General features: G+C 43.2%; 2 protein-coding genes, 1 long non-coding RNA gene and 1 pseudogene across 6 annotated transcripts; 3 read left to right on the top strand and 1 right to left on the bottom strand.

The window, feature by feature from the left end:
- Positions 1-3,798: 3,798 nt before the first annotated feature.
- On the top strand, positions 3,799-6,944 carry LOC115134662 (histone H4 transcription factor-like; annotated as a pseudogene).
- Positions 6,945-10,477: 3,533 nt separating this feature from the next.
- On the top strand, positions 10,478-13,656 carry LOC115134813 (ATP synthase subunit g, mitochondrial-like). The gene is made up of 3 exons (XM_029669003.1): positions 10,478-10,612; positions 12,028-12,188; positions 13,481-13,656. The coding sequence occupies exons 1-3, from the start codon at positions 10,561-10,563 to the stop codon at positions 13,577-13,579; spliced, it is 312 nt and encodes a 103-aa protein (XP_029524863.1). The 5' UTR covers positions 10,478-10,560; the 3' UTR covers positions 13,580-13,656.
- Positions 13,657-31,451: 17,795 nt separating this feature from the next.
- Positions 31,452-43,106, bottom strand: sat2b (spermidine/spermine N1-acetyltransferase family member 2b). 4 transcript variants are annotated; one of them, XM_029668750.2, is made up of 8 exons: positions 42,926-43,106; positions 38,238-38,289; positions 38,065-38,148; positions 37,274-37,336; positions 36,766-36,852; positions 32,443-32,544; positions 32,156-32,196; positions 31,452-31,952 (listed from the first exon to the last, which is right to left on the bottom strand). In XM_029668750.2, the coding sequence occupies exons 1-8, from the start codon at positions 42,986-42,988 to the stop codon at positions 31,773-31,775; spliced, it is 672 nt and encodes a 223-aa protein (XP_029524610.2). In that variant the 5' UTR covers positions 42,989-43,106; the 3' UTR covers positions 31,452-31,772. The 4 variants fall into 4 exon arrangements, with proteins under 4 accessions (XP_029524610.2, XP_029524611.2, XP_029524613.2 ...); XM_029668751.2 differs by lacking the exon at positions 37,274-37,336; XM_029668753.2 differs by lacking the exons at positions 36,766-36,852; positions 37,274-37,336 and having other exon boundaries at positions 42,926-43,103.
- On the top strand, positions 40,048-41,488 carry LOC115134597 (uncharacterized). Its single transcript, XR_003864342.2, has 2 exons — positions 40,048-40,793; positions 41,124-41,488. It is a non-coding gene; the product is annotated as an uncharacterized LOC115134597 (long non-coding RNA).
- Positions 43,107-60,619: the final 17,513 nt, after the last annotated feature.

Raw genomic sequence — 60,619 nt, forward strand, 5'->3', positions numbered from 1 at the left:
GGTTAAAATTTAGTAAGCCTCTAGACTTCTGATCCTTTGTAATGGTTATGCCTAAATATGTAAGTTCTTCTTTTACTGGAATACCATAATATGAAGGTGTCACACAATCTTTGACAGCCATGAGTTCACATTTCTTAATGTTAAGATATAGACCAGACGCTTTGGAAAAGGATTGTATCACATTGATCGATATGGGAATTTGGTTAGCGTCTTTCAGAAAAAGTCTCGTAGCAAAGCTTTGCTTAATTAACCCTGTGAGCGTAGCGTTAATAACGCAAGATTGAGTTCTTCTTCGGTGAGGTTTATCAGCGGTTGGCATCCAACGTTATGGTGCAATACTTGCCTAGTTAAATAAAGGTTAAATAAATAAAAATACCGCCAACCACTGTACTCAGTGTGAGGAGACCGTCCCTCCTCAGATATCACATTTATTTTGGGAGATTGTAAAATATATTTTAATTCAAGACAGGATAAATATATTGTTTCAGGTGATAATAAACATGTTTTATTTTGTTACTTTTTCCTCAACTTTATATCAAGTCAAGCTAGATTGCACTGCAGAGCAACTAGCTCTTTAGAAGCAATTTTTTTTTTACTACCCAAGATATACCATATCCTGTCGTTTCCAATGGGAGGCAAGTGAGCTGAGTAGATGGGATCAAGTGTGGAGATGTGTTTTTCAAAGTCGCATTTATTGGTCTATCAGATGTCAGTCAGATGGCTTAGTTACTTAAATTAAATAAACCGTCATCATATTCAAATGAAGCTCAAATGAGATGCAGATGTTGGACTGGACTGAGATTTGGAGAAGAGGGAATGCAATGCTTTTCCAACAGTCTTGAAGGAGTTCCCACATATGCTTAGTACTTTTTGGCTGCTTTTCCTTCACTCTGCGGTTCAACTCAACCCAAACCATCTCAATTGGGTTGAGGTCGAGTGATTGTGTAGGCCAGATCATCTGATGCAGCACTCCTTCACTCTTCTTCTTGGTCAAATTGCCCTTACACAGCCTGGAGGTGTCCTGTCCTATTGAAAAACAAATGTTAGTGGGACTAAGTGCAAACCAGATGGGATGGCGTATCGCTGCAGAATGCTGTGGTAGCCATGCTTGTTAAGTGTGCCTTGAATTGTAAATAAATCACTGACAGTGTCACCAGCAAAGCACCCCCACACCATCACAACTCCTCCAGTGCTTCATGGTGGGAACCACACATGCGGAGGTCATCCGTTCACCTACTCTGCGTCTCACAAAGACACGGCTGTTGGAACCAAAAATCTCCATTTGGACTCATCAGACCAAAGGACAGATTTCCACTGGTCTAATTTCCATTGCTCGTGTTTCTTGGCCCAAGCAAGTAATCTTCTTATTGGTGTCCTTTAGCCTTTAGTAGTGGAATCTTTGCAGCAATTCGACCATGAAGGCCTGATTCATGCAGTCTCCTCTGAACAGTTGATTTTGAGATATGTCTGTTACTTGAACTCTGTGAAGCATTTATTTGGGCTGCAATTTCGGAGGCTGGTAACTCTAATGAACTTATCCTCTGCAGCAGAGGCAGTGGCAATTTTAGCATGTCAATCTTGGTGGGGCAACAAACAAAAAAAAGGCTAAATTAATAGGTGAAAATTAACAAAAATTATTAGGGTGAGGCACTTTGAACGCCTTTTGGGTCTTTGTGTGTCAAAAAAAAGATACACATCATAACACTATTTGACGCGTTAAATAAGCTTTTAATTTGACACGTCAAATAACACAATTCTATTATAGAATGTTGTGTGTGCTGAATTTGCACGTGCAAGCCAAGCACCCACATGGGTAGGCAGATCCTTCCATAAAAATGAAGCTCTATAGGAGAAAGCCCTGACTACAGCTGTTTGCTTAGAAATTCTAGGGACAATTTGGCCTTTCTAGGGAGTTTTTCCTAGCCACCGTGCTTCTACACCTGCATTGCTTGCTGTTTGGGGTTTTAGGCTGGGTTTCTGTACAGCACTTTGAGATATCAGCTGATGTAAGAAGGGCTATATAAATACATTTGATTTGATTACTACTATCAGTAGCACTGTCAAAGCTGTACAAAAAAAGTTAGTAAACAAGAACACACCGACCAGGAACGATATGTTTACAATACCTCCGTTGGTGAAAATAGACCAAATTATAATGGTGAGGCACATGGGCTACTAACAGCTTACTACAAAACATACACTTAGTATTACTTTCTTAGCTACTGTGGGAGCAAAACTCATGACTATGATTACATTTCCATTATTAGCAGCATATAGGCTGTCCACTTTGAAGAGCTGACACAGAATGGCTATATAAGGAATGGAACATATATGACCAGTGCCTGCTACCATTATAACCTAAACGGGCAGGTCATGTCACACAATGGACACTTGTAGTGGTTCACTAACAGCAGATAGGGATAGAAAGGAACTGATCAGACCACAGCACTACTCGGCAGCAAACGATAGATCAACGTGTAAATACAAAGAAGGGAGTTCAAGGGACTGACCATGATTCCTCATGTGGTCCCTCAGTAGTCTCTCCGTTGCAAAGCGCTTGGAGCAGTGGGAGCACTGGAACCTCTGACCTACGAGAGGTACGAGACAGTCATTAAGTAGTAAATATGTTATTGGGTTATACTCCACAATGTTAGCAAAGCCATTAATCCAATCCACCCCTGACCTTCCCCTCTCACCCTCGATGGTGGTCTGCCATCTGATGTGGTCAAAGAACTTGGTGTTGTTGGCAAACATCCCTCCACAGATTGGGCAGGCCACCACCTTCTCCCCAGTGTGGCTCCGCAGGTGCTCCCGCAGCTTAAAGCACCCTTTAAACCTGGCCTCGCAGTCTGAAGAAAAGTCAGGGGAAAATAAGTACAGTTGATATTCTCAGTTGTGGTATTCACTCTGGTTCCAGGTATCATTACAGCCAGTTATAGGCCAACCCTGCTCTTACCTATTTCATCCACAGTCAATGCCAAGATAATAAAAAACTACACACCAACTGAAAGACTCGGTGGTTTCTCCTGAATAGTTGTAAGCTGCTACTTTCTATACTACCATCTTGACAGGGGTCAGTGGACTCACCCTTCCAGCCACAGCACACCAATGTCTCATTCTCAGCAGAGGGTACGTCCATACACATGCTGTGCATCTCCACATGGCGGTAGAACCACTCTGGGTTGACCAGAGAGGGTTGCTGCAAACACACATACAAAAAGACGTGTTACTGTCAAAGACCGTTACTATGAGAGTAAGACCAACAAAAGTACATGACCTGATAACTTCCCCACTTAACTTAATGTGCTTCATCCACTTGAATAGAACCTAAACCCAGCTAAAGAAAAGAGCTGTGTGTGTTCTGTGCATGTCCCTTGTCTATGCCTGGCTTAATGCTATGTCTGTCCACAAGCTTCACATCTAAGCTAGATATGACCCACACTAACAGCGTCTCACCTCACATTGGTCCCACTGGCAGATGAAGTTGTCTGTGATGTCAGGCACGATGTTGCGGTTGTGGAGGCCAATGGTGCAGGTGCCGAGGCTGGGCTGGGCCTTGAGTACCCCCCCGGCCCCACTGCTTCATCTAGGTGTGGTAACAGTGGAAATAGACGTGGCGCTTCAACTCCTCAGCACTCTCCACAGAACAGAACCCACAGTCTTTCCATATACAACTGTGCTCCTCTAGTGACAGAAAACAAACAAGAGACATGAATTTCAATTTGTGACTACGAAATTCCAAATATAAACTCACAGGGTTCGGTCAACATTATTATCCCATAATTATGGAAGACCGTCATGATGTACACTGTTTACAGTGCATTCGGAAAGTATCCACACCCTTTGGCTTTTTCCACTTTGTTACGTTACAAAGTGGGGTCACTTAGAAATTCTTGTTTTTGTCCATTAAAATAACATCAAATTGATCATAAATACAGTGTAGACATTGTTAATGTTGTAAAATGACTAGTGGGCCAAAATCCCTGCTGCAGTGTGTGCAAACCTGGTCAAGAACTACAGGAAACGTAGGATTTCTGTAATTGCAAACACAGGTTTCTGTACCAAATATTAAGTTCTGCTTTTCTGATGTATCAGATACTTATGTCATGCAATAAAATGCAAATTAATTACTTAAAAATCATAGTGTGATTTTCTGGATTTTTGTTTTAGATTCCGTCTCTCACAGTTGAAGTGTACCTATGATAAAAATTACAGACCTCTACATGCTTTGTAGGAAACACTGTTGATTTTGCAGGTTATCAAATACTTGTTCTCCCCACTGTATGTAAAGACAAGATTAGATCAAGAACAGTCTGATGGGTGACAATATTATCATATCACTTGTGAATGATTACATTATCACTTGTGAATGATGCCATGCTTGTGTGTGAGAATCAGTGCATGCCTTTTTTGTTGTTGTCTGAAAATGGAGAAAGTTCAGCACTGTTGCTACTCTCCCTAAGAGTGGCCATCCTGTAAAGATGACTGCAAGAGCACAGCGCAGATTGCTCATCGCTGCGGAACCACGTCAAGTTCCGCCACAGCAACGAGAAGCCTTACAGCTGTGAATACTGCGAGTACAGGTAGGTTAGGTAGATACTAAAGTAATACCCAGGACTCCCGGTCTATATGATAAGCCAACACTATCCCTCTTTGACAGAGATGATGTCCATACTTTATTATAAAAGGAAATTCATTATATTTAAGAAGTACCTGTTTAGTGTGGTCAAGTGTTAACAGTTGCCTGAATGTTAGTAAAAGATGACCCATCATAACCCATGTTTCTTGTGGTGTGTGTGTCAGCTGTAAAAACCTTATCGACCTTCGTAAAACACCTGGACACCCACAGCACTGAGCCGGCCTACCGCTGTGACCTCACTAACTGTGACTACACCACACGCTCACTGCACTCCATCAAGAACCACTACAAGAAAGTGCATGAGGTGAGAGAGGGAGATGTCAACATTTGTATACTTTTCACTCTGCTGAGCCAAGCTAAGCTATACTGGACAGGCCTAGTTATGCATCCACCATAGTTTGCTGGAACCGTGCTGAAAATAACTATTTGAAGCCCTGTTGTGCAAGTCAGCCATGTAAAGACCACTATAATGTATGCGCTCAAAGCCTAAACTCTATTTGAAGATGTTTACCTTTTGTGTTGACAACTCAGGGAGATTTTGTGGCTCGCTACAAGTGTCATGTCTGTGAGCAGTGCTTCACTAGGGGAAACAACCTCACTGCCCACCTCCGTAAGAAGCACCAGTTCAAATGGCCCTCTGGACACCCACGATTCAGGTACCAACTACTGAGCCATTCAACATGGCAAAGAGAACATTTATAGCCAGCATACTAGGACAACCAATTTGAAAGTGCATGTGGTTGAGATAGTCTGCATTGGTAAGATTTACATTTACATTTAAGTCATTTAGCAGACGCTCTTATCCAGAGCGACTTACAAATTGGTGCGTTCACCTTAAGACATCCAGTGGAACAGCCACTTTACAATAGTGCATCTAAATCTTTTAAGGGGGTGAGAAGGATTACTTTATCCTATCCTAGGTATTCCTGAAAGAGGTGGGGTTTCAGGTGTCTCCGGAAGGTGGTGATTGACTCCGCTGTCCTGGCGTCGTGAGGGAGTTTGTTCCACCATTGGGGGGCCAGAGCAGCGAACAGTTTTGACTGGGCTGCGCGGGAACTGTACTTCCTCAGTGGTAGGGAGGCGAGCAGGCCAGAGGTGGATGAACGCAGTGCCCTTGTTTGGGTGTAGGGCCTGATCAGAGCCTGGAGGTACTGAGGTGCCGTTCCCCTCGCAGCTCCGTAGGCAAGCACCATGGTCTTGTAGCGGATGCGAGCTTCAACTGGAAGCCAGTGGAGAGAGCGGAGGAGCGGGGTGACGTGAGAGAACTTGGGAAGGTTGAACACCAGACGGGCTGCGGCGTTCTGGATGAGTTGTAGGGGTTTAATGGCACAGGCAGGGAGCCCAGCCAACAGCGAGTTGCAGTAATCCAGACGGGAGATGACAAGTGCCTGGATTAGGACCTGCGCCGCTTCCTGTGTGAGGCAGGGTCGTACTCTGCGGATGTTGTAGAGCATGAACCTACAAGAACGGGCCACCGCCTTGATGTTAGTTGAGAACGACAGGGTGTTGTCCAGGATCACGCCAAGGTTCTTAGCGCTCTGGGAGGAGGACACAATGGAGTTGTCAACCGTGATGGCGAGATCATGGAACGGGCAGTCCTTCCCCGGGAGGAAGAGCAGCTCCGTCTTGCCGAGGTTCAGCTTGAGGTGGTGATCCGTCATCCACACTGATATGTCTGCCAGACATGCAGAGATGCGATTCGCCACCTGGTCATCAGAAGGGGGAAAGGAGAAGATTAATTGTGTGTCGTCTGCATAGCAATGATAGGAGAGACCATGTGAGGTTATGACAGAGCCAAGTGACTTGGTGTATAGCGAGAATAGGAGAGGGCCTAGAACAGAGCCCTGGATCTCATTCTATATAAGTAGTTTGGCTCCAGAATCATTAGTGGGTGAATGAGAAAGTCTGAGCCTATTTGGATCATCATTTTGGTCTTGTGGCTAACTATTCTTTCTCTCTTCCCTCTCTCTCCCAGGTATAAGAAACACGAGGACGGCTTTATGCGTCTGCAGCTGATTCGCTATGAGAGCATGGAGCTGACAGAGCAACTGATGAGAGAGAGACCGGAGGGAGAGGACGCTTCCCAGACAGATAGCTTGGGGCCTGGGGAAGACGAGGAGGATGCCAGGGCGGTAGCACACTCCACGGACGTACAGGTGGAGATGAGAGGGTGCTGTTGGGTGGGGTGTGGGATCAGGGGGAGGGGGTATTCTATGTTCTGACTAGTGGTGACTCGTCTCAGGCAGGGGAGGACACTGTGATGCTACAGGACACTGCTCAGCAGCTGGGCATGCAGGTCGTATAACTACTACAACCCCTTACACATACTGCTTCTCTCATGGCTCTCGCATCTGGGCAGTGACCCAGCACCAAGAGGCACCAGGACGGGAGAGCTGCACCTGTCACTGGGCACACCTGTCTGAGTGTGAGGAGGAGGACCTCTTCTTCCTCTTCTTATCTGCCCTCAGTGCAGGGCGCACTCATCACAGCACACATTTTAGAAGATGTGGAGTTGAACTGAAGAGGTGTTTTCCAACAACTGATCCATCACTTGTGGAGACCCAGACAGTTGCTATGTTTTGCATCATACAATGTTTTGAGCTAAGCTGAAGGGACTAGATAGGGGTAGCCTATATTATAATGCAGGATAAATCAATGAACCAGCTAACTTGCCTAAATGTGACTCGTTTCAGGAAACTAGCCCTATGTCAAGCGTCACTACTTCACAGGAGGCATTTGAACTAAACTTTTATTTTTGTTGGCAGAAATGTGTTCTGGAACATGTGAACTTTCATGTCCCTTTAATAACAAATGTGTATGCCATCTGTAAATAGGAATAATATACGAGCCATGGAAAAAGCCAGGAACCTTCCCTCTAGCCATGATTGGCTGGACATGCCCAGAGATGAGTTTGGATTGGTCTGCCATGTAGTCTGCTTCTGTCTATAACATGAGCTGCTCAGTATAGTATGTGTAGGTAATCCTTTCTAACATGTATTATTTTTAAAGATATTACAAAGAACTGCAAAAGTGTTGCTAATGCTCTCCACTTTCTGGAGGACCGAGTTCAGTAGAATGTCCAGTGGAAGCAGAGTATGATAGCTAAGGAGATATGCAAATATACAGAGTGAGTCGAAAAGAGAACATATAGAAGGCTGTTGAATTAAACTAGAGGTCAACCGATTATGATTTTTCAACGCCGATACCGATTATTGGAGGACAAAAAAAGCAGATACCGATTAATCGGTCGATTTTTAAAACGAGTATATATGTACATGTACACACACATTTTTGTAATAATGACAATTGCAACAATACTGAATGAACACTTTTATTTTAACTTAATATAATATGGGCTTTTGGATGGGTGTTCTTAAGGTGATTCCACAGGTTGGTGGTATTTTTTGATTTAGCTGTTGCTGACCCCATGCTTACATCTTTATCACAAATAAGACGCCTTGCTTTCCCTGGTGCCAATTCCATGTAATAGTCCCATACTGGTGCTCTGCTTTTCTCTGCCACTGAAACATGTATGAGAGCACCAGCTGTTCCGGACGACTGTGTGATCACTCTCTCCACAGCTGATGCGAGTAAGACCTTTAAAGAGGTCAACATTCACAAGGCCGCAGGGCCAGACGGATTACCAGGACATGTACTGCGAGCATGCGCTGACCAACTGGCAAGTGTCTTCACTGACATTTTCAACCTCTCCCTGTCCGAGTCTGTAATACCAAACATGTGTTAAGCAGACCACCATAGGGCCTGTGCCCAAAATCACTAAGGTAACCTGCCTAAATGACTACTGACCCGTAACACTCACATCTATAGCCAATGAAGTGCTTTGAAAGGCTGGTCATGGCTCACATCAACACCATTATCCCAGAAACGGCAGGGTAGCCTAGTGGTTAGAGCGTTGGACTAGTAACCGGAAGGTTGCGAGTTCAAACCCCCGAGCTGACAAGGTATAAATCTGTCGTTCTGCCCCTGAACAGGCAGTTAACCCACTGTTCCCAGGCCGTCATTGAAAATAAGAATGTGTTATTAACTGACTTGCCTGGTTAAATAAAGGTAAAATTAAAAAAAATAATTTAAAAAACCCTAGACCCACTCCGGTTTGCATACTGTCCCAACAGATCCACAGATGATGCAATCTCTATTGCACTCCACACTGCATTTTCCCAACTTGGACATGCCATTAATTGACTATAGCTCAGCATTCATCACCATAGTGCCCTCAAAGCTCATCAATAAGCAAAGGACCCTGGGACTAAACACCTCCCTCTGAAACTGGACCCTGGACTTCCTGAGGGGCCGCCCCCCAGGTGGTAAGGGTAGGTAACAACACATCCGCCACGCTGATCCTCAACACAGGGGCCTCTCAGGGGTGCGTGCTCAGTCCCCTCCTGTACTCCCTGTTCACTCATGACTGCATGATCAGGCACGACTCCAACACCATCTTTAAGTTTGCAGACAACATAACACTGGTAGGCCTGATCACCGACAACGACGAGACAGCCTATAGGGTGGAGGTCAGAGACCTGACCGGGTGGTGCCAGAATAACAACCTATCCCTCAACGTAAGCAAGACTAAGGAGATGATTGTGGACTACAGGAAAAGGAGGACCGAGCACGCCCCCATTCTCATTGGCGGGGCTGTCGTGGAGCAGGTGGAGTGCTTCAAGTTCCTTGGTGTCCACATCACCAACAAACTAGAAGGGTCCAAACACACCAAGACAGTCGTAAAGAGGGCACGACAAAGCCTATTCCCCTCAGGAAACTAAAAAGAATTGGCATGGGTCCTCAGATCCTCAAAAGGTTCTACAGTTGCACCATCAAGAGCATCCTGACTGGTTGCATCACTGCCTGGTACGGCAACTGCTCTGCATACGGCCCAATACATCACTGGGGCTAAGCTGCCTGCCATCCAGGACCTCTTCACCAGGCGGTGTCAGAGGAAGGTCCTAAACATTTTCAAAGACCCCACCCACCCCAGTCATAGTTCTCTCTACGACCGCATGGCAAGCAGTAACGGAGTGCCAAGTCTTCTCAACAGCTTTTACTCCTGAACAGGTAATCAAATGGCTACCCGTACTATTTGCATTGTGTCCACCCCCCCCCCCCCCCCCCACCCCTATTTTACACTGCTGCTACTCTGTTTATCACATATGCATAGTCACTTTAACCATACCTACATGTACATATTACCTCAATCAGCCCAACTAACCGGTGTCTGTATATAGCCTGGCTACTTTTATAGCCTCGCTACTGTTATTATTAACTGTCTTTCTTTTTACTGTTGTTTTTTATTTCCTTATCTAATGTTCACATAATACCTATTTTTTTACTTAAAAATTGCAGTTGGTTAGGGCCTGTAAGTAAGGATTTCACAAAGGTCCTGTTTTAAATAAACTTTGATTATACAGGTGCTAATCATACTGTAACGACCCTGAGTTTATAATCGCGGAAATCGACAGAGAATGCTTTTGCGGCACAGTCGATAGCGCGCCGGAACTCGGGCTCGAAGGTCGAGGGTTCGAGATCTGCTCCCTGCTGTTTCATTACAATACTTTTCATTCTTGAACATTTACGAGACTATTTTATTTTCATACACTGGCCTCAATTTGCCAGTCTGTTATTGACATTGAAAACGATTTTTCACCTTTCTGAAAAGATTTCGACATCGAGATTAAGTGGGGGAAAAAAGAATAACAGTAGTTTATGATTCATGCCTAGTTAAATAAAGGTTTATAAATATATATAGATATATATATAATAATAATAAATTAGGCAGCTCTGCAGCTATTTCCGTTCAGGCAGATCATAGGGCAGCCGCACTTGAAGGGTCCTTCTTTGCTGGAGGTGACATTCAGTTGCAGCAAATAGCCGATTGCGTATTTTTCACGACTCTAAAGCAAACCACCATGGCACAGGCAGTCCAGAAATTGGTGGCCAAAGTACCTACTTTGATCGGAGGTAAGTTAAATGATTGTATTTAGACATAAGCTTAACGTCGACGCTATTAAAACATGTTAGTGTATTCAAGTTGACAGTCACGCTGGCATCGGTGGCTATGCTAGTAGTTAGCTATGTTACAGTTTAGCGCATCTTCCCGGCTGCAGCTAGCTAACTACTGAGTGTACAAAACAATAACACCTTCCTAATATTGAGTTGTTAGCCCTCAAAACAGACTCAATTCGTCGCGGCATGGACTCCAAGGTCTCGAAAGTGTTCTACTGGGATGTTGGCCCATGTTGACGCCAATGCTTCCCACAGTAGGCTGACATTTAACGCTGTTTTAAATAAACTAGTTAATTGCATGGGGCCGAGTTTCATAAGACCGTATGTTCCAGCAGCTTCCCGTAGTTTATGAAGTAATCGCGTTAACTCAAAGGATCTTTCACCCCTGCCAGCTTCTATTAGTTGTATGGAGCACCGCTGCACCAACCCGCCTTCCGAACGGTTCTATTCCCAGCCCATTGGTTTGCGTCACAATGCCAGCCCACTGCGCTGAGGCTAGGTAACACGGTCACCACCGATAAATCCATGATTATCGAAAACTTCAACAAACATTTCTCAACTGCTGGCCATGCCTTCCTCCTGGCTACTCCAACCTCGGCCAATAGCTCCCCCCCCCCCCGCAGCTACTCGCCCAAGCCTCTCCAGGTTCTCCTTTACCCAAATCCAGATAGCAGATGTTCTGAAAGAGCTGCAAAACCTGGACCTGTACAAATCAGCTGGGCTTGACAATCTGGACCCTCTATTTCTGAAACTATCCGGCGCCATTGTTGCAACCACTATTACCAGCCTGTTCAACCTCTTTCATATCGTCTGAGATCCCCAAGGATTGGAAAGCTGCTGCAGTCATCCCCCTCTTCAAAGGGGGAGACACTCTGGACCCAAACTGTTAGACTTATATCCATCCTGCCCTGCCTAAGGTCTTCGAAAGCCAAGTCAACAGTACCTTCTCCGCTGACCATCTCGAATCCCACCGTACCTTCTCCGCTGTGCAATCTGGTTTCCGAGCCGGTCACGGGTGCACCTCAGCCACGCTCAAGGTACTAAACGATATCATAACCGCCATCGATAAAAGACAGTACTGTGCAGCCGTCTTCATCGACCTGGCCAAGGCTTTCGACTGTCAATCACCATATTCTTATCGGCAGACTCAGTAGCCTCGGTTTTTCTAATGACTGCCTTGCCTTTAACTTGGCTACCTAACTAGCTAATGTCAATCTCAGGTAGGTCTTCTGACAAGCTCTTTGAGTCACCTAGCTGTCTCACCTGTAAACTATATCTAACGTTAGCTAATGTTTCTTGTCTCGCTTGACCAAGCAGCATGCAGCAGAGGACACATTTCATGACATGGCGTGTTCATCTTGTTTTTTCAGCCGCTGCCACCTACTCCAAGCCCCGGCTAGCGACCTTCTGGCACTACGCTAAAGTCGAGCTTGTGCCACCTTCCCCCGCCGAGATTCCCCAGGCCATTGCAGGAATCAAGAACATCCTCACCGGTGTCAACAGTGGACGCCTTGGACAGACGACAGTGAAGGTGAGAACTGAGAAGATTGCTTGAGTGGGTATCAATGCAATACTGTATAAGTAGGTAGCAAGTTCTTTATTTTGCCCATTGGCTCTCTGAATGTGGGTGTTGTGATCAATGTTCCCTCAAAAACAATTTGTCACTGAGCAAATTTCAGGTCTGCTGAGCGCAAACTTGAACGTTATAAACTTCCAGCGTGCATTTGCTGTGAACACTGTGGCTATTTGATCATACTGTAGGTCTACCATCAAAAACAATGGAGAAAATACATCTCATAACATTTAACATGGAAATAGCTGTTCTATCATTCAGCCTACAGTAGCAGCCAATGTGTGGTGTTCAATTTAGGCCTACATTCCATGACACTTATGGGGGAAAAACATGCAGGGCTTGACATCTGTTTATCCACTTGTCCTTCAGACAAGGATGTGTCTGAAAATGTTGTTTGATGTAAGAAACCACTTTACTAAATAAAGGATTATTATTCCCATACCATTATTACAGATAATCAGACAAATTATGCTACCCTCTGCCTATTGGCTACTTAGCTTATTCAAGCCTGCCCAAAATACAACACTGCCCCTTTAAGACATAAAAAAGCTCTTTACCTGACTCGCTTTTCAAAGATGTCTAGAAATGTACACGTTTTGTGCTGACTACAAATGATCACTGGGCTAACTAACTAGCAAAGGATATGAACAATGTGCACACGTGGCTACATGCAGCTCTCTCTTTGATCTCTAAACAAGCGCTACGTTACGCCTATGAACAGAGGAAGTGAAATATTCCTCGATATTAAAAAAAGACCCGCGCTACAAATAACCCAAGCCGATAGATACATTGCTACTCATTCATTACTATTGTAGTGCTGAGTGGAAATGGAAGGAACATGCATTTTGTGGTTTAAAAGGGTTGATTACAAAGTGTTGAGTCGACTGTCTAGGAATGATTTGGAGATTGACCAGGTTTGCTATCGACTGGTTTGTGACCACTGCTCTAGAAAACTTTCAAGTTCAATCTCCTGCTTCTCAACGTGGGCTGATATTTCTGAGCGGCAGCTCATGGTAGTCTTGGGGCTGCTGCTTGCACAAGCTCACAGCTTAGCGGGAACATTGGTTGTGACTTATCTCAACTCTTACAAGTAGTCCCGTCATTATCAAAATAAGTAGCTGCAATCCACTAGAGGAGACATTAGGCCTACATCCTAACCAATTGGGAAATATGACATTGTCTGTCATGTTGGTTTTTAGATATGACTCTGGTATTTGTTTGGGATTAATGTCAATATGCTTTTGTTACAGGATGCATTCAGAAATGGATTGGTCTGCACTGAAGTGCTGATGTGGTTCTACATTGGAGAGTGCATCGGAAAAGGAGGCATTGTTGGATACGCCGTTTAAACCTTGTTCTGTTGCTGTTGTACGCTCTTACCTTCCACCTGTGAAGATCAGTTAATAAATGTCCATTGTTTAAAGAACTGTTGCACTGTAACTTGAACATTTACCTATCTTTTTTAGACACTTCAGGACTTATTGAAGTTGCCAACTTTATTCTGAGACTTTTTAGTGTAAAGTGTTTAATAGTAGACATTTTAGAACTTTTTTTATATACAAACAACACAATCAGTGAAGGCTGCTGAGGGGAGGACTGCTCATAATAATGCCCGGAACAGAGTAAATGGAATGGCATCAAACACATGGAAACTATGTATTTGTATTTAATACCATTCCACACATTCCGTTTCAGCTATTACCATGAGCCCGTCCTCCCCAATTAAGGTGCCACCAACCTCCTTGTGAACAAAACATCCAAGTGCAGTTGAAGGTTGACAAAGATTCATTTTCTGGTTAAGCTTTCTTTGTGCCACCTCAAATCTAGATAGCGGTGGAATTATGTTACGTAAAATGAGAGGTCGCTGACGGCGGATTGGTTAAAGTTGGAATAAATTCTGACGTCAGTGGCAGTCGGTGTTTTAAGATGAGGGAGGATTTTTTTTTTTTTTGTCTCATGCTCATGGCCTCATTTCTATTATGGCATATTGGATGACTCATTCATATTCCATTCACCCAGTTCAATGTAGCAGTGATGGGTTTAGGCTACTACATGATGCTGAATGTTTTTACAATGTAGGTGCACACAGATCCAGAGAAACATTTGATCTAGGGCATAATCATTAGTCCAGCAGTTGAAAAGGAGAGTTTCTATTGGACAAATCCCCGCTCCGTTTGCTTCTGTTTTAATAAACATTTTACAACAGAATCGGCAGAATGAATGTACCCCTGATCACGCGTGAAGAGTTTACTTTCATAGCAACCACAGTGTAATCCTTCTCACAACTACGCGCTCTCCGCCTCTCATATTTGCCCTTTGCTTGTGTACTTCAATTCACACCAGCTGTATGTGACCAGGTGAAAAAACCTTTCCAAACCATTTCAAAACCGCTACACACAGCCTACATCATTGTCACTATATTAGCTAAAGTAACATAGTCAACATAGCTAATATAACTAACGCCTTAGTAAACCTACAATCATGCAGTAACATTAGTGTGCAGTTCCACAGGTGGGCCCTGGTGACAATAAATTAGTCAAACCGAAAGCTTACCTTGAATTGGAGGGGTTCCAGTGTTGGGTAGTCAAAGCCAGCTAGCTAACATAACGTCCCTCTGTTTGAGTAGGCAAAAAATGTATTCAAAACTGTTCAACTTGTATTTTAGTCAACTACTCACCACATTTTATGTACTGTAGTGCTAGTTAGCTGTAGGTTATGCTTTCAGTGCTAGATTCATTCTCAGATCCGTTGATTGGGTGGGACAACATGTCAGTTCATGCTGCAAGAGCTCTGATAGGTTGAAGGATGTCCTCTGGGAGTTGTCATTACTGTGTAAATCTTGGGAGGAGGTGAGAACCATGAGCTTCCTAAGTTTGGTATTGAAGTCAATGTACCAAGAGGAGGAAAGAAGCTAGCTGTCCTCCAGCTAGACCATGGCGCTACCCTAAAGAGTGCTTTTGAGGCTACTGTAAACCTTCATTGCAAAACATTGTGTTTTAATCAATTATTTGGTGACGTGAATATATTTAATATAGTTTATCTAAAAAGGCAAACTGTTATACTATTTTTATGAAATTCACTGAGGACGGTCCGCCTCTTCCTCCTCTGAGGAGACCACTGTATAACATGCACAGAAATGTCTGAGGTGCGCTGTGGTGAAGTCACAAAGGGGTTGCAGATCCTTTGACTACAGAGTGTAAATCCAAACATCGGCGATGAAGAACCCTGGGTTTCGGACAATATTAACTAATGATATAGACATCTCTCGCTCCCGGTCCTCTGACAGTGTTTGCACGATGTTGACCAAGTACCTGCGGAACCCCTGTTGCACAACCTCAGGATCCTCCTTCAGGTTAGTTCAAATGTGAGGCTGCACAGGCATGCAAAAACATGTCAAAGAAATCCAAATGACAATTGTGTCCTCTGGTATGAACCGAACAGCAGTGGCGTAAGCCCTGTGTTTAAAGAGGTGACACATGATATGTGACGCATGTACTCACAAAAGGTTCCCTTTAGCATCAGGAGCGTTGGAAATGTTCAAATGTCAATGGGAAAAAAACAAATGTATTAGCAAATGATACATGATGTAACACAAGGAGGAGCTTGTTGATTTTTAGGCCTACCTAGGTTGTTTCCAGTGGAGGCTGGTGGGGTAGCTATAGGAGGACGCGCTCATTGTAATGGCTGCAAAGGAATTAATGGAACGGAGTCAAACAAGATTTCCATATGTTTTTGATACTGTTCCATTTATTCCATTCCAGCCATTACAATGAGCTCATCCTCCTATAGCTCCTCCTACCAGCCTCCACTGGTTGGGTCTTAGGTTATCTGCTCCACTGCCAGGTTTGTGGTGGGCCATCAGCAGACACTGGGAAGAGATGAGCATGTAGTGCCATGTCTCTACTTCTGCCAGGCGGCGTGGTTGAACACTATCACTACACTGTTGGGGAGTTTTTCATAGACGCTGGCCAGCATGACATGAAGAGGCAAGTTAGTAAAGTAGTAGCTTTGATGAGATGGACATAATGTAACTGCAATGCAGTATTCAGTTTTGCTGGGAATTCTGATGGACAGATTCATAATTAACATTGAAGTGAAAGAATTAACCTGTTAATTGACTAATTCCCAAAAGCTGTGAGTGAGTTTCTGTGTTAGGTGTACACTGTATAGTTCACAGGAGGTTGGTGGCACCTTAATTTGGGAGGATGGGCTCGTGAAAATGCCTGGAACGGGATGAGTGGAAGGGTATCAAATACATGTGTTTGATGCCATTCCAATTACCCAGTTCCGCCCATTATTATGAGCCGTCCTCCCCTCAGCAGCCTCCACTGGTACAGTTCAGATGTGAAATGGGTTTGAATTGGCATATTGGTCCTTACCTGAAATCTCCAGCACAGTCCCAATGTTTCACTTCAAGACATGATTGTCACCACTTCCCTCATTCTGAGATTCAAACTCCAGTATCATTTGAACACAACAATGGTTTAATGGTGCACTTAGAGTTGTAGAAGTTATCTACCGAGCTTTTGCTGAATGGTTGATTGACAAAGAATCTGATTATCGGACTGGGAAGTATGAATGAGTCTTATCTGAACTCCCCTCCAGGGCCAGTCCTTGCTGTTCTGCTGAGACCTGCAAAGCGAAGGTGACAAGATGTCTAAAAGGCATCTTTCCTGTACATTGAAAAATAAGTATTTTCCGGACGTTGAAATCACGTTCATTTTCAGTTCTGAATGAAAGTCCTGTCCGGACCAAAAACCAATGTCAATGGGTGGATGTGGAAATCAAGGCCGGTCCGGACTGCACCAAAAAAAGACGTCCAAAAGGCGCCGATGTGTCAGCGATGCGTCTCTCCAACAGCATCCTGGGGATGCGCTCTGGGAATGGCCAAGCAAAATATTTTGCGCACCTGCCTTTAACAAAGTGGCCACAGGGCGGCATCAGTACTCACCTAAAAAGACCATATACCACTGGTTTCTCCGGGATGCTGGCCATCTAGGCAGAGTTGCAAGGAAAAAGCCATACCTCAGACTGGCCAATAAAAATAAATGATTAAGATGGGCAAAAGAACACAGACACTGGACAGAGAAACTCTGGCTAGAAGGCCAGCATCCCGGAGTCGTCTCTTCACTGTTGATGTTGAGATTGGTATTTTGCGGGTACTATTTAATGCAGCTGCCAGTTGAGGACTTGTGAGGCGTCTTTCTCAAACTAGACACTCTAATGTACTTGTCCTCTTGCTCAGTTGTGCATCAGGGCCTTCCATCTTCTCTTTCTATTCTGGTTAAAGCCAGAATTGCATTGTTCTGTGAAGGGAGTAGTACACAGCGTTGTACCAGATCTTCAGTTTCTTGGCAATTTCTCGCATGGAATAGCCTTCATTTCTCAGAACAAGAATAGACTGACGAGTTTCAGAAGAAAGTTCTTTGTTTCTGGCCGTTTTGAACCTGTAATCGAACCCACAAATGCTGATGCTCCAGATACTCAACCAGTCTAAAGAAGGCCAGTTTTCAGCTGTGCTAACATAATTTTAGGGTTTTCTAATGATCAATTAGCCTTTTAAAATGATACATTTAGATTAAGCTAACACAACGTGCCATTGGAACACAGTAGTGATGGTTGCTGATATTGGGCCTATGTAGATATTACATACAAAATCAGCCGTAGTCATTTACAACATTAACAATGTCTACACTGTATTTCTGATCAATTTTATGTCATTTTAATGGACAAAAATGTGCTTTTCTTTCAAAAACAAGGACATTTCTAAGTGACCCCAAACTTTTGAACAGTGGTGTATGTATGTGTGTGTGTGTCCGTACAGTACAGTACCAGTTAAATGTTTGGACACACCTACTCATTCCAGGGTCTGTCTTTATTTTTTACTATTTTCTACATTATAAAATAGTGAAGACATCAAAACTATGAAATAACATGAAATCATGTAGTAACCAAAAAAGTGTTAAACAAATCCAAATGTATTTTATATTTGAGATTCCCACCCTTTATTTCCTCTTAATGCATTTGAACATTAAGTTTGAGCATTTCCTCACATTTAAGAGGAAAGACATTTCACAAATTAACTTTAAACAAGGCACATCTGGTAATTGAAATGCATTCCAGGTGACTACCTCATGAAGCTGGTTGAGAGAATGCCAATAGTGTGCAAATCTATCATCAAGGCAAAGGGTGGAGATTCTCAAACATAAAATATTGATTATTACATGATTACATATGTTTTTTTTAATAGTTTTGATGTATTCACTATTATTCTACAATGTAGAAAATAGGAAAATAAAGAAAATCCCTTGAATGAGTAGGTGTTCTAAAACTTTTCGTCAGCTCAGCCAGGCAATTTATAAACTTGATCACTATAAAAAGCATCTAGACATTCTCACATTTATTTTAGACTAACATTTGGTTTTCAACAGCAGAGATTTGTATAAACCTTGTTATATGTCTCTACGACATTTGCAACATTGTTTCAATATTCAAATTCGATCTCCAGCTGTCCCATAGTAGTGAACGTGTCTGGACTCAGAACGAGACAGATATGCATGAATCAACTGGCATCAGCTGACAAACAACTATCAATACTTAAAATGTATGTTCTGTTCCAAATCTGTGAGTACTCACTTTTCAGATTTCTACTGACATTTATAAATTATTACATGTTTTACTGGAGTTAGACACCTTATCACAGCATAGCCAGCGACAAAGAAAAATCGCAGCACCCCCTACCCCCAAACTACTTCCTGTGTCCTCTGCTTAAATCATTACTTAGGACATGTAGCGAAAGTTTTGTATTCAAGGATTTAGAGCACTAATGTCTGTCATTTTTCTTAAAGTTGCACTATGTAAGTTTGTGTGTACAGGTGTTTTTAGAGACCCCTCCGGCTAGAATGCTGTATTTTTTCTAGATTAGAACTCAATTTCCCAGAAACCCCAACTCTCCCAGATAGGAGGAAAATGTCGGAAGCAGATGTTCTGTTTGAATCAGATGGATTGTCAAGTGGAGATGAGAGTGAGAAGAATTGTATTACAGTGGCGAATGCAAAAGGAAATAAGAGAAGTAAAGTGGTAGTGTAAATCCAAACCCAGTTGTGGGTCTTTTTTGGTTGGAATAAGGGTTTTGGATCGATGTTGTTAGCTGGGAGATCTGTTTGAAGTCTCTTAAAATTGTGGATGCGTTGGATGAGGTGACTTCAATGAGAATAACGATAAGTGGGCTTATTTAGTTTTTGTGTTTCTATGGAATAGAAGGAGCGAGCTTTGCGCCTTAAGAGGATGTTGGATTGGAATGTGTTGTGTGTGAATCTTTGAAGCAGGGAGCCTAATAAGTGTGTTATCTCTGGGGGGTTGGTGGTTGGTGCACAATGACTGACCCGCATGGTAGATGGAGTGCTGAAGCCCACTCCATCCATTCTATTGTTTTTTGATGAAAATTCTGTCAATTCTCTCATGTATTTGGGTTATATAAGATTCCATGTGAAAGCCTTCGTGCCCAAACCCATGCAGTGTGATAAATGTCAATTATTCCCTAATGTGTCAAGTGAATGTAGACGGGAGGAGTATTATATGCCAGCTGAACCTAAATTCTGCAATTGTGGTGGTGAACATGCACCCACATTTCTGAAGTGTCCTGTTAGGATGAAGGAGACGGATATGGCAAGAATAAGGGCCGTCCAGAACGTTTCCTATCTGGAGGGGTTGAGAAGAGTGGAAGAAAGGAGTGAAGTTGAAGAAGTAATGGTAGTAGGAGCAGAGACACCAGATGATGTTCCTTGTCAGCAGAGGGATCCTGACATGTTGCATGTTAACAAGGTGGACTTTGTTGTGTTTATTACTTTGGTTATCAACTGCACAGCGTTACGAAGAGGAAATCTGAGAAAATAGGGATCATTGTGAGTGCAGCTGAGCGTTTTTTGGGACTCAAGGACTTTTCTGTAGAGGCATTACATGGAATCCTGTCGATTAATGCTCACAGGTACCTGAGCCTGTTTATTAAGGATGTGATTTAAATGTGACTGAAAGAGTGAGATGGTTATTTAATTTATTTTGTATTTTGTATTATCTCAGCCCCCCCTTTCCCGCAATGGAATATATTATTATTTGAATTTGTTTTGGTTAGGTACCTGCAAGTGTGCGCTCTGAATGCTCCGAGAGAGAAACGCTCTGAATTTACGAACGGCCAATCTGACAATGATTTTACTAACGCTCAGAGCACACTCTGGCACTCCAGAAAACATTTTCAAACACACCCGTAGTATCCCTGGATTTTGTGTTAAATGCTCTACAACAAAGCTTTCTTAGTGTCCAACAAGCTTTCTCTACCCTTAACCCTGTCTGAACACCTCCAAAACAAAGGTCATGTGGTTTGGTAAGAAGAATGCCCCTCTCCCCACAGGTGTGATTACTATCTCTGAGGGTTTAGAGCTTGAGGTAGTCACCTAATACAAGTACTTGGAAGTATGACTAGATGGTACACTGTCCTTCTCTCAGCACATATCAAAACTGCAGGCTAAAGTTAAATCTAGACTTGGTTTCCTCTATTGTAATCTCTTTCACCCCAGCTGCCAAACAAACCCTGATTCAGATGACTATCCTACCCATGCTAGATTACGGAGACTTAATTTATAGGTCGGCAAGTAAGGGTGCTCTCGAGGGGCTAGATGTTCTTTACCATCACATTTTCCACCAAAGCTCCTTATAGGAAACATCACTGCACTCTATACTCCTCTGTAAACTGGTCATCTCTGTATACCCGTCGTAAGACCCACTGGTTGATGCTTATTTATAAAACCCTCTTAGGCCTCACTCCCCCTATCTGAGATATCTACTGCAGCCCTCATCCTCCACAAACAACACCTGTTCTGCCAGTCACATTCTGTTAAAGGTCCCCAAAGCACATACATCCCTGGGTCGCTCGTCTTTTCAGTTCGCTGCAGCTAGCGACTGGAATGAGCTGCAACAAACACTCAAACTGGACAGTTTTATCTCTTCAATCAAAGACTCAGTCATGGACACTCTTACTGACCGTTATGGCTGCTTTGTGTGATGTATTGTTGTCTCTACCTTCTTGCCCTTTGTGCTGTTGTCTGTGCCCAATAATGTTTGTACCATGTTTTGTGCTGCTACCATGTTGTGTTGCTACCATGTTGTTGTCATGTTGTGTTGCTACCATGCTGTGTTGTCATTTGTTGCTGCCTTGCTTTGTTGTTGTCTTAGGTCTCTCTATTTAGTGGTGTCTCTAGGGATGTGTGTTTTGTCTTATATATTGTATTTATTTTTTTATCCCAGGCCCCCGGTCCCGCAGGAGGCCTTTTGGTAGGCCGTCATTGTAAATAAGAATGTGTTCTTAACTGACTTGCCTTGTTAAATAAAGGTTAAATAAAAAAAATATAAGCCAGGCTATGTACTAAACAACTAGATCTTTAGTTGTTTAGTAGCTAGCCTCAGATGTGAATCCTTAAAGAGATGGGTGGGGCTAAAGATTTTAAAAGGGTGTGAATGATGCTGAATGGTTGTAGAGAAAGAAGCAGTCTCCAGTAGATACCAAAACATTCAAGGGACATTTTCTCATAACTGAGGTTCCATTATTTGATGTAATAGATCCTAATGTGAATAAGACAAGTGGTGCTAAATGTGCACCAAATAAGATTTTTTTAGGCAACCCATTCAATTTCATCATTTTTAAAAATCAATTACAGCTACTGCGGGCCTCACTGCATCGCAGTGCATGAGGTGTCACTACAGCCCCGGTTTGATCCCAGGCCATGGAACAGCCGGCCGTGACCGGGAAACCCATGCGGCGCGACAATTGGCCCAGCGTCATTAGGGGAGGGATTTCCTTGTCCCATCACTCTCTAGTGACTCCTTGTGGTGGGTTGCGCACCTGCAAGCTGACCACGGTCGCCAGTTGGATGGTGTTTCCTCCCAGATATTGATGTGGATGGGTTCCGGGTTAGGCGAGCAGTGTGACAAAAAGCAGTGCGGCTTGGCTGGGTTGTGTTTTTGAGGACGCATGGCTCTCGACCTTCGCCTCTCCCAAGTCCGTAGGGTTGCGATGATGGGACAAGACTAACTACCAATTGGATACCACGAAAAAAGGTGTACATTCAAAAATATATAATTACTACATTTAATTTGGTTTCTGTACAAGTGGTGATTTTGTTAGCTACATTGCATATCAAGATGTGTATCATATTGATTGTAGAAGTGTGCATGAGACCTTCTTACACAATATTTTACTTAATTCTGTTTTTTTTCCTCACTGTCTTTACAGGCTAATTTGAGAGAGCTGTTCTGGAGGAAGAGGTCCTGGAGCAAGTCGCTATCCATCTACCTGGAGGGAGGTTTGACATAATGAAGTTTTGAAGGCCTATCCCAGGATCCCCAGACATCCTAGACAGAGGACAGACCCGCTGTTGCACCTGCCTGAATTTCCGGGCAATGCCCACTGACCTGGAGAGGATGTGCTGCGACCAGGGCCCCAACAGATGTGTGACCAGAACGGCACACATAGAATGAGGGGATTTTGCGGCTAATCCAAATTGTAAGAAATGACATGTTGGCATTGGGTGATCTGCAGGATCCAGGCACAGACCACAAGGCGTACCGAAATGCAGCATACAGACAATATGTTGTTTGGCAGTATGGAGCCCTGGGACAAGGGAACAGAGTGGGTGATCCCTAGATGTTGTGTCTGACGTGTTCGAAACAAGTATGTTGATCCCCTAGGGCAATACACTGGCTTCATTCCTAATAGGCTGTGAGGTCCTCACTCCAGAAGACAGCACAATAAATCAGCTACCGGCGCCGTGACAACAAAGCCGATAACAATATGGACAAATGTTATTTCATATACCGTCCGGCAGTACTACCAGAGACAGCACCAAATTCAAGTGAAATAATTGAATCGAAAGAAATCCTGTACCATAACACAACTGCTGCTATTTCAACATCTCACTATTCTATTTATTTATTACCAAGTATGGTGGAAGTGATTACCACTGCCCACATGATTGATAGCAGTGGACGGCCAGTTACTTCCAGGGGTGACTGGCTGGCGATACTCCCATTTCCAAATCAAGAATAACCGTTTCTATCAGGTGTCGCACCAACAGGGGGAACTTGGAGAGGTGCTGTTGGGAACCATTCTCCAGTTTTCCCACACCATCTGTTGGGGGCGCAACCAGGAATGGAGAAGACCCGGGAACGGATCGCTGACCGGGATGAGGAGGGCCATGGAAGACTATTGTCCCATCTGCCCGGAGTGTCAAATCACTGCACCAAAAGCACACTTCCCAAACCCGCTGGTCCACCTACTGATCATCGGGTGCCATTTGAACACATCGCCATGGACATAGTGAGGCCCCTGGTAAAAACCTGCGTGAGGACGCCAGTACATCCTGGTAATAGTAGCTTATGCCACCCGATACCCCGAGGCCATTCCCCTACAGGTGGCGGTTTCCAATGGAATGGGCTCATCGAACGTTTCAATAAAACGCTCAAGCAAAAGCTGTGGAAGGTCATTGAGCAGGACGGAAAGAACTGCGACCAGCTACTACCCCACCTAATGTTCTCGGTCCGAGAAGTGCCCCAGTCATCCACCAGGTTTTCCCTCTTTCAAACTCCTCTACGGGAAGAGACTAAACAGCCCACTGGACCTCACCAAGGAGGTGTGGGAAGCCCAGCCGAAAAAGAAAGGGACTTGATTGGTTTGGATAGTCAGGGGAAAGGACACAAACGATCTGGTCACCAGGTGGTTCTTGTCCTTTTAACACTTCTCTTTTTCTGTTATGTTATTTTGTCTTATTTGTCTTGTACAACTGCTATAGCAAAAAAACAAATTACTTTCAACTAACATCAAGGCGGTGGCCCGTTCCTGTAGGTTCATGCTCTACAACATCCGCAGAGTACGACCCTGCCTCACACAGGAAGCGGCGCAGGTCCTAATCCAGGCACTTGTCATCTCCCGTCTGGATTACTGCAACTCGCTGTTGGCTGGGCTCCCTGCCTGTGCCATTAAACCCCTACAACTCATCCAGAACGCCGCAGCCCGTCTGGTGTTCAACCTTCCCAAGTTCTCTCACGTCACCCCGCTCCTCCGCTCCCTCCACTGGCTTCCAGTTGAAGCTCGCATCCGCTACAAGACCATGGTGCTTGCCTACGGAGCTGTGAGGGGTACGGCACCTCAGTACCTCCAGGCTCTGATCAGGCCCTACACCCAAACAAGGGCACTGCGTTCATCCACCTCTGGCCTGCTCGCCTCCCTACCACTGAGGAAGTACAGTTCCCGCTCAGCCCAGTCAAAACTGTTCGCTGCTCTGGCCCCCCAATGGTGGAACAAACTCCCTCACGACGCCAGGACAGCGGAGTCAATCACCACCTTCCGGAGACACCTGAAACCCCACCTCTTTAAGGAATACCTAGGATAGGATAAAGTAATCCTTCTCACCCCCCTTAAAAGATTTAGATGCACTATTGTAAAGTGGCTGTTCCACTGGATGTCATAGGGTGAACGCACCAATTTGTAAGTCGCTCTGGATAAGAGCGTCTGCTAAATGACTTAAATGTAAATGTAAATGTACTTACACTGTTTGTCATTTTCAGAAGGATACAAAGACCATTTTTTTAAATGTCCATAATAAACCTTTATTTCACCTGATCACGGTAATCATCCAAAGTTGTTTCATACTGTATTCACGTCAGGGTAGTTATCCCTATTCCTGGGCATCTACCGTCTTGTAGGTTAGGTCATTTGGAATTAAAACCAGGAGCATAGATATCCATGAAGAGAAGTTTAGTAAATAATTAGAAAACCGTTCAAAAAGTTCACTAATGATTTCTATATGCTAGATAAAAAAGATATATTTTATATTGTTTCTCACAAGTTTGTTGCCCTCACAATGATTCACATGTTTGGTTGTTGTGATTAGTATTTTGTCTACATAATACCATTACTATCAGTGCATCATCATCTATCAACATCTATTTGATTGAGTTCTAATAATGGACATATTAGACGGCCGATGGTTGTGATGGTTGTAGTCAAGTGCCGCCAATAGGAGAGAAAAGCTCATCTTTTGCTCAATCAAGACATTTTCCTTCGATCCCTGCTTCATCGAGTCTTTGTTGTGTTTCTCCTCCAGATTGTCATGCTGGCAGCAGCCGAAGGCCCATTCTTGTTCATTGACCACGTGATACAAGACACCCCTCCACAGATTCGGAAATTAATTGAGAATGTATCATTGAGAGCTTTACAACCTCAACTATGTACAGTAAAGATCTTATGTGGGAGGCAGTCATCATAACTTTTACATGTGTCGGTAATTGTCTCTGGCCCCCTCCCAGTTAGGGGGAGCTGCAATAGTTTGTGTCGGGGAGCTAGGGTCAGTCTGTTACATCTGGAGTATTTGGGACCATGCCTCAGGACTACCTGGCCTGATGACTCCTTACTGGTCGTGCTGCTGCTCCAGATTAAACTTTTCTGCCTGCGGCTATGGAACCCTGACCTGTTCACCGGGTGTGCTACCTTGTCCCGGACCTGCTGTTTTCAACTCTCTCTCTCTCTCCCGCACCTGGTGTCTCTAACTCTGAGCACGGCTATGAAAATCCAATTGACATTTACTCCTGAGGTACTGACCTGTTGCACCCTCTACAACCACTGTGATTATTATTAATATTATTTGACCCTGCTGGTCATCTATGAACATTTGAACATCTTGGCCATGTACTGTTATAATCTCCACTCGGCACAGCCAGAAGAGGACTGGCCACCCCTCAGAGCCTGGTTCCTCTCTAGTTTCTTCCTAGGTGCCTGCCTTTCTAGGGAGTTTTTCCTAGCCACCATGCTTCAACATCTGCATTGCTTGCTGTTTGGGGTTTTAGGCTGGGTTTCTGTATAGCACTTTTTACATCAGTCAAATGTCACAAAGGGCTTTATAAATATATTTTATTGATTATTTGATTGGAACGATTCTACAAGTTGCAACCCACCATAAGAATGACTATTGGATGTCCTGGTTTGTGGATCATCGTAGCAGTCCCCCTCTGCTGGCTTACCCTGGTAGGATTTCCTGCAAGCTCCAGACCACCACAAGAATGGCCAGGGGATGTCCTGGTTGTGGATAGTTGTTCTGGACACATTGTCTGGTTCTCCAAAATGGTGGATCTAGGCAGTAACTTAGACAGACGTTAATAATGCACAACACTCACGCAAAACATCACTACATTTCTTCCCCAATTGAGCGGCGTTGTGGCACTAACTAGTGGTCGTATGGGGAACTTGTTTGTGGCTCTATCACTTCCTAAGTGTCAAAGAAAATGAAACAAAAATGAATAAAAACACAAACAAAATATACACAAAATATAGTTACCACACCTTAATCATCTAATTGGACTGTATTCTATATACGTCCACGGTCTTGGCTAAATGATGGCATTTTGTCTAATGTAGGGCGATCCTAATTAGTGGTGTGTTGCTTAGAGCACTATCCTAAATTGATAACTACATGATAAATTTACAGCTGTAAGGCACTAGCTTCGGACAGTCTACAGGGTTGACCTGTGGACCTTTGGGGAGAAACTGGTGGTTAATGTAGTTCTAGAGTCAAAGGGCTTCAGGGTCAATTTTCAACTTTGCCAAGGCTGGTATTTTGCTGGGACCCTTATGTGATCCTAGTATAAATGCTCATTAAATGTTCCATTGTACATGTGTGTTTATGCTTACACAAGCGCACATGCCAAGGGAAAGAAAACCAAGTATCCTAGTAGGCTGCAACCTCTTCAGAATGAGTTTGACTTCATCAGATAATTTCCGTGTCAATGACCCAAAGGGGTACTTTAGACAGATACACCTTGTGGATGACTGTGTTGCAGCCAGCGCTAGGAGAATCAAATCAAATTGTATGTCATAGGCGCCCAATACAACAGGTGTAGACCTTACAGTGAAATGCTTACTTACAAGCCCTTAACCAAGAATGCGGTTTTAAGAAAATACCTATAAAAAATATTTAAAAAATAAAACTAAGAGCTAAGAAAATTATATCATAATTGGTGCAGCAGTAAAACCTTTTGAGGATCTGAGGACCCATGACATCTTTTCAGCCTCCTGAGGGGGAATGGGTTTTGTCATGCCCTCTTCACGACTGTCTTGGTGTGCTTGGACCATGTTAGTTTGTTGGTGATGTGGACACCAAGGAACTTGAAGCTTTCAACCTGCTCCACTACAGCCCCGTCGATGAGAATGGGGGCGTGCTCGGTCCTCCTTTTCCTGTAGTCCACAATCATCTAACCTCCTCCCTATAGGCTGTCTCGTCGTTGTCAGGGAACAGGCTACTACTGTTGTGTCATCAGCAAACTTAATGATGGTGTTGGAGTTGTGCCTGGCCGTGCAGTCATGAGTGAACAGGGAGTACAGGAGGGGACTGAGCACGCACCTGTGAGGGGCCCCTGTGTTGAGGATCAGCGTGGCTGATGTGTTGTTACCTACCCTTACCACCTGGAGGCGGCCAGTCAGGAAGTCTAGGATCCAGTTGCAGAGGGAGGTGTTTAGTCCCAGGGTCCTTAGCTTAGTGATGAGCTGTGAGGCACTATGGTGTTGAACACTGAGCTGTAGTCAATGAACAGGCCAGATAAATGGACTGTTTGAAAATGTGAAGAATGTAATACCTGCTCTACATGACGAGGTAACTTGCTCGGGAAGCGAAGGCATCATCCATTAGTGCTGAAATAGCCTTCACATACAGTACCGTTGGAAAGTATTCAGACCCCTTGACTTTTTCCACATTTTGTTACGTTACAGCCTTATTCTAAAATGGAGTCAATCGTTTTTTCTCTAAATCAATCTACACACAATACCCCATAATGACAAAAATAAAAACAGTTTTTTACAAATATTAGCACAAAAATAAAACTGAAATATTCCATTTACATAAGTATTCAGACACTTTACTCAGTACTTTGTTGAAGAACCTTTGGCATCAATTACAGCCTTGAGTATTCTTGGGTATGACGCTACTAGCTGGTACAGCTGTATTCTTCTCTGCCAAGTTGGATGGGGAGCGTCGCTGCACAGCTATTTTCAGGTCTCTCCATAGATGTTCAATCAGGTTCAAGTCCAGGCTCTGACTGGGCCACTCAAGGACATTCAAAGACACCTACGTTGTCTTGGCTGTGTGGTTAGGGTCGTTGTCCTGTTGGACGATGAACCTTTGCCCTAATCTGAATGCTCTGGAGCAGGTTTTCATCAAGGATCTCTCTGTACTTTGCTCTGTTCATCTTTCCCTCGATCCTGACTAGTTTCCCAATCTTGGCATTCAGGCCAAAGAGTTCAATCTTGGTTTCATCAGACCAGAGAATCTTGTTTCCTTTAGGTACCTTTTGGCAAACTCCAAGCAGGCTGTCATGTGCCTTTTACCGAGGAGTTGCTTGCGTCTGGCCACTCTACCATAAAGACTTGACTGGTGGAATGCTGCAGAGATGAGGAACCATGGAGCTCTGTCATCAGCTTCTTGGTCACCTCCCTGACCTTCTCGCCCTTCTCCCCCGATTGCTCAGTTTGCCTGGGTGGCCAGCTCTAGGAAGAGACTTGGTGGTTCCAAACTCCATTAATTTAAGAAGGATTATGTAAAGAAGGATAAATTGTATGAGTAATTTCAATATTTGAATGATACATTTCAATTATTCATACAAAAGGAAATGTATTAAAACATTCTTTATTTACTATTGTGGAACATTAAGAATTCTAATTTACTATTATTGTCATCATCATCATCATCATACGTGATTATAATTATATGATGTAGCCTATCTTTAATTGTATAGCCTATAAATAAAATTAAAAATAAACTTCATCTACTGTACGTATCAGGCCTATCAGCTCAACACTACACTCTAAGGGACATTTTACATTTACATTTACATTTAAGTCATTTAGCAGACGCTCTTATCCAGAGCGACTTACAAATTGGTGCGTTCACCTTAAGACATCCAGTGGAACAGCCACTTTACAATAGTGCATCTAAATCTTTTAAGGGGGGGGGGGGGTGAGAAGGATTACTTTATCCTATCCTAGGTATTCCTGAAAGAGGTGGGGTTTCAGGTGTCTCCGGAAGGTGGTGATTGACTCCGCTGTCCTGGCGTCGTGAGGGAGTTTGTTCCACCATTGGGGGGCCAGAGCAGCGAACAGTTTTGACTGGGCTGCGCGGGAACTGTACTTCCTCAGTGGTAGGGAGGCGAGCAGGCCAGAGGTGGATGAACGCAGTGCCCTTGTTTGGGTGTAGGGCCTGATCAGAGCCTGGAGGTACTGAGGTGCCGTTCCCCTCACAGCTCCGTAGGCAAGCACCATGGTCTTGTAGCGGATGCGAGCTTCAACTGGAAGCCAGACATTTTGTAGAATGAAACCATAAAGACCTAACCCCTCAACAATTTCAATCCCTGTTTTATTGTCACCAGCCAGTAACCTGTTATTCAGGGCAAAGCCCCACCTGTTTTGAGCCCACCTGTTAAGCTTAAAAAATGAAGTAAAAAAAATAATTATTGAAAAAAAGCTGCATACAAACATCTCTTTTTTCTCTCTAAAATGCAGGTGTTTCCGCCTAGCTCAGTGCTGTCTGTGGTGGTTGGGCAGCCAGCGGAAAATACGGAATGTAGCTGTTGTTCTGTAGTTAAGCTGTGATTGTCTGTGTTCTGTCACTCATGGGGACACTATGTCACCGCAAAATCTACGAGGAGAGCTAAAGAATTCAAGCCCCTTGGGTGCTGCCATAGAGTTACATTAGAAGCGCCCATCCAAAAAAGGCTCAAGGTCATTGGCCACAGATAAAATGATTTCAAATCACGTTATATCTACAGTAGCTTTGACCGGACTGATCATGTCAACATCATACTTTCAAAATCTTAGCTAGCAAGCTAGACAAGCAGTCATCATCATGAATCACGTCGACAATCTACTGGCAAATCCTTTTCAATCCTTGTCATATGAAGAGAAATTATAGATAAAACGTATCGGTGCTCATCGGCCATTGGACATATACATTACACAAGTTGGAAATCGCAAATTCAACAATGAGTGGTTTGGAAGGAATCAGTGGCTAACTGCAAATGTTGCAACGCAATCACTAGCCAGCTATTCAGTGGAGAGGGTGTGTGGTCTAAGTCTGAGTTTAAGGGTCACGTTTTCAAGCTTAAAAGGATATGACTTCTGCAATGTTCAAAACAACTGGAGACTCAGAACTGGGAAATCTCGGGACTTCAGTGAGTTCAAGACAACCAGGAACCCAGGAAAAAAACTAACTCAGACTGGGAAAAGATGTTTTGAACGGCCATCCAACTCAGAATTCCAAGTTGGGAACTGGGGCCTCGTTCTAGAGCTCTGAACTGAGGATCACTGATGTCATGATTCAACCTTGTTTTTTCTTGAGTTCCCAGTTGTCTTGAAAGCACCATAAATACAGAGAATGACAGACTTTGATGAGAAAATTTTCCCACGAAGGACCACCGCGCCACCTTACTGTTCAAGTGAGCACAGCACAAGGTGAGCCCAAACATGTATTGTATGCTGGTGAATTAATGATGTAATATACCAGGGAGATATGTACAGTTGAATTCAGAAGTTCACATACACTTAGGTTGGAGTCATTAAAACTTGTTTTTCAACCACTCCACACATTTCTTGTTAACAAACTATAGTTTTGGCAAGTCGGTTAAGACATCTACTGTGCATGACAAGTAATATTTCCAACAATTGTTTACAGACAAATGATTTCACTTATAATTCACTGTATCACAATTCCAGTGTGTCAGAAGTTTACTAAGTTGACTTTAAACAGCTTGGAAAATTCCAGAAAATGATATCATGGCTTTAGAAGATTCTGATAGGCTAATTGACATACTTTGAGTCAATTGGAGGTGTACCTGTGGATATATTTCAAGGCCTAACTTCAAACAGTGCCTCTTTGCTTGTCATCATGGGAAATCAAAAGAAATCAGCCAATCAGTTAATATGTTTGCTCACAATGTTCAGACAAATGCTCAACCGGCTATGTGCTAGTGCAATGTTGCTGCTATATCACCACTTCCTGCACATCCATCAAAATTACTGCTGTACCTCAAAGGTATGAATTTACATTTTCTGATTTATAGATGTAGGTTTAATACAGCTTGAGGACACATCAACCTAAACAAATGATATTTATACACATACAGTACCACTCATTACAGGATCTTTCTTTATTTTGACTATTTTCTACATTGCAGAATAGTGAAGACATCAAAACTAAGAAATAACACATTATGTAGTAACCAAAAAAGTGTTAAACAAATCAAAATAAATTTTAAGTATAAAAATGTAATAATGTTTGACTATATTTAAATGCACATTAAACATAAAGGATGACTGGGAGAGTTTGTTTTGCATCGCCCAGGGCTCCGGCTGAGCGGAGTTTCCATTAGTCCTACCCACCTACCAACGCAAAATGAACCTGCCCACTGTGTGATGTTATGGGCGGAACCAAACTAGACCCAGGCCTATAAAATCTAATCTTTAGGTGCTTCCTTAGCTAATGTGTCCAGGGATTGTCCATGAAACCGTAAGAAGTGCCAACCTTCTTTGGCAGTCAGGTCCTCGGCACCTTTGGCAATGTAGAAATCTAGTGATGGTTTGTTCCATTCTAGGACAGAAAACTGCAGCCGCACACACTGCTTCTCCACCCCTACCTAGAGAAGCAACCATACACAACTAATCAATCATAGAGAGAACACAGCATCACTTCTATTCAGAGGACGTGGTTCAATGGCAATAAATTAACCTTCTCGTCACACAATGTCATTCATGTGTCAGTCATACATAATAATAAACATGGTAGATAGATGGAGGAGTTCCAGTTGGGATCAGCCATACAGTGGAACATGAAACCGACCTGAGCTACTTTGGCCATCAGTCCCGTTCCGATGCCTTTTCCTACAGGGAGAAAAATAAACAGACATGAGGTGGAGAATTTCTAGCCTAAGAGCAGTACTTTCTCATTCCTGTGTTTAAGCACCAAATGCAAAGCCCAAAGTGGCATTTATTTCTTCCAATTTTCCATTTATTTCTATACATCTGGTAGAACATTTGGCTGATTCAAATATGAACTTAACAGACACTGTTGTACAGATACTGTAGTATAGTTGTACAGTAGGCTAATAAGTGTACGTGCATATTTACCTCTGAAGTCAGGCATTACATAGAGGTCCTCCATGTACACTGACCGCCCTTTCCATGTGCTGTAGGTGTAGAAGTAAAGGGCGTACCCAACGACGGTGTACCCTTCACACAACAAACAAGCAGTGTCAGCTGATACCCAACTAAAAATTCTATGAAGAGAGAACGTTTTTGTAATGCTACCCGTAATGTTCCCCTAATGTTTGAGCGTCCAGTTTTCCGTTAGAATATTCTCCTAACTATCTATGTTAGCAAAAACCTTCTGAGAGCCGTTTTAGAATGTTTTGGTGTTAAAGTTAGGAGAACATTCCCTTAATGTCAAGCAGAACATATCTAGAGCACGGTTACAATGTTTCCAGAATATTCATGTTCTAGACACGTTTTATGGGACAGTGCAAGAACATTAATGTGTATCAGATGTCAGGACATCGCCTGATGGTCCCAAATGTTTGGGACCTGACACATCACACCTTGTTACTGTCGCCAAGCCCATAAATTCCTTGATTGGTGAACTACTGATACATTTACAGCTCTTTTTGTCTGTTGGCAAGGTTTGGGATACTCACACACAGTGCTTTTAACATACTTACAGTATACATTTTCTTTACACAATTTTCTCCCCAATTTTGAGATACCCAATTGGTAGTTACGACCTTGTCTCATCGCCAAAACATGTCCCACCAAGCCGCGCTGCTTGACACACTGCTCGCTTAACCTGGAAGTCACCCGCTCTAACGTGTCAGAGGAAACACTGTTCAACTGACAACCCAAGTCAGCTTCGCCCGGCCCACCACAAAGAGAAGCTAGAGCACAATGAGCCAAAGCCCTCCAGCCAAACCCGGACGGTCAATTGTGTGCCACCCTATGGGGCTCCTAGTCATAGCTGTAGTGGCACCTCAGTACTGTGATGCGATGTGGTGCGCCACTCGGGAGGCCTAAAAATATACACAGTATTTGACATACAGTGGGGCAAAAAAGTATTTAGTTAGCCACCAATTGTGCAAGTTCTCCCACTTAAGAAGATGAGAGGCCTGTAATTTTCATCATAGGTACACTTCAACTATGACAGACAAAATGAGAAGAAAAAAAATCCAGAAAATCACATCTTTAATGAATTTATTTGCAAATTATGGTGGAAAATAAGTATTTGGTCACCTACAAACAAGCAAGATTTCTGGCTCTCACAGACCTGTAACTAGGCTCCTCTGTCCTCCACTCGTTACCTGTATTAATGGCACCTGTTTGAACTTGTTATCAGTATAAAAGACACCTGTCCACAACCTCAAACAGTCACACTCCAAACTCCACTATGGCCAAGACCAAAGAGCTGTCAAAGGACACCAGAAACAAAATTGTAGACCTGCACCAGGCTCGGAAGACTGAATCTGCAAAAGGTAAGCAGCTTGGTTTGAAGAAATCAACTGTGGGAGCAATTATTAGGAAATGGAAGACATACCAGACCACTGATAATCTCCCTCTGTCTGGGGCTTCACGCAAGATCTCACCCAGTGGGGTCAAAATGATCACAAGAACGGTGAGCAAAAATCCCAGAACCACACGGGGGGACCTAGTGAATGACCTGCAGAGAGCTGGGACCAAAGTAACAAAGCCTACCATCAGTAACACACTACGCCGCCAGCGACTCAAATCCTGCAGTGCCAGACGTGTCCCCCTGCTTAAGCCAGTACATGTCCAGGCCCATCTGAAGTTTGCTAGAGAGCATTTGAATGATCCAAAATAGAACTTCTTGGTAAAAACTCAACTTGTCGTGTTTGGAGGACAAAGAATGCTGAGTTGCATCCAAAGAACACCGTACCTATTGTGAAGCATGGGGGTGGAAACATCATGCTTTGGGGCTGTTTTTCTGCAAACGGACCAGGACGACTGATCCATGTAAAGGAAAGAATGAATGGGGACATGTATCGTGAGATTTTGAGTGAAAACCTCCTTCCATCAGCAAAGGCATTGAAGATGAAACGTGGCTGGGTCTTTCAGCATGACAATGATCCCAAACACACCGCCCGGGCAACGAAGGAGTGGCTTCGTAAGAAGCATTTCAAGGTCCTGGAGTGGCCTAGCCAGTCTCCAGATCTCAACCCCATAGAAAATCTTTGGAGGGAGTTGAAAGTCTGTGTTGCCCAGCAACAGCCCCAAAACATCACTGCTCTAGAGGAGATCTGCATGGAGGAATGGGCCAAAATACCAGCAACAGTGTGTGAAAACCTTGTGAAGACTTACAGAAAACGTTTGACCTCTGTCATTGCCAACAAAGGGTATATAATAAAGTATTGAGATAGTATTTTGTTATTGACCAAATACTTACAATTGGTGGATGACTAAATCATTTTTGCCCCACTGTACATGATGACATTGTGCATCTTCATTTATACAGTAATTATTATTCAACATGTCCTCAGCTGGGATTTGACCTCACAACCTCTTGGTTTACAGCATTCAGATCTTCCTACTACACCACCATGTCTGTGTTGGTCATCATTGATTCTGAATAGTTGTCTAATGTTGGTGGGGCATATTAACTTGTTCTAAGATACTCCTCAATCACTATAATCAAAAGTGTTCTATTGACTTTTAACACAGCTGAGATTCACTTCAACGTGCATTCACCCTATTGCTTACACCTATCAAGTTCAACTGGAGTTGCTTACCTAGACGACATTCCTGTGGTACTTTCTGTAGATGGGTGAAAACAACGACAATTGAATCCATTTTGAATTCAGGCTGTAACACAACAAAATGTGGAATATGGGTATAAATACTTTCTGGGAAAAAAAGCACTGTGTGTGAGTATCTCTAACCTTGCCAACAGACAAACAGCTATGAATGAATCAGTAGTTCATCTAACAGGGCCTTTATTGGTTCGACAACAGTAACAAGACATGATGTGTAATCACCTTAATGTTGTTGCAACGTTCTGATGAAACTCTAGAACTTGGGAGACCAGATGCTGCTGGAAGTGGTGCTGAAGGGCCAGTAAGAGGCACCCCTTCCTCTGGCCTAAAACACCTTTTCCCAATGCCCCAGGGCACGATTGGGGACATTGCTATGTGTAGGGTGCCGCCTTTCAGGTGGGACATTAAATGGCTGTCACGGATCTACACAAAATACTCCATAATGTCAAAGTGAAAAGAAATATAAATGTTTACAAATAAATAAAAACAAAATAACTAAAATGTCTTAGTTATATGCAGTCACCTCAAATTATTGACACCCTTGATAAAGATGAGCAAAAAAGACTAAATAAATAATACAAATTCTGAGCTATATTGTATGCAAAAAAAAGGGGGAAATTATATTATACTAATACAATTTCTCAGAGAAAGAGCTTTTGTTTAAAAAGTTTAAAATTAAATCTCAAAAATGTAGCTGTCAAAATGAGGGCAGGAAGTTTTCCCCCGATAATACATTGGGCAGACCGCATCACGCTCTAGAGAGCCCTGCGGTTGCAGGTGGTGCAGTTGCCGTACCAGGTGGAGATACAGCGCGACAGGATGCTGTCAATTGTGCATCTGTAAAAATTTGTGAGATTCTTAGGGGCCAAGCCAAATTTGTTCAGCATATCCTGAGGTTGAAGAGGTGCTGTTGCATCTTCTTTACCCATTTCAGATTGTTAGTGATGTGTACGCCGAGGAACTTTAAGCTTTTCACCTTCTCCACATGCGGTCTTGAATAAATGTTAAGGGTGTGGTTGATAGTTCGAAATGGTGTGTTGAGTTTGACCATCAGTGAGTTTATTCATGTGTAACACATTTTTAAGATGTTCCTTATGGAAAGCCACTGCAATGTCATCCTTTTGTTTTCAGCTCATTTGTTGGAAGAGGCTTTGCTGGTTTGAGGTCCAGGCAGTTTATTGGCAGCACCCTCCAATAAAGGTGACTGTCTTTAAGTAGTCATTTGTATTTCTAAAATATCAATTTACGTAAATTAAGTTAACTGTTATTTGCTACCATCAGAAGTACAGTATTGTTTCTCTCTGTTTTTGGGCATCTTGTGAACTTGAATCTCTGAAACCACTGTTGTATATCCAGTGAAAGTAACTGATCAAATAAGTCATTTTGGTGTACTCTTGTTAATGTGTTATTTGTGTCAAACAAGCAAACCTAATCCTCTAAGCTTTAAACGCTGCTTGTTCTTCATATCTGCCTCTATACGGTTTCCCTCTATTTGGCCTAGAACCTGTCTAACGTTTAGATGTTACAATTGTAATGCATTGTTTATATTTTTGCTAAGGCTAATGGTTGCTGACTTTCATAAAATCAGGCAATGGGTACAAAAGAAAACTACTGAAAAAACACATATAGATCTTACCATCATTAGGGCAACATTTAAGACGTTTAACCTGCCTGGTAGAGGATCCAAGTGTATCTTGTCCCCCCACGCACAGTGAGGAAGATGCTTCAGGAGGCAAAGAAAAGTCCAAAGGCCACAGTTGGAGAATTTCAGAACTTGGTTACATCTTGGGGTCTACAAATCTACAATTAGACCCCACATCCATGATAATAGGCTACTTAGAAAGGTTGACATAAAAAAAGCCTTTTATTGAGAGCAACCAGAAAATGTAAACGGCTGCAGTTTGCTAAATGGCATTGGCACTTGGATTGGAATTGGGTGCTATGGGCAGATGAGATGAAAATAGAGCTATTTGGCCATGCAGACCAGTGCTGGGTTTGGTTTTGAAAGAATGATGCATGCACAGAAAATAATACCATACTGTAAAATATGATGATGGGGCTGTTTTGCTTCCACTGGTCCTGGGGACTTTATGGTCAACAGCATCATGAACTCTACCAACTACCAAGTCATTTTAGCCACAAACCTGGTTGCCTCTGCCCGGAGACTGAAACATGGCCGCAAGTGGATCTTCCAGCAAGACAATGACCTCAAATACACATAAAAATCAACATTTTGCAATGGCCATCTCAGTCTCCATACTTGAATCCAATTGAAAAACCTGTGGTTTGAATGGGTGCAGATCGAAGGATTCCATGGATATGGACAGATTCTGTATGGAGGAATCATTTACATTTACATTTAAGTCATTTCCATCTTACAATGTGCATTCACCTTATGACCTCCAGTGGAACAGTAGTGCATCTAAATCTTTTCAGGGGGAGGGGGGGTGAGAGGGATTACTTTATCCTATCCTAGGTAATGGACTAACATCCATCTCAATGTGTTATCCCATCTTATAAAACACTACAGAAAAAGGCTCAGTGCCATTATCCTCGCCAGGGGAGGGTGCACAAAGTATTAACAGTTCAGGAGTAAACAATTGCTTAGCAAATGACATCACTTGTATGAACTCACTCTGTGTGCAACATGATTGTTGAATGACTAGCCCATTTCTTTCCACAAACACAATTATCCATAAGGTCCCTCAGTCGAGAAAAAAAAACATTTGACAGAGTATTTGGTGTAGATCAATGACAATTAAGTCAATTGTAATCCCACTTTGTAATAAAAATTTAAAGAAATCCAAGGGGAATGAATACTAATGATTAAGCACTGCAATCTGATCAAATTTGATACGAACATGAGCTTCCATACAAGCACAATACATTTTCACATGTACAGGCATTAAGCTGCATTGAAATGCAGATTTTTTACCATCTTTGGTCTTGTGTTCATCTGGAACTTCAGCGACCAGGCATTCATAGAAGGGGTTTGGAGAGAACCCATCACGCTCCAAGTCTGGGGTGCCAGAGAAACAGAGACAGGTTAAGTTCGGGTTCAAGTTTAAAGAAATAACTTTAAATTACTGGCAAAAGTTGTAAAATAACCTTCATGAGAAGTCTTCACCTGGTCTGGCATGTTCTCATACACAGCCAACTCCTAAGGGAAACAGACACGTGTGGAAATGTAAAAAGACAGTAGGCCTACATGAAGAAACTTAAGGTTACTTAAAGTAACCATGGTTCTATGATGGTGTCTCACTATGGGGTAACTCCTCGTAGGGTCAGAGTCTCAGGAACATCCAATGACACAATGTCTTTCATAGACTGACAAGAGTAACGGCCAATAGCGGACCACTTCACTTCCCATGGAAGTAGGGTGATGGAGGTCAAAAGAGAACTTTGGTTCTGGTGTATTCCGTGATATAGAACAACTTCTCAGAAACACACTATATTTCATCAGGATAGGACTTACTATGGTTGAGATCTTATTTTCAAGTCATCGGAAAAGGTCAATGATTATCTAACCCTAACCCTTCCGATGAGGCACCAAATTACATGTCTGGAATCTTAAATTCAACACTTTCTGTCCAATATCTCAAGATAGGGTGGTCATATTGTTATGACATTAGTAAACATATAAGCTTCCTGCCATCCAGGACATCTATACTAGTCGGTGTCAGAGGAAGGCCCTCAAAAATGTCTCCAGCCACCCTAGTCTTAGACTCTGGTACCGCACGGCAAGCGGTACCGGAGCACCAAGTCCAAGAGGCTTCTAAACAGCTTCTACCCCCAAGCCATAAAACTCCTGAACACCTAATCAAATGGCTACCCAGACTATTTGCACGGAATACATCATTACAGTAACTTATCACTCAAAGTAGGGTGGTCATATTATTAACATATCTTCATGCTTTATGTAAAACAGAGTTTGCAACAATTTGAACAGATGTATGAAATTAGGAAACGTTTTATACTACATTATGCTAACTACACATGTCATGTGCTAATTCGTCTAAGGAATTTTAAAAAATTGCTGCATGTTAAACTCATCCAGTCAGGTGAACATATTGTTAACATATTTATTGGGCTATTCTGGCGTTGGAATCACCCCTTTTCTTTCTTCCACCTTGGAGGGAATAAGCAGCACGAAGCGTTCAAATTCGAGTGCTTGGTTTAGTTCATCCAGTACAGGGAAAGCAGTAACCATAGCTATGGGCGAGATGTTCCGTTAGCTGGGTTATACGTGTGCTACTTAAAGCCGGACCGTGGGGTCTGTACAGCTCAGCAGGTTAGTGGTAGCTTAGTGGGCGAAATGCTTAGTTGTAGTTAGCACCGCCTTCATGTTTTTCTTTTGCTGGTGACCAGCACCAGTGTAGCAGCATGCTGGTCACCAGCAATAGGGTGAGGTGAAGTTTGGCAAGGGACAAGAGGAGGGGTGTTAGACTTCTCCTTTGGTTTTCCGCGACTCTGTTTGAATTCAAACAAACTTTATTGGATAATATAATGCAAAGAATAAAAATAAAAATATATAATTTAGGAAGGGGTTGGGTTGAGTAGAGAAAACAAACCTGGCTTAGGGTAAAGGTTCAGGGGGTAGAGTTGGGAATAGATTACAGACCCAGATTAGGGTAAAGGTTCAGGGGGGTAGAGTTGGGAATAGATTACAGACCCGGTTTAGGGTAAAGGTTCAGGGGGGTAGAGTTGGGAATAGATTACAGACCCGGTTTAGGGTAAAGGTTCAGGGGGTAGAGTTGGGAATAGATTACAGACCCGGTTTAGGGTAAAGGTTCAGGGGGTAGAGTTGGGAATAGATTACAGACCCGGTTTAGGGTAAAGGTTCAGGGGGTAGAGTTGGGAATAGATTACAGACCCGGTTTAGGGTAAAGGTTCAGGGGGTAGAGTTGGGAATAGATTACAGACCCGGTTTAGGGTAAAGGTTCAGGGGGTAGAGTTGGGAATAGATTACAGACCCGGTTTAGGGTAAAGGTTCAGGGGGTAGAGTTGGGAATAGATTACAGACCCGGTCTAGGGTAAAGATTTGGGTTGTGGGACAGGTTTAGGAACTTTATAACAACTAGAAAGTGGGTGGAAACTTACTCTTCAGAATACTTGGAATGTGAGTGGTTGTTGTTGGTGTTTCTATTGTCCTGCAGGAGTTGGCAGAGAGGATTACGCACAGGTATCCTCCTGAGCATCAACACACCGGGCACAAGGCGGTCTAGATCTCAGGTCAGTATTCAGGTAAGTATTAGTATGATCATGTAGCCTACTCCTTCTCATTTAGCCAACTTAATTCCATTTTGCATTGATTAGAAAAAAAACACTTCACATGGAGCCTCTTAAAATAGGCCTATATATTTCTCTAAAAATGATATACTCTCCTAAGTAACTAAATACTAACGTCTTTTCAAATAATCGTGCCCATCCCCAATGTAAGACTTTGTAGGCCTACATTTAAGTTTACAGCCTATGCAATGACTATTGGGCCATAGCAGTGTTCGACCAAAGTCGACGGAGTGTAGTGCAGTGTTGCAATTTCATTTTTTCGTCACAAAACGAGTGGCTCCTTGTAATATGCTTCGTTGTTCAACGCCGTTTTATTCCACCTGGAAATTGAAACTCAACGTATCATTCCTTGCGAAGACTGAGGGGAAGTATTGAGTGAGTTTTTCAACTGAAGTATTTTACAGTATCATTACATATTACGGTTTAGCAGACCTAGTTAGAACATGTCAAATCAGCTCTTTTCTGGATGGGAGAAATTGTGAGAGGGAAATATTAGATCCCTGTATTGTCATAATGATTAGCAGAGCTAGTTAAAACATCTGAAAACAGACACTTGAAAGGCCACTACAAATAACCATGTGTTAATTAGATTGAGATGTTTATGAAATCAGTTCTTTCGATTAAGAATTTTAAGTCAAAGGAGCCCATGGAGATGATTTAAGATTGCTTGTATTGTATTCTAATGTTTTTGCCATCTGCTTGTAGGTGTTGAAAGGGTATAGTGTTTTGGACAGTCCAGAGATGGAGCAGAGCCCTGAGGGCCAATCTACAGATGGTTCATCGGCCCCTGAGTTATCATCTCCCTGGCCTGGTTCATCACCTCTCCGGCCCATTTCCCAACCCCCAGGCCCTTCTCACCAACAGCCAATGAACCATCCAGGTGCCCCCTTGTTCTCTGCAGCGGGCTCTGATTGTAGTGTAATAAAACAGGCAAGCAGCGTCTCGTCTGTGGTGGTCAGCGAACTCTCAACCTTCTGGCCTGTAGCCCTGCGTGGCATCGATTGTGCCACAAAAGCATGCTGAAGTGATAGTCGATATTCACTCTTATAAATAAAGGGTCTCTACAGTTATTGTTGTTTGTGGTCATAATCATTATTTTTGAGTTAATTCAATGAGGGGGTGCAAAAAAATGTTCACCCTACAAGAGGAGTCATGTGAAAATATGTTTAACAATGGGGGGAGGGTGGTAAAATCTTTTCATGAACCCTCAAAATGACCTTTAGGGTCCTCACTTGCCACATTCAAAAAGCTGCAATAAGAGCTATGACGCTCATTTTATTGTAAAATATACAGAGTTGTAATCTTTGGGTGTCACTGAGTAGGCTGATACCCCATTTTATTGGTGCACACTATAGGTAAGGCTATACAGTAGACATGTATGCCTCCAATGCAAAATGCGGTCTAATACAGGGGGTACCGGTACCAAGTCAATGTGGAGGCTATATACAGGGGGGTACCGGTACCAAGTCAATGTGGAGGCTATATACAGGGGGGTACCGGTACCAAGTCAATGTGGAGGCTATATACAGGGGGTACCTGTACCAAGTCAATGTGGAGGCTATATGTGGCTGTTCCACTGGATGTCTTAAGGTGAACGCACCAATTTGTAAGTCGCTCTGGATAAGAGCGTCTGCTAAATGACTTAAATGTAAATGTAAATGTATATACAGGGGGTACCTGTACCAAGTCAATGTGGAGGCTATATAGAGGGGGGTACCGGTACCAAGTCAATGTGGAGGCTATATACAGGGGGTACCTGTACCAAGTCAATCTGGAGGCTATATAGAGGGGGGTACCGGTACCAAGTCAATGTGGAGGCTATATACAGGGGGTACCTGTACCAAGTCAATGTGGAGGCTATATACAGGGGGTACCGGTACCAAGTCAATGTGGAGGCTATATACAGGGGGGTACCCTGTGCAAATAGAACAGGTAGCCATTTGTTTACCTGGAGGCTATATACCGAGTCAATGTGCGGGGGTACAGGTTAGTCGAGGCATTTGTACATGTAGGTAGGGGTAAAGTGACTATGCATTTTACAAACAGTGAGTAGCAGCAGAGTAAAAATAACTCCAAACGTTTTCCGTTTGGAGATAACGGTTTCCATTGCAAAACGTTTTGGACGAATGATTACACAGGACAAGCCGTTACGCAACGTAACAAACCTTTAATCAAACAGTGCACCCCGGGTTTCTAACCAGCATTCTACTTCCATCCTTACATAACTTGCAGAATGTAAAAATAAATCTGCACTTGAACTGCACTCAGCAAACTGTAGTAGCCTAACACAACTTGGACACAGGCAATTATACTGCAATGTAAATGCAGCTATTATGAATGATAGGCTATTTGGCTTGCGATTGCTACAATGTAATAAAGCAGTGAGTGCAGCAAAATCACTGTGCAACATGTGACAGGTTGAGTGAACAACGTTGAAGAAAAATCACTTTGCAACATGTGACAAGTTGAGTGTCCAACGTTGTAGCGATGTTGTTTAGCAAACTCACCATAATCATTCTAGATATTTCCTTACAATCCTCTTTTGCTGCAGCGCGGACTTTAAAATGCATTTTTTAAAACCTGTATTTTAGCGGACGTTGGCTACGGTATAAACAAACTACAGCAACGACTCGACTGGTATCGACTTGTACAAATCAATGGAAAGATGTCATCACTGTTACGTCAGCGACTTCCGGTTCACGGAATTTCAGATAAAATAATAAATAAAAGTCCTCCACGTAATAGTATAAAACGTCAATAGCCTGTATTTATTAACGATATATGAAAAATAATTGTTTAAACACTAACAATGATTCATAACGTTTTGTATTCTGATACAATAAAAACTTAAGAATGAAACATCGGCATAAAGAATAGTTTTTCCTGTACAGTGCTATATTTGTACCGTATAAGTGTCCAGGCACCCCATTTTAAGCTGTTTGACAACAGTAAAAGTTCAGCAACACACTGTATTATTCAGAGCCCCATGAAATGACACCATATACACATTCTACAGACCCTACTGAGTACTCCCTAGAGATTTTCTACTGCAGCACATAGAATAGTTTTTGCTCTGTAAGCTTATATGTATTCCATATACAGTGATTCGCATTGTGGCCAATGGAATCGTTTTTTCCGTACAGTGCAATTTGTTTGTGCAATACAACAAAAATACAGTAAGACTTTTCTTAAACCATCATTTCAAAATTGAATCGTTGAACAATAGCACCAGTAAATAAACAAGAATCATACCATCAAAATATTGATTTATTAAAATATATACATATATATACTTCACCAGTAGGCCAGTATTATGTTCTTGACATTCATTTACTTAGCTCCAAACATTTCTCAATGTGCTCCACCTTATAATATTATGTATTTTATATAAAGTCATTCTCTTTAGTTTGTAGTTATATATTTTTTTACGTATCAACATTATGCAAAGCTGCAATGACGTTATTTAAGATTTCACAATCAGCAACACTAAAATAGTACTTCGGGAATTTCGGAAAATGTTCAAAATAAAAGTCCCACACGTAATACTAGAAAAATTGTCATTAACCTGTATTTATTCACGATGTATGAAAAATAATTGCCTAAAATAGAACAATGATTCATATGTCTTCATATTTAAGTGACATGTGAATTAAATGTTGGTATAATCAAATCAAATCAAATTTATTTATATAGCCCTTCGTACATCAGCTGATATCTCAAAGTGCTGTACAGAAACCCAGCCTAAAACCCCAAACAGCAAGCAATGCAGGTGTAGATGCCCCAATGCACATCACTGGATATGCAACACATATTGGTTTATATTTTATTTATTTACACCTGGCCAAGATAAAGCAAAGCAGTGTGACAAAACAACACAGAGTGACACATAAACAAAACAGTCAATAACACAATAGAAACATCTATGTACAGTGTGGGTAAATGTGAAAGAGTAGGGAGGTAAGGCAATAAACAGGCCATGGAGGCGAAATAATTACAATTTAGCATTAACACTGGGGTGACAGATGTGTAGATGATGATGTACAAGTAGAGAATAGAGATACTGGGGTGCAAAAGAGCAAGAGGATAAGTAACAACATGGGGATGAGGTAGTTGGGTGGGCTATTTACAGATTGGCTGTGTACAGGTACAGCTGCTCTGACAGCTGATGCTTAAAGTTAGAGAGGGAGATATAAGACTCCAGCTTCAGTGATTTTTGCAATTTGTTCCAGTTATTGGTAGCAGAGAACTGGAAGGAAAGGCGGCCAAAGGAAGTGTTGGCTTTGGGGTGAAGTGAAATATACTTGCTGGAGCGCGTGCAACTGGTGGGTGTTGATATGGTGACCAGTGAGCTGAGATAAGGCAGGGCTTTACCAAGCATAGACTTATAGATGACTTGGAGCCAGTGGGTTTGGCGACGAATATGTAGTGAGGGCCAGCCAACGAGAGCATACAGGTCGCAGTGGTGGGTAGTATATGGGGCTTTGGTGACAAAACGGGTGGCACTATGATAGACTACATCCAATTTGCTGAGTAGAGTGTTGGAGGCTATTTTGTAAATGACATCGCCGAAGTAAAGGATCAGTAGGATAGTCAGCTTTACGAGGGTAAGTTTGGCAGCATGAGTGAAGGATGCTTTTGTTGCGAAATAGGGAGCCAATTCTAGATTTAATTTTAGATTGGAGATGCTTCATGTGAGTCTGGAAGGAGAGTTTACAGTCTAACCAGACACCTAGGTATTTGTAGTTGTCCACATATTCTAAGTCAGAACCGTCCAGAGTAGTGATGCTAGTCAGGCAGGAGGGTACGGGCAGCAATCGGTGGAAGAGCATGCATTTAGCTTTACTTGCATTTAAAAGCAGGAGGCCTCGGAAGAAGTGTTGTATGGCCTTGAAGCTCTTTTGGGGGTTAGTTAGCACAGTGTTAAAAGAAGGGCCGAATGTATACAGAATGGTGTTGTCTGCATAGAGGTGGATCAGAGAATCACCCGCAGCAAGAGCGACATCATTGATATATACAGAGAAAAGAGTCGGCCCGAGAATTGAACCCTGTAGCACCCCCATAGAGACTGCCAGAGGTCCAGACAACAGGCCCTCTGCTTTGATACCCTGAACTCTATTTGAGAAGTAGTTGGTGAACCAGGCGAGGCAGTCATTTGAGAAGACAAGGCTATTGAGTCTGCCGATAAGAATACGGTGATTGACAGAGTCGAAAGCCTTGGCCAGGTCGATGAAGACGGCTGCACAGTACTGTCTTTTATCGATGGTGGTTATGATATCGTTTAGGACCTTGAGCGTGGCTGAAGTGCACCCATGACCAGCTCAGAAATTGAAGATTTTAGAAGGGCAGGGCAGGATGGATAGAGGTCTATAACAGTTTGGGTCTGGAGTGTCTCCACCTTTGAAGAGGGGGTTGACCGTGGCAGCTTTTTAATCTTTGGGGATCTTTGACGATAAGAAAGAGAGGTTGAAAAGGCTAGTAATAGGGGTTGCAACAATTTTGGCGGATAATTTTAGAAAGAGAGGGTCCAGATTGTCTAGCCCAGCTGATTTGTAGGGATCCAGATTTTACAACTCTTTCAGGACATCAGCTGTCTGGATTTGGGTGAAGGAGAAGTGGGGGGGGGGGATGGCTTGGGCAAGTTGCTGCAGGGGGTGCTGAGATGTTGGCCGGGGTAGGGGTAGCCAGGTGGAAAGCATGGCCAGCCGTAGAAAAATGCTTGTTGAAGTTATCGATTATTGTAGTTTTATCGGTGGTGACAATGTTTCCTATCCTCAGTGCAGTGGGCAGCTGGGAGGAGGTGCTCTTACTTTCTTTACAGTGTCCCAAAACTTTTTGGAATTAGTGCTACAGAATGCAAATGTCTGTTTGAAAAAGCTAGCCTTAGCTTTCCTAACTGACTGGGTGTATTGGTTCCTGACTTCCCTGAAAAGTTGCATATCGCGGGGGCTTTTCGATGCTATTGCAGAACGCCACAGGATGTTTTTGTGCTGGTCAAGGGCAGTCAAGTCTGGGGTGAACCAAGGGCTATATCTGCTCTTAGTTCTACATTTTTTGAACGGGTCATGTTTATTTAAGATGGAGAGGAAAGCACTTTTAAAGAGCAACCAGGCATCCTCTACTGTTGGGATGAGGTCCATATCCTTCCAGGATACCCGGACCAGGTCGATTAGAAAGGCCTGCTCGCTGAAGTGTTTTAGGGAGAGTTTGACAGGGATGAGGGGTGGTAGTTTGACCGCAGACCCATTACGCACGCAGGCAATGATCACTGAGATCCTGGTTGAAGACAGCAGAGGTGTATTTAGAGGGCAAGTTGGTCAATATGATATCTAAGAGGGTGCCCATGGTTACGGATTTAGGGTTGTACCTGGTAGGTTCCATGATAATTTGTGTGAAATTGAGGGCTTCTAGCTTAGATTGTAGAGAACAAAAATATTATTAGGGTAAGTAAAAGTGGGGTGGGGAGTACTCAGTAGGGTCTGTAGACTGTATATATGGTGTCATTTCATGGGGCTCTGAATAATACGGGGTGCTGCTGGCCTTTTCAGTCTCCTTCTAAACATGGGGTCCTGGACATTATATGGTGCAAATATAGCACTGTACAGGAAAACTATTCTTTGTGCCAATGTAAAAGATGTGTGGGGAGTATTCAGTAGGGTCTGTAGAATCTATATGTCAAATGCAAGGAAGCCAAGTAAGAGGAAACTGTCTTCACTAACCAATGAGGATTTTGTTTAAAATAACAAATGGAGATTGGTTTCATTGATAAGATAATTGACATAGCTATTTGTTCAAACTTATCTGATTTGTATTCTAGGCACTCCAATGAGTAGACCGGACCCTGGTATTATGGATACACAATCACTTTACCTGTACTGTGCCTTATTTATACAGTCTATTACAGTGCATTGTATTGAATTACATTGAGGGGTATGGAAGGGGCGGTGTGAAAAACCATCAGCAGGCCGTGTAACAGTCCCCCTCAAAAACAAATCCTATTTTGTTAGTAGAGACCCTACTGAGTATTTCCCACTGCACTTTAGCAGAGACAGGTAGAACGGTTCTCTCTACAGTCCAATATTTATCCCATGTGCATTATCCTACAGTGTATTGCATTTGGAGCTAAGCTAAGCCTGACGAGGGCCAATTAGGAATGTTGGAGATATAAACCATTCCGTTACATTTTATTGTAATCATATTGCAGCAACTTTAACAGTGCATTTCTAAAACAAAACTATAAGGGAACTCAAACAGTATCGGGCAATTCCACAGAGTGACGCTGAGACTCATTTTTTCATTTAAATTTAAGAATTGGACCCTTTTTTTCAATTTTCGTCCCTAAAATGACATACCTAAATCTAAACAGGTCAACATTCACAAAGCCGCTGGGCCAGACGGATTACCAGGACGTACTCAAAGCATGTGCTTTTCTAATCGACCTGATTTACCGCCCCGTGGCACTTACGTCGGTAGCCATGAAGTGCTTTGAAAGGCTGGTCATGGCTCACATCAACAGCATCCTCCCGGACACCCTACACCCACTCCAATTCACATACCGCCCCAACAGATCCACAGATGACGCAATTTCAATCACACTCCACACTGCCCTTTCCCACCTGGACAAAAGGAACACCCATGTGAGAATGCTATTCATTGATTACAGCTCAGCGTTCAACACCATAGTGCCCACAAAGCTCATCACTAAGCTAAGGACCCTGGGACTAAACACCTCCCTCTGCAACTGTATCCTGGACATCCTGACGGGCCGAGAAGACAACAACACATCTGCCACGCCGATTCTTAAAACTGGGGCCCCTTGGGGGTGTGTACTTAGTCCCATCCTTTATTCCCTGTTCACCCACGACTTGGTGGCAAAACACGACTCCAACACTATCATTCAGTTTGCTGAAGACACAACAGTGGTAGGCCTGATCACCGACAACGATGAGACGGCCTATAGGGAGGAGGTCAGAGAACTGGCAGTGTGGTGCCAGGACAACAACCTCTCCCTCAATGTGAGCAAGACAAAGGAGCTGATCGTGGACTACAAGAAAAGGCGTGCCGATCAGGCCCTCATTAACATCAACAGAGCTACAGTGGAGCAGGTCGAGAGTTTCAAGTTCCTTGGTGTCCACATCACCAATGAACTATCATGGTCCAAACATACCAAGACAGTCGTGAAGAGGGCACAACAAAACCTTTTCCCCTTCAGGAGACTGAAAAGATTTGGCATGTGCCCCCAGATCCTCAAAAGGTTCTACAGCTGCACCATCGAGAATATCCTGACTGGTTTCATCACCGCCTGGTATGGCAACAGCTCGGCATCTGACCGTAAGGCGCTACAGAGGGTAGTGAACGGCCCAGGATATCACTAGGGCCAAGCTTCCTGCCATCCAGGACCTATATAATAGGCGGTGTCAGAGGAAATCCCATGAAATTGTCAGAGACTCCAGCCACCGAAGTCATAGACTGTTTTCTCATTAGACTGCTGAACAATTCATAAAAATCGCCACCGGACAATTTACATTGACCCCCCCCTTGTACACTGCTGCTACTCGCTGTTTGTTTGTTACCTATGCATAGTCACTTTGCCCCCACCTACATGTGCAGATTACGTCAACCCGCCTGTACCCCTGCACACTGACTCGGTACCGGTGTCCCCTGTATATAGCCTCGTTATTGTTATTCTTATTGTGTTACTTTTTATTATTACTTTTTATTTTAGTCTACTTGGTAAATAGTTTCTTCTTCTTGAACTGCACTGTTGGATAAGGGCTTGTAAGTAAGCATTTCACGGTAAAGTCTACACTTTGTGGCGTACAGCAGGTCAGCCACCAGGGGGAGACTCGTCGAGGCCTGGTGACAGACGGAGTATACATCACAGATAGCTCCATCTGCTGGATGCGCCAGGTCTCGACGGGCTCTCCGGCCAGGACTAATTGGGGCTGATTGGGCATTGGTGAGTAATCATGGGCTGATTGATCACCAGCTGTACAAGTCCCATAAAGCTGCCAGAAGGGCAGCACACAGGGAAGAGATTGGGGGAGAGGGAGGGAGGGAGGGAGGGAGGGAGGGAGAGGGAGGGAGGGAGGGAGGGAGGGGAGGGAGGGAGGGAGAGGGAGGGAGGGAGGGAGGGAGGGAGGGAGAGGGAGGGAGGAACGGTTGTTGAATTTTGATCCCCACAGGATACAGCAAGAACCAGAGCCCAGAAGACGGTGTGGGAGACCTTTTCTTTTGCACTATTATTTTAATGAACACCTTTGAAACTGAGCTAATCCTACTCTGCCCTTGTCTGATCTGTGTAAATGTTTTGACCCAAAAGAGTGCTAAATAAAGTGATCAAGGGAGTAATGTTATTTTACATTTTTAGACCTTATAGCCAGAACCACCTAGCCATCAGAAGCTAACCAGCTAATTAGCTACAAGCTATTTAGTAATTGTTAGCCACTGCTAGTGGCCTTTACCTTCTGCACAGGTACCAGCCCTTTTTTTAATTTTTTTTTTTAGCTTTGATAATACTCGCCAGCCTACCAGTATCGGACTATTTCTCCACTACAACGCTGGATTCCTGCCGTAAACCCTGGACCATTACTCCAGCTAGCTAGCTGCCACCGAGTGACCCAGTAACGAAGCTATCCCTGAGCCAGGCCAGGCCCACCTCCCGGTCTACTCAGTTGTTCACCCGGACTCCACCCAAACACGGCTAGAATCCACTACTCCACCGGATCCTTGCGTAAGCTCTGGACATTGGCACCAGATCACCGCTGCTACCGAGTGGCTATAGTGGCTAACGTCCCTGCCCCAAAGCTAGCACCAGTTAGCCGTGAGCCAGGCGCATCTCCCGGCTAGCAAACGAAATTACTAAAATGAAATGAAAAATGAAAACAGACAGAGGCCCAGTCTACAATAGTCAAATGTTTATTCAAGGAACGTTCTGGCGTGCACAGTACAAAGACCTTCATTTTATAGCGACACACATACTTCCACACAAAACATTAGGTATCCTACGCCCACACTGTCCAGCCGACAGAGATTAGGGGAGTCCGTGAGAATAACTCCTTCCCGCCCTCCCTCAAGATAGGGAGAGACCCTGGGAAGTTCTCAGTGCCCCCAGACAAGGGGGCCGTTATCAAGATACTAAACATATTGTCACCAAAACATTAATTCTGACTAAGAACTACACTCCCGGATATATAATTCTACTGACTAAAACCACACACAGCAATAAAATAATCTAATGATTCTAATCAATTTCATACAATCATATGGTTGCAGAGTGTAATATTCTAATAATTTATTAAAACATATCCCATTAACAATACTCTACTCAGCAATCTGGATGCAGTCTATCACAGTGCCATCCGTTTTGTTACCAAATCACCTTATACCATCCACCACTGCGACCTGTATGCTCTAGTCGGCTGGCCCTCGCTACATATTCGTCGCCAGACCCACTGGCTCCAGGTCATCTATAAGTCTATGCTAGGTAAAGCTCCGCCTTATCTCAGTTCACTGTTCACAGTTCACGATAACAACACCCACCCGTAGCACACGTTCCAGCAGGAATATCTCACTGATCATCCCCAAAGCCAACACCTCCTATGGCCACCTTTCCTTCCAGTTCTCTGCAGCCAGTGACTGGAACGAATTGCAAAAATCACTGAAGCTGGAGACTTATATTTCCCTCACCAACTTTAAACATCAGCTATCTGAGCAGCTAACCGATTGCTGCAGCTGTACATAGTCCATCTGTAAATAGCCCACCCAATCTACCTACCTCATCCCCATACTGTTTTATTTACGTTTCTGCTCTTTTGCACACCAGTGTCTACTTGCACATCATCATCTTATCACTCCAGTGTTAATCTGCTAAATTGTATTTCTTCGCTACTATGGCCTATTTATTGCATACCTCATGCCTTTTGCACACACTGTATATAGACTTTCTTTTTTTACTGTGTCATTGACTTGTTTATTGTGTTATTTGCTTGTTTATTGTTTATTCCATGTGTAACTCTGTGTTGTTGTCTGTGTCACACTGCTTTGCTTTATCTTGGCCAGGTTGTTGTTGTAAATGAGAACTTGTTCTCAACTGTCCTACCTGGTTAAATAAAGGTAAAATAAAATAAATACAAAAATAAAATAAAATAAAAAACGGAAGCCTAGGCCTAACCCAGAGAGGCAGAGATATGCTGGTGTCATGCTTCGACACCGACATGCATTTCTTTATGTCAGAAGACTACTGCGTCTGCTATAAAGGGGGGTAATTCATACATTTTCAATCAGTATATTTTGTATAAAGAGAAGCATTATGTTGGTAGATTATAGGTTGCGAGTTCAAACCCCCGAGCTGACAAGGTACAAATCTGTCGTTCTGCCCCTGAACAGGCAGTTAACCCACTGTTCCCAGGCCGTCATTGAAAATAAGAATGTGTTCTTAACTGACTTGCCTGGTTAAATAAAGGTTAAAAAAAAAAAAAAAAAAAAAAAATAGGAGTAACTTCTGGTAGGCCTGAAACAAACTTCTTCACCTCAAGTTCAACTGATGGAGTGAGTTGGAGTGCGGGGATGCAATGCCTTCATATCATAGGCCTGCAGTTGCTAAAGCTTAATAATAGACACCATACCAAACCTTCACAAACTATTCTAAACTTTATTAGGGAAATATCAAAACTAAGTCAAGCCATTGTTTAAAGGGAAAATAAGAGCAGAAGAGCCGAATGTAAACCAGAGAAAAAAACTCATTACCCTCCCCTGTGCCCCCCAAAAATCTCACTACCCTCCCCTGTGCCCCCAAAAAACTCACTAGCCTCCCCTGTGCCCCCCCAAAACAAACACACAACCCCCCCCCAAAGCAAAAAAAAACAAGTTTGACAACCCTCCCCTATTTTGGACCACCCTTCCCCGCAGTACATTTCGATCTGGGGATTCAAATAAACAAGTAACCAGGTAAATAGCGTTGTTCGGCCCAGCAGGGTATTCATAAAATCCCTCATGGGGGAAGTTGGGTACTGTGGTAAATGTATTCATTTTATGCAAATGAATGCACATTTAAAACATGAAATAGTTCATCAACTAGTTATGTAAGACCTTTTTACAGTTGGTTTAATCCAGTGTCTGTAGCTTAAACTGTTATAGAGCTGTACCCTTTTTAAAAACAACCACTTTAAGCTGCCATTGGCAGCTATGTTGTTTTGTGCCTTTTCAAATAGTTATAATGCACAGTAATCAGAGCCGGTTCCAGACATGTCGCTTAGGGCCCCCGACCTAAAACATAAAAAACATTTAGGAACTCATTGGGGTCTCAAATGACTATTGAGAGTAAGAATAGTAAAATTCACCAGGTGCAATTTTGAAATTTGTGCATAGATTTTTTTTCTCTTGTTATGTATGTTATGTCTGTTACTGAGTCACCCAATTAGCCATGTCAGCTAACAATTGTTAGCCTAGCCAGTAGTAATCATGACCGGATACCAACCAGGCACACAGGGCACGTGCACAGGGGCCCTGATTTTATTAGTCACTCTCACTCAGAGCATATTAACATGGCATAAGTAATTACAAAATGTGTAGAATTGCTCGAAATTAGCAATCTCTGCCCCATGGCAAAATGAGTATAATTACATGCATTTCTTTCTATAAAACTGCAACATTTTATCTATGCCCCATGACAAAATGTGTTGAATTGCAGGAAATTAACTAAATTAATGTTTTGCCGCCAGGTGGCAATACTTTTGACCAGCAGGTAGCCTAGTGGTTAAGAGCATTGGGCCAGTAACCAAAATGTCACTGGTTTGAATCCCTGAGCCCACTAGATGAATAATCTGTCGATGTGCCTTTGAGCAAGGCACACAACTCTAATTGCTCCTGTATGTAAGTGGGTCCCCCCAAACAAATCTTGCTTGGGGCCCCCAAAAGGCTAAAGCTGCCACTGACATTAATAATGTTTGGTGGCAGAACTATCAGACCTTCCAGAAAAAAATAGCAAAAATATTAGCTTTTGTCTGAAGCCAAAAAAGACAGGACATTGTAAATCTAATTTGACCTATGCACTAGCAAGGCTTTTCAGCATCAGCAGTTTGACTACTGCTAGAGTACTGTACCTCTACTGTTCTTCAACAACAGATTCACATTGGATGGGTTGATTAGGATTCAAACCTCTCAAACAGCCTAATGCATGCTCTTAGAGTAGGTTTGACCAATTAATGTACTTTGTAATGTAAACCTGTTTAGATTAGGATCATTGCACATATTCTCTAATGGCAGATATGCATCTTACATGAAAAAAAGAAACTTACATTACCCAGTACATTAATTGGGTGGTTGTGCGGGAGTCTAGAGTCAGTTTAAATGTATGTGCATATTATGTGTGAGTGAGAAAATGATGGAGTGAGTGATTGTGTGACGGTTGGAGTGACAGTGTGTGTGAGTGTGTAGAGCCCTGTGAGTGTGCATAGAGACAGTGCAAAAATAACAATAAAAGGTCAATAAAGATACAAGGTTAACTCAGATAGTCCATGTAGATATTATGTTAGATATTTATAAGTCGTATTGCTTGGGGATAGAAGCTGTTCAAGAGCCTGTTGGTGTCAGACTCGACGCACCGGTACCTCTTGCCGCGCGGCAGCAGAGTAAATAGTCTATGGCTTGGGTGGTTGGAGTCTTTGACCATTTTCTGGACCTTCTTTTCATCCTGCCTGATATAGAGGTCCTGGATGGAAGGGAGCACAGCCCCAGTGATGTACTGGGTTGTACGCACCACCCTCTGTAGCGCCATACGATCGAGGGAAGTGTTATTGCCATACCAAGCAGTGATGCAGCCAGTCAATATTTAGTTTATTTTATTTAACTTTTATTTAACCAGGAAGGGCTCATTTAGAGTTGAAATCTATTTTTCAAGTGTGTCCTGGCCAAGACAGTCAGCAACAAGTCATTACACAATCAGCCTCAAAATCCTTCATCAATGATTTAAAAACACCAATCGGGATAAGTTTTTCCAGTTTAATAGTATTTTGTAAGGCGTTCCAAGCCGATGGCGGACAGGGATACATAAAAGCCCTTTTACCAAATTCAGTTTGGACATTTGGTACAATTAACAGGATAAAGTCCAGCGAACGAAGAGAGTACCCACCACATTTCTTAACAATAAAAAGGCCCAAATAAAATGGTAGTAAACCCAAAATGGCATTGTAAATAAAAGTATACCAGTGACTGAGCCTATAAGTGACTAGAGAAGGCCAGCCAACCCTTGTATATAAAGGGCAGTGGTGCGTAAGGGTTTTGCAGTTTAAAATACATCTCAATGCTCCATGGTAAAGGGTGTCAATTGATTTCAAACACTGAGCGGAAGCATTCATATATAAAATATCCCCATAGTCTAGTAAAGGCATAAATGTAGCTGATACTAGCCTCCTCCTAGCTTCAAAAGAAAAACAGGCCTTATTCCTAAAAATAAAATCCCAATAAATGCTTTTGTAAGTTGTTGAATATGCAATTTAAAAGAGAAGCCGTCATCAATTAAAATTCCAAGATATTTACATGAGGTTACAGTTTCAATCTCATTGCCCTGACAGGTAGTAAAAGGTGAAAGGTTCAGAGGTCTATTTCTTGCTTTAGAAAACACCATTAGTTTAGTTTTGTCAATATTGAGGATAAGCTTCAATTGACACAAGGTATGTTGAACAGTATAAAAAGCAGTTTGCATGTTTTGGGAAGCTTTTGTGAGAGACGAGGCACAACAATAAATAACGGCATAAAAGTGAAGGTGCACATTTTTGTCTAAATTATTTATATAAATTGTGAATAAGAGGGGACCAAGTACAGAGCCCTGGGGCACACCATTACAGACAGACAATTTAACAGACACGAGCCCATCAAATGGAGTGCACTGAGTTCCATCAGACAGATAGATAGCAAACCATGCAACTGCATGCTCTGAAAGACCTACACTCGACAATCTCTGCCTTAGTATAGCATGATCAACTGTATCAAAAGCCTTAGAGAGATCAATAAAAAGTTAAACACAGTGCCTTTTTTTGTCAAGGGCTTCAGTGATATCATTTAAAACCTTCATGGCCGCTGTAATTGTGCTATGCTTCTTCCCGAAGCCCGATTGGTACATTGAGGAAATAGAGTTAATATATAAAACCTCTTTTAGCTCTCCACTAACAAGTGTTTCAAGTATTTTCGCCATGGGTGACAGCTTTGAGATTGGCCTATAATTATTTAAAAGTGTTGGATCTCCCCCTTTTAAAAGTGGTAGAACAAATGCTGATTTCCAGGAAAGAAAATGTATGTATCTGATTTCCAAGAAAGAAAATGTATCCGAGTTGTGGGAGACCCGCGATCTTTACACCAGCAAAACAAAATAGTTTGCACTACACAACAAGGAAATTGTGGATTTGCTCCACCATAAATTAATAGGTTTTTAGTCAATTAAAATCTACTAGTCACAGACAAATGACTTGACATGCTACCATCTTGGATCCTGATCCTTATCACCATCCAATATGTTCTCAATGGTACAGCTGTAGAGACATTCTGAGGATTTGAGGGCCCATTCCGTGCTCGCCCCCCCCCCCCCCCCCCCCTGTTTCCTGTAGTCCAAGATCAGCCCCTTGGTCTTACTGACGTTGAGGGAGAGGTTATTGCTCCAGCACCACACTGCCAGGTCTCTGACATCCTCCCTTTATGCTATGCTGACTCATAGTCGCCGGTGATCAGGCTGTCGTGATAGCACCGTCGTGTCATCAGCGAACTTGATAATGGTGTTGGAGTCGTGCGTGGCCACACGGTCGTGGGTGAACAGGGAGTACAGGAGGGCACTAAGCAGACACCCTTGTGGGGCCCTTGTGTTAAAATTCAGCTTTGCCGAGGTGATGTTGTCTACCCTCACCACCTGGGTTCGGCCCATCAGGAAGTCCAGGATCCAATTGCAGAGGGAGGTGTTCAGAGTCCTAAGCTTGATGACGAGCATGGAGGAGACAATGGTGTTGAACGCTGAGCTGTAGTCAATGAACAGCATTCTCACATAGGTATTCTTCTTATCTAGGTCGGTGAGGGCAGCTTGAAGAGCGTAGTCTATGGATCTGTTGGGGCGGTATGCAAATTGGAGTGGGTCTAGTGTGTCTGGGATGGTGGAGTTATTGTGAGCCATAACCAGCCTCTCAAAGCACGTCATGATTACAGAAGTGAGTGCAACAGGGTGGTAGACAGTGTGGCATGTTCTTAGGAACACAAATGATTGTGATCATCTTAAAACATGTGGGGATTACAGACTGGGACAAGGAGAGGTTGAAAAGTAACATGAATATGCCTGCCAGGTGTTCTGCGCATGCTCTGGAATACCGTTGGGGCCCGCAGTCTTGTTGACCTGATTAAAGACACTTCTGCCCTCGGCCTTGGAGAGTGAGATCACCCAATCCTCTGGGTCTGTGATGGCCCTCACACCCGGCTCAATGTTGTTGTTGTCAAAGCCTGCATAAAAATCATTGAGTTTGTCTGGTAGAAAGGCATCGTTGGGCAGATCACGGTTGGCTAATCCGTAATGGACTGTAGCCCATGCCACATGCGGCGGGCGTCGGAGCCTATGTAATATGATTCCACCTAATTCTTATATTGTCCTTTTGCTCATTAAATGACTCTGCGGAGGTCATAGCGGGCCTTCTTGTACTTATTCCTGTCCTCTGCCATAGCGTCAGGGTTGTCTACGATAGCTCTGTGTGCGGTAGCTATGTTCTTTAGTTTAGTTTGGCTTTTGATTGGGGAAGCAGCGAACCCTAAGCGTGGGTACAGCATAGCCGATGCATTTTCTAATGAAGCCAGTGTCGGAGGTAGTTAGCTCGTCAATGTTATCGGCGGAGTCTCGAAGCATATTCCAATTAGCGCTAGCAAAGCAGTCGTGTAGCATAACCTCTGATTCTGGTGACCATTTCTCAAACGGAGGGATTCGCGGGTACTTCCTTTTTCTGCTACTGCTACTGTAATAGTACAGAGTCATGACGTGATTTGCTGAATGGCGGACGAGGGAGGGCCTTGCATGCTTGCTTGTGGGTAGAATAGCAGGGGTCTCGGACTTTATCGTCCCTAGTGGTGTCGGAGACGTGTTGATGGAAGTTGGGCATCACGTGTCTTAGTGACGACAAATTAAAATCCCCGGCAACCAGAAAGGCAGCCTCAGGGTGTAGGTTTTCCTGCTTGTTTATAGGCTAGTACAGTTTGTTTAGCACCAGCTTGTTATTTTTATTTTCCGGAGGTGGAATGTATACAGCAGTCACGATAACAACTGAAAACTCCCTCGGTGGGTAGAAGGGTTGGCATTTCACCATCAGGTATTCCAAGACACTTCCACCACGCGGGTATTAGCTTAGCAAACCAGTTGGAGTTGATGAAGAGGCAAAACCCTCCCCCACTCGAGATTTCCCCGACCTCACTGTCCTGTCTGCCTGGTGAATGGAGAATCCCATCAAGTTGGATAGCCATGGGGGGTATCTTGTCCGGGAGCCATGTTTCTGAAAAGCAAAGAATATTGCAGTTCTGAGAATCCCGTTGGCAGCAAATCTGTGATCGGATGTCATCGATTTTATTATCAAGTGACTGTACGTTAGCCAGTAGAATGGAGGGAAGAGGTGGTCGGTTTTCCCTTCGCCTTAATCTCACCAGGATCCCCCCTCTCTTGCCTCTGTAAGGCTGGCGTTTCCTCTTGGGTAGCCCGAAAATTGGGTTGGAATTACATAGAGAGCCCAATCTGATGTTAAAGACTTCTTGTTGGTTGTAGGAAATAATAGTGGATACATTTAGTGAAAATAGAGTAAAAATAAATGACAAAATAATCACACAAAAAATTGGATCAGAGCTTGCAAAATGGTGGCCATCCAGTACAGAACCATCTTAACTAGCAGTAGGCTATATGCCTACATTTCATGTTCATTCAATTGAGTTCTATTTTGCAACATGTAGGCTACTGTCTGTAATTTGTCTCAATATACTGCATTCAATGATATGTGACCTAACATGTGCGCAATGATGTGCCAAATCGGGGATTTTATGAATTTTTATTGGGTAAAGCATTATAATAAACCGCCTCAATATTTGCAGCCGTAGGTGGTAATATCTCAGTCGTTAGTATTGTGACATAATTCTAATGTTAAGGAAAGATTTGAATGGAGAAATCTGATATGAAAGCAGCATTGCTCCAACGACGCACTTCGCGACCATTCTCTCTGCATGGCGTTTTGGGAAACACATGTTACATTTACGACTCTTGTAGAAAATATGGATAGTTTAAAACACTTGTAAGCCTAAATTCCATCGCTATTGGGAAACGAGCAAAGGAAACAACCCCAGGACCAGAGCTAAGGCAGGCACAGCTCTTTATTTAGGAAACGGGCTCCAGGACCAGAGCTAAGGCAGGCACAGCTCTTTATTTAGGAAACGGGCCCCAGGACCAGAGCTAAGGCAGGCACAGCTCTTTATTTAGGAAACAGGCCCCAGGACCAGAGCTAAGGCAGGCACAGCTCTTTATTTAGGAAACGGGCCCCAGGACCAGAGCTAAGGCAGGCACAGCTCTTTATTTAGGAAACGGGCCCAGGACCAGAGCTAATGCAAGCACAGCTCTTTATTTAGGAAACGGGCCCAGGACCGGAGCTAAGGCAGGCACAGCTCTTTATTTAGGAAACGGGCCCAGGACCAGAGCTAATGCAGGCACAGCTCTTTATTTGTTAAAAGGATGAGCAGCATCCTAGCGGCAGGTAGCCTAGCAGTTAAACAAATATCATACCCCCCCCAAAAAATGCTGACCTACCACTAACGGTGAGAGGTTAGCATGTCTAGGGGGTACAGTGCCTTGCGAAAGTATTCGGCCCCCTTGAACTTTGCGACCTTTTGCCTCATTTCAGGCTTCAAACATAAAGATATAAAACTGTATTTTTTTGTGAAGAATCAACAACAAGTGGGACACAATCATGAAGTGGAATGACATTTATTGGATATTTCAAACTTTTTAACAAATCAAAAACTGAAAAATTGGGCGTGCAAAATTATTCAGCCCCCTTAAGTTAATACTTTGTAGCGCCACCTTTTGCTGCAATTACAGCTGTAAGTCGCTTGGGGTATGTCTCTATCAGTTTTGCACATCGAGAGACTGAATTTTTTTCCCATTCCTCCTTGCAAAACAGCTCGAGCTCAGTGAGGTTGGATGGAGAGCATTTGTGAACAGCAGTTTTCAGTTCTTTCCACAGATTCTCGATTGGATTCAGGTCTGGACTTTGACTTGGCCATTCTAACACCTGGATATGTTTATTTTTGAACCATTCCATTGCAGATTTTGCTTTATGTTTTGGATCATTGTCTTGTTGGAAGACAAATCTCCGTCCCAGTCTCAGGTCTTTTGCAGACTCCATCAGGTTTTCTTCCAGAATGGTCCTGTATATGGCTCTATCCATCTTCCCATCAATTTTAACCATCTTCCCTGTCCCTGCTGAAGAAAAGCAGGCCCAAACCATGATGCTGCCACCACCATGTTTAACAGTGGGATGGTGTGTTCAGGGTGATGCGCTGTGTTGCTTTTACGCCAAACATAACGTTTTGCATTGTTGCCAAAAAGTTCAATTTTGGTTTCATCTGACCAGAGCACCTTCTTCCACATGTTTGGTGTGTCTCCCAAGTGGCTTGTGGCAACACTTTAAACAACAATTTTTATGGATATCTTTAAGAAATGGCTTTCTTCTTGCCACTCTTCCATAAAGGCCAGATTTGTGCAATATACAACTGATTGTTGTCCTATGGACAGAGTCTCCCACCTCAGCTGTAGATCTCTGCAGTTCATCCAGAGTGATCATGGGCCTCTTGGCTGCATCTCTGATCAGTCTTCTCCTTGTATGAGCTGAAAGTTTAGAGGGACGGCCAGGTCTTGGTAGATTTGCAGTGGTCTGATACTCCTTCCATTTCAATATTATCGCTTGCACAGTGCTCCTTGGGATGTTTAAAGCTTGGGAAATCTTTTTGTATCCAAATCCGGCTTTAAACTTCTTCACAACAGTATCTCGGACCTGCCTGGTGTGTTCCTTGTTCTTCATGATGCTCTCTGCGCTTTTAACGGACCTCTGAGACTATCACAGTGCAGGTGCATTTATACGGAGACTTGATTACACACAGGTGGATTGTATTTATCATCATTAGTCATTTAGGTCAACATTGGATCATTC

This window comes from Oncorhynchus nerka, linkage group LG9a (genome assembly GCF_034236695.1).
Source record: "Oncorhynchus nerka isolate Pitt River linkage group LG9a, Oner_Uvic_2.0, whole genome shotgun sequence".
In the NCBI taxonomy this organism is placed as follows: Eukaryota; Metazoa; Chordata; class Actinopteri; order Salmoniformes; family Salmonidae; genus Oncorhynchus; species Oncorhynchus nerka.

What these genes read in the sequence shown, in the direction of transcription:
- sat2b (XM_029668750.2), bottom strand. Translation starts at nt 42,988, where the DNA reads ATGCATTTTAAAGTCCGCGCTGCAGCAAAAGAGGATTGTAAGGAAATA. An exon ending in AAATATCTAGAATGATTATG is followed by an intron (nt 38,290 to 42,925) that starts GTGAGTTTGCTA and finishes TGTTTCCCTTAG; the next exon opens with GAGTTGGCTGTGTATGAGAA. An exon ending in TGTAATGCCTGACTTCAGAG is followed by an intron (nt 32,197 to 32,442) that starts GTAAATATGCAC and finishes TTCTCCCTGTAG; the next exon opens with GAAAAGGCATCGGAACGGGA.
- LOC115134813 (XM_029669003.1), top strand. Translation starts at nt 10,561, where the DNA reads ATGGCACAGGCAGTCCAGAAATTGGTGGCCAAAGTACCTACTTTGATC. An exon ending in AGTACCTACTTTGATCGGAG is followed by an intron (nt 10,613 to 12,027) that starts GTAAGTTAAATG and finishes TTGTTTTTTCAG; the next exon opens with CCGCTGCCACCTACTCCAAG. An exon ending in TTGGACAGACGACAGTGAAG is followed by an intron (nt 12,189 to 13,480) that starts GTGAGAACTGAG and finishes CTTTTGTTACAG; the next exon opens with GATGCATTCAGAAATGGATT.